This window comes from Zea mays, chromosome 3 (genome assembly GCF_902167145.1).
Source record: "Zea mays cultivar B73 chromosome 3, Zm-B73-REFERENCE-NAM-5.0, whole genome shotgun sequence".
Classification (NCBI taxonomy): Eukaryota; Viridiplantae; Streptophyta; class Magnoliopsida; order Poales; family Poaceae; genus Zea; species Zea mays.
Window position 1 is genome coordinate 79086188 of NC_050098.1, and position 72089 is coordinate 79158276.

Consider the following 72089-nt stretch of genomic DNA (forward strand, 5'->3'; position numbering starts at 1 on the left):
CACCTACAACAGAGACGAAGCTTGACAGCTTCAGTTCCATAAGAGTAGCATGTAAATGAGCTCGAAGGAGAGAGCTTCAGTTCCACAAATGGAAACTTACAAAGCAAAATAAGAAAAGAAGAATCCAGAAGGTTGACCGACGCAACAAGAAGGGGAAAAAGACGGCGCTACCCTTGCAAGATTTGAAGTTCATGTAAATAGGATATGTGGATATGTTTGTAATTTTAGACGAAGTTGTATCCCACCATTATAAATAGGGGAACAACGCCATGCACATGGCAGAATTTTTGACTAGAGAGAATTCAATCCCTCTGCCTTCGAAGTTGCATTGTATAACCTTCATACTCTTGTTTGTAAAGCCAAAGGTATTCATGTAATCATTTACGATACAAAACACAACAAAGGGCAATATGTGAAAAAATGAATCATTTTGCCATGTCTCAATGATGCACCATTATTGTTTATCTTTTTAGCCTTCTCCCTTTAATTAATCTCCCTATGGAAGGTTAGTTAAAGGGTGAAGGAAAAATTAATTCATTTGTGGTTTCTTGTTTCTGACTTCTCTCAGGAATCAAAAGCATGTAATCAACATATATAGGTCTATGATAGGATCATTACTTTACTTATGTGCATCTAGACCAGATATTATGTTTAATGTATCCATGTGTGCAAGATTTCAAGCTAGCCCTAAGAAATGTCATCTTTGGGCTATTAAGAGAATCATGAGATATTTGGTTCATACACCTAACCTAGGGCTTCGGTAACCAAAAGGTTCTAAGTTGATGTCATTGGATATTCTGATGCATATTACGTCAGATATAAGGAAGATAGGAAAAGCATGTAGGAAACTTGTCAATTAATCGGGTGACTCCCAGTTTCATGGTCTTCAAAGAAACAAAATTTTGTTGTTCTTTCCTAGGGATGGTACTTAGACCCGTGGGTACGGATACTCATGAGTTTTTACCCGATCAACATGGAAATGGGTAAGAAAACTCACCTCGCGGGTTCTGTTGGGTCGGATACCCGAAATATATCAAGCAGGGTACGAATACCATATTTTACCTGCGGGTATCTAGTGGATATTCAATATATCGATTCAAAGCTTTATATGGACCATATTTAGAAAAAATGTCTCATCAAGCCAAAACCCAAAAATAACCCTAAGTCATACCACTCGGCTCTACTCCACACAACCGCAAGCCCACACATAGGACCCCTACACCCTGCCTATGCTCCATCCATTGGCCACCCCCAAATCCCTGATTCCCCAAACCCCCCTCTGCCTAGGATCCACGTTGAGCTCGACGTCGTGCTGCCTCGCCAGCTCTGCTCCCAAGCTCCAATGACCCGCCAGACAGGTACTCATGAACTATGAATCTGTGATGTTGCTCATCAACTGTCATGAAATGTGATGTTCCTCGTCAACTATCATGAAATGTGATATTGCTTAACAGTTTTACTTATGTTATTTACTATTTACTAACATATCCACCTGCACATACCCGACATGTACCTGGTGGGTGCGGATATGGGTACAATTTCTCGTCATATTGGTTCGGTGGGTATGGATATTTGTAAAAGACTCGGTACAATATCGGGTTGCGTACTGTAATACCTATTATTTCCAATACGATACCGAATATATTAATGCAAGACATTGTTATGCAGAATTACTTTGGATGAGGCAAACCATAAAGGACTTCAGCTACAATCTAAGCAAAGACCCTCTCCTATGTGACAATGATAGCACAATTAGAATGGTCGATGACCCTATTGACCATGGTCGCACAAAGCACATAGACACCCACTATCATTTTTAAGAGAACATTCACAAAAGGGATATTTTAATAGATCATGTGAGCTCAAACAAGCAATTAGAAGATATCTTCACCAACCCCAAGATGAAAGAAGATTATGTGAGCTTATGAATGAGCTCAACATTATAGATTCTCATAACATAGATTGAAATGATGCATATCATGTCTATTTATATGCCTTTGATCATGAAGTATAATGTGATATCCTGGCACCTAGGATGGTGATATCCTGGCCCAAGGCTTAATAAAATTAATAGAGTATCCATACCAACAAGGTGCATCTTTTTTTTTGAATGCCTATCTCGAAAGAACCTCCAAGTTAAGCGTGCTTGGCTTGGAGCAATTTTGTATGGGTGACCGACCGGGAAGTTTTTCTCGGGTGCGCATGAGTGAGGACAAAGTGTGCACAAAAGACACGTGTTGGTCTGTGGGGACAATATATATGATCCTAGAGAGCTGCCAGGAGTAAGTATCGTCGGTCCAGGGTTGGACGGGGTGTTACAAGTGGTATTAGAGCCGACCCTCGCGGTTTCACGGGCATGTGTGGGTTAGGGGTTCAGGTATATGGCGCATGCCGCATGTGGGCCCGGAGTTATCACATGGCATGGGATATGATGACACTAGACACACAAAGATGGCTAAGAGGAGAGGTTCCTAGATTAGAGTTGACTGACAAGGACGTCGACCTTTTAAGGGGGTGGATTTGATATCCTAGCCCCTACGGTGGTGATATCCTGGCCCAAGGCTTAATAGAATTAATAGAGTATCCATACCAATAAGGTGGATCTTTCTTTTTCAGAAGCCTACCTCGAAAGAACCTCCAAGTTAAGCGTGCTTGGCTTGGAGCAATTTGGGATGGGTGACCGACTGGGAAGTTTTTCTCGAGTGCGCCTAAGTGAGGTCAAAGTGTGCACAAAAGACCTGTGTTGGTCTATGGGGTCAATATATGATCATAGAGAGCTGGCAGGAGTAAGTACCGTCGGTCCAGGGATTGGATGGGGTGTTACATATAAATTTCAATTGGTACAAATTTCAAATTGATATATTATAGTTGTGAAAAGGTTTAAACTATATATATTCATCCTCAGGACCTTAGACATTCGTGTGCATATGTTTCATAAGTATTCACAAGTTGTAAACACAAATTTAGGGGGAGGAAGCTATATAGATTGAAATCTTTAAGGCTAACATCACCATCAAGTCTATCATGTGTAGTCCCCAAATTGAAGGGAAATAGAATCTTCAAAGAAATATAAGTGCTTTGTAACACCCGTCCAATCCCTGTACTAGCGATACTTACTCCTGACAGCTTGCTAGGATCATATATTGTCCCCATAGACCAACGATTCTTTTATGCGCACTTTTTCCTCACTCATGCGCACCCGAGAAAACTTCCTGGTCGGCCACCCATCCCAAATTGATCCAAGTCAAGCATGCTTAACTTGGAGGTTCTTTTGAGATAGGCTTCCGAAAAAGAAGATGCACCTTGTTTTTATGTATACTCTATTAATTCTATTAAGCCTTGGGCCATGATATCTCCATCCTAGGTGCGAGGATATCACAATCCACCCCCTTAGAAGACCGATGTCCTCGTTGGTCAACCCCAATCCTGGAACCTCCCCTCTTAGCCACGTCTATGTGTCTAGTGTCGTCATATGCCATGCCATGTGACCACTTTGGGCCCACATGCGCCATGCGCCATATACCCGAACCCCCTAACCCACACACGCTCATGAAACCACGAGGGTTGACTCTAATACCACTTATAACACCCCGTCGAATCCCTGGACCGGCGGTACTTACTCCTGGCAGCTCGCTAGGATCATATATTGTCCCCACAGACCAACAAGAGTCTTTTGTGCGCACTTTGTCCTCACTCATGCGCACCCGAGAAAACTTCCCGGTCGGTCACCCATCCCAAATTGCTCGAAGTCAAGCACGCTTAACTTGGAGGTTCTTTCGAGACAGGCTTTCAAAAAAGAATATGCATCTTGTTTTTGTGGATACTCTATTAAATCTATTAAGCCTTGGGCCAGGATATCACCATCCCATGGGCCAGGATATCACATGCTTCCACTGCAAATGATTGGTATCAAATTATATTCTCTGGTATACATTTTACACGTAAATGTCATTCTACGAAAGTATTTCTAAGGGTCACATATTGTTTTCCCTTTTTTGTGTTTGATTCCAATGGGGAGGAATAATCTGGCTAAAGCAAAAGGATCGCAAACCAATAAGTTTTAAAACTTTTGTGAAAATCATCTTCAAAAGTAAGAGGGAGTTCATTCTTGAGAAAATGTTTTAACAAGGGAGAGAAGATTGGCCAAATGCTTTTAAAGAGATTTTAAGTGGACTTCTTCGATTGCTACTTCTTTATGAGATATGGGGAGAAGTAATAGGCCAAAGCAAAATGTAAGGAAATGGACTATGTTCCATTTATTTAAGTTATTGTGGACTAATATGTTTTCTAATGCTCATGTTTATAGTTCAAAGGATGCAGAGTGGACTTCGAGGCATTGACGGAACAACACCTCAAAACATTAGAAAACTCATTGGACATAGCAACATCATGCAAAAGTCCAAGACACAACACAAGAAAATTCCAAGTGAAGAAATATGAAGAATAGTAGATTGGGCTGGTTCTAGGTGCACCGGACGGTCTAGAGGTTCAATGGACCTAGACATCGGAATGAACACGAAGAGAGCATGTAAATAGCACTTGAGCCTGCTGGCACACCGGATCGAGTCTGGTGCACACCGATGGATCACCGGACCCCAGAGGCTCAATGGTCGACAATGGCTAGCTCCAACGAACACATGACGTGGCATGCATCAGAATAGACAATCAAAGATGTTATTTTTAAGAACTTGGCAATGGGCACACTAGAGTTGTCTGGTGTGACTCCAAATGTGTCATGGGCAAGGCATACATACAACATGTTGTGGAGCAGTTTTGACTTGGTGCACCGGACGTATCTGGTGTAACACCAGATACATAGTATATCAAATGGTCGACAACGGGCAGATCCAACGGTCTGATGATGTGGAATCTCCGGCGGCACGTCAGACATATCTAGTGCCATATGCAACAGTCTGACATTGACAACTTTTCATAATAGCTTCTGACCAGGCAAGTGAATAGTGCCATGTTCGGTGCACCACCAAATGTGTCCGATGTGACCGAAGACTGTGTAGTTTTGTGAGTCGAGTTCAAATGGCTATGTGGTGTTTGGGAGCCTATAAATACGATTCCAACCAGTTGATACAACATCCATGAGCTGAGAACAAAACATACAAGCTACAGCAACATGTCCATGTCCTCAAATTTGTGGCGGAACCTCCCAAGTTATTGGGCCCACATGCACGTGACCTTGTCTCACAGACCTCAGACGGCTATACATATGCACCAGATAACTTAACAGGATATGTCTGAGTGCCCCGAGGACCCCGGATAAACCACTTATGTAAAGCCCTAAAATTCATATAAGGTGAAAACAATAAAATAAATAAAGACGTGTATTTTTCATGAAAGTGTTTTTGGAATTATTTAATTTCCTTTATGGGCATACTTACTTAAGAGAAGTAAAAGTAGTCAAATAGCAAATAAATGAATATATAAATATGCATCTCATGCTGAGGTTCTTGTAATTGTGCATTTGTGTATAAATTCGCGAGTCAAGTTTAAGGTAAAAAAAATAATATTTGAAAATGAAGAAGGAAAAGAATATACACAATAAAGAAAAAGAATATATTATAAGTAAATAAATAATAGGTGTTATCCTTATATTGGGATTTTTATTAGATAACTGAAGTTCAAAACAATAATTAAATTTGAATTGGAGTTTCAAATTTGGTGAAGGAAAAACAGAAAATGAAAAAACCACTTATAATGGGCCGCCGGTTTGTATTTTGGCCCATCTACTACCCCTGCGCAGCCCACAACTCAGCCCCAATAACCTGGTCGGGCGTGCGCAGTGGATGCGTGGTGGGACCCTGTGGTCAGCCCCACACCGCCCTGGATGTGCGCGTCGGTCAATGTCATGTGGGCCCCTGATGACAGTCGTTTCTTCCCCAACGGATCTTGCCAACGGACGCAATCCCGCCAGCCTCGGTCGCCGCAAATTCTAGGCTCCTCAGCCATGGATTCCACTGGTTGAGGTCCCGAGCATCCTCCTGGTGGTGATCCGGTGGTGATCTCAGGACTCCTGCGAACAACCAAGCGATTGCGCGGAACAAAATAACGGTGGCGGTGGATTCCTCTCCCATGGCGTTGTCGTGCCACTCCTCCACTGAAATCGGGCGGGCGTAACAACTTTCCTCCCCTTCGGACTCTGCTTTCCTCGGCTTTAGGGTATAAAGTCAGGGCACCTCGCTCGCCCATCAGCCATTGAACGCCGTGAAGCCCTCACCATTGTAGCACCCGAGAGAGAGAGAGAGAGAAAATGTGGATGCCGCTGCGGGTGATTTGAGCTAATGGCAAGGGCGGGTCTTCGGAATTGGACCCATGGGCCTCATCATGCTGCTCGGAATACCGTCGTAACCTCGCTTCGGTGGGTTCATGCTCTGAACAGCCGCAATTCCTCGCCGTGCTTCCAGAGGTCCACAGCGTTGCTCCTCCACGTCGCCAAGTCCCGTTGTTACCAGAGTCAAGGTGAGAAGTTTCCCATACGGGTAGCTGGCGTCCCTTTTTCATGTATTGCCCTTCGGATTGAAGCACGGTGCTCGGGATCGTGGATTGGGAACGGCAAGCGATGGCCTCCGCCGTGGCCCTGTATAGCGCTGTCGCTTAGGGGCAGTGTGGTGTGGGTGAGGTGAGGGGAGAGCGACATTCGTTGATCACGGATCCAGTGGCCAGGATCCGTTCGTGCTTTAGCTCTTCGCTCGTCCGATCGTGACCATCGAGCTCCGGTCGGACGGTGTACAACAGATGGGCCCTTTCGTTAAATGTTAACCGTTGATCCCTGATCGGGCAACCCGGATTGAATACCGGTTCAATTTAGACAACTTCTAATCTGGGCCACTAGTTTTGGATCGGATGGATCACACTGCCCCGTACCCCTTCAGCCATGCGCAAATTAATAAATAGACCCCTGGTTTCTATTATTCAACCCGCCATCCACGCCAGTTCAAAAGTAATTGCATATAGGTCCTGTATTTTGCAGTTTAGACCCTGACTTTTTTGGATATTGTGTCCGCAGTACATGGGTTGTTAGAAAATAGAGAAATAAATTTAAAAATGATTCATAGTACAAAACAATTCCATAAACTTGTTTAATCCATATTAAACTCATTTTAACTTTTTTTTGGTCCATTCCAGTTGCTCTAAATTCATATTAATATTGTTTATCTCCTGATAACTTTATTTTGCTATGAAAGTTAAGGATAAAATTATGTGCTTAATTTCTTTTATACACCACTACTAAATCTTTAGAAATTCATAACTCAATAACTGTAACTCCGTTTTGATCCATTCTAGTTGCATTAGTCTCACAATAATATTTATTATCATCTGATAACTTTGTTTAGTCATGAAATATAGATGAAAATGTTGCACTTAGTCTAGACAATATTTAACCACGTGGATCTTCGGAAAACCATAAATTCATAACCGTAGCTCCGAATTTAGTGGTTCTTATTTCTACGATCTCGTTACGCAACATAGATTATTATTACACAGTTTGTTCTTATGTTTGGTGTGATATTAATTTTTGTCTATACCATGTTTGCTTGTATTGCTAGGACTAGCGCGAGGACATGTGTCATCTAAAGAGAAAGTTGGTACCTGGAATCTCATGTCCCAGGAAGGTTGTGTCGTTGATCACTTCTTTTTACCCAGTCATGTTCTGATTAATCATAATGATCTGCATAGGATAATTTTGATGGGACCCTTTAGGTTACCCTAGTTTGATTATCTTTATACATTGACTCCACTAAACTTTTTGGGTAGTACCTGCTATTGCTTTATGTGGTTTTGGGTATAGAGATACATTTTATTCATGATTATATTTTATTATCAGTTGTTATTTACTGTTGATGTTAAGATCATTATGTTAATTGGAACATGGAGAACCACCTGGGAAAATAGTGCTACCACAAGGGTGGTATGGGACGCCCTTGGCTAACTAATTTGGAAAGCTAGTGGATGACTACCTTACCCGAAAGGGGCAAGGGCAGTAGGGGAGTGGTCAGTGTAGGGAGGTCCTTGGGTTGATTTTGCTGCGATGGCGGTCAGGCGAGGGATCTCTGCATTGGAGCTTCCTAGAAACTATAGCGGTTTTCTGAAGCTAGTGGAACTCTGTAAAGGCCTCGTAATGTTACCCTGCCTCGCCTCCTCGGTAGAGGTGTATGGGATTGGCCGTCTCTTGGCAGATGGGTAACATGACTTGTGGGTAAAGATGCGCAACCTCTGAGAGTGTAATACTGGTATACTAGCTGTGCTCACGGTCATGAGCAGCTCGGACGCTCACATGATTAAATCATGGAATTAAATTCAATTTGTCATATGCATTGCATCACAGGTGATGTTGTTACTTTTGTTCTACTACTTAATTGGGTTGGTATTTACTTATACTTAGTAATTGCTAATAAAATTTTGACCAACTTTAAAAGCAATGCTCAGCTTCAACCATCCTCTTTGGTAAGCCTTACACTTCACATGATCTCCCACCTTTGGCGAGTTCATGCACATTATTCCCCATAACTTGTTGAGCTATGAACGTATGTGAGTTCACTCTTGATGTCTCACACTCCCCACAGGTCAAGAACAGGTACCGCATGATGAGGCGCTTGGAGAATGTTGTGGCGAGTTCGTGAGAGGTCTAGGTTGTCGTCTCCCAGTCAATTTGGATTGTTGGATCGTTGTCTCCTTATGATGTATTTATTTATTTTGTATAGAACTCATGTTTTGTAGTAAAGATGTGACATTCGATCCTGTGGCATGATTCATCATATGTGTGAGACTTGGTCCCAGCATACCTGGTGATTATGTTCGCGCCTGGGTCTTGGCGACCCGAAACCCGGGTGTGACAAAAGTGGCATCAGAGGAATGTTGACTATAGGACGAAACCTAGGTAGAACTGGAACAACCAATACTTACCTTTGTTACTCTAATTCTTTTCTAAACTTATCTTAATCTTTTCTCATCTATTTTTGCTCTACTCTGATTATTCTTACCTTTTCTTTCTAAAGACAAATTTGGATTTCACACTTTGAAATCTTGTGCTTAAAGTGACCTTTTTAGGAATAGGAGACCTACTCTTAGGAACAAAAACCAAAAAAACTATTTTTATAGGTATTTATACGCTTGAGTGTTTGTTCTTATCATACTTGTCTGATTTGGATCTTTGATTGAGTGTGATGAGTTGTGGAGTAATGTCCACAATTACATCTGCATATACATATAGGAAAAAATGCTTATAAAAATAACTAGATAAACTAGATTATCCCTCATTAAAGTATCTAGCCTAATAGATCCATCTTATCTTAAAAGATTCTTTCATACCTTAATAGATTCATCTTATCTCAAAAAGATTCTATCCTATCCTAATAGATTTAACTAATCTAAAAAAGATTCTATCTTATTCTTAGAGACTCGTCTTGTCCTAATAAGCATATTTATCCCCACGACCTTGCTTATCTCATAACAGTGTAACAAACATGATCTATTCCAAAATAAATTCAGTAGATCTTATCTAGTCTAATCTCATTACACCAATTTAATTCTGATCCCATCTAATCAGATCAGATCTAAGCTAATGGGAAAACATGTTAGATAATACTAGTAAAATAAGATTGGATCCTACTCTTATAAATATGCTTTAATCTAAATTGGAGCCTTAGTCCAACCTAGCCATATGCAACTATCTTAACCACCCAATAGCTGCATAACTCTTTTATTTTAACCTAACAGAGATTCTAACCTACCTACACCATATGGTCCATACTATCTCAAAAGACTCTAGCATATCCTAATAGATCTATCTAACCTAAACTAGTCTAATCTAGATCATATCCCTACTACTAATTAAGTACCTAGAGTGGGCGCCCCCGATACCGTGGCTACGCCCTCCCTCCGCTCGCCTCTTCCTCGCCCCCGCCCGCCCACACCTTCCCCACCTCAACGCTACCCCCGCCCCTGCATCCAGCATGCTCCCCGCCCCTCCCCCGCTCCACCGAGACAACGCTGTCCTCACTGTCGCACGGTTCAGCGACGAGATGAGCATGCCCACCGCACCCACCGACCCACCCTTCCCCCAACATTGCCGCACACTATATCCAGAGTTATGTGGCCCTCACCCCCCGAGATTGCCGCCGTCTCCTGCCCGCCATTGCCGCGCTCCACCACCAGGGCCACGACTTCACCGAGGGTCTCCAGGGCCACCTCCTCGACATCAACCTCGTGCTCAATGACTGCGACGCCACCTTTGCGCCCTTCTACGTCGACTACCCGCCCACGCTCCCCTGCTTCCTCTATGGGGAGTCGCTCGGCGGCGCCATCGCGTTGTTGCTCCACCTCCGGAACAGGGACCTGTGGTGGTACGGGGCCATGCTCAACGACACCATGTGCGGGGTCAGTCCGAGGATCAAGCCGCCCTGGCCGCTCGAGCACCTACTCGCCGCCGTCGTCCCCACCTAGCATGTCGCCTTCACGTGGGGCAACATCCCCGAGAGCTTCTTCAAGGTGGACTGGAAGCGAGCACTCGTGCTCGCCTCCTCGCGCCGCACCATGGCTCCGCCTAGGGCGACCACGGTGCTCGAGCGCCTCCGCGTCTGCTACGAGTTGCAGCATCGATTCGAGGAGGTCCAGCTGTCGTTCCTCGGCATGCACGACGTTTAGGACACCGTCTGCGACCCCGCCTGCGTCGAGAAGCTCTGCAGGCGCGCCGGGAGCAAGGACAAGACGCTTCGCGTCTACCTCGGGATGTGACACCAGATTGTCGGCGAGCCCGAGGAGAACGTGGAGAAGATGTTCGACGAAATGATAGACTGGCTCAAGGCACGAGACACCACCTCCACCGCTACAGTGCGTGCGTGCCTTGGCCAGGCGCCCAGCCTTGCCTTCAACAGTTCAACCACGTGCGGTCCATCTGTCACACCCGGTTCCAGGGGGTAGAACCGAGCGCATACCATATGTGTGCCAGGATCCATTTCCACACATATGTTGACGTCACAAGTGTAATATATCAAAAGACAATGCAATAAAGGCGTAAAGAGAGTATAATACTTTATTACATCATCTGAAACATTGTATCTTTAACAAGTATCACATCAAAGTAAAGCGGAAATAAACAACTGGGCAATCTCCCACAGGAAGATGACCGGCGCTTCGTTAGACTTAGAAATCATCGTCGTCGATAAAATCTCCATCAAAGTCTCCAGCATCACCCTCTGATCAAAATTAAGCAAGGGTGAGCTCACTTATGGTCGGGGCTCAGCAAGTGGGGGGAAAACTAATGCAGGTATAACAAGGTGAGGCTAAGTTTGAGCAGTAAGCATTTTAGTTGGTCAACATTTCATTAACAACACCTGTCTTACTAATAAGTGTGAGTCCCAAATATCCCATTTAAACAAAGGAATATGAATATAGCAAAAACACTTAAGTGAAACCACTTAAGCAAATTATTGGCAGATCATCGGATCTCAATTTAATTCCATCTTCAAGTTCAATTATCATGTGAGGAGTCCAGGTCGCTCATAACCGGGAGCACGGCTGATATATCAGTTTTACACTCTGCAGAGGTGGTACAACTTTACCCACAAGCCATGTATCCCATCTAGCCCGGGTTGATCGGAACCTTAGACACTGCCGAGGTGAATGGCTAGGGATCCATTATGAGGCTTTCACATAATACCTTAATACGAAGCAACCCGCTAAGGTTTCTAAGACGATGGTGGTGGCCCCCTGGGTGAAGTACCTTAGCCAAGAATACGACCCCATGTTAACGTGGGCTGCCAGCACCTACCGCTCCCCCTCTTGCCCATCTTTCAGGTAAGGTTGCTAGGCACTAAGCATATAGAGCTAATTACCAAAGCCAGAGCCATGGTAGCACTCGTGGTTGCACTGTTATCCTGGGTGGTCACTCCATGTTCCAATTAAATTTGTAATAATGTTATCTTAACCATCGGGTTAATGCCATAATTGCCAATTAAATCTTTGGAACATTAAAACCAATTAATGAGTGACATTAAGAAATCATTAAGTTGAGCGGTAGCACAAATTCTTGCACAACTTAATAATTTTCCTAGGTTAAACAAGGAATACAGGTAGTAAATCTAGGAAATCCTTAATTAGGTTAACCCATCAAATTATGCAATATATATATAAAAAATAAACATTATTATATGCAATGAATAGGTACAAACAGAATATGCAGAGGGAGAATCCACTTGCCTTGCTCAAGCGAGTCCTGCGGATCGTCTTCGAACGAGTTCGGATCGTCTACCGCACAATCCGCTTCTAATAGGGTCGCATAGCGCACATACAAAAATAAAACATACACCAATAAATAAACATGCACCATTCATAAACATACACCAATACGTCATTAAGCACTCATTAACCTATCGCACTAATCATATCTTAATTACGTACTAATCGCGTAAATACTTATTAATTCAATTGTGGCTATTATTGTGAATCCTAATAGTGAATTTATGAGTGGGTATAATAAATATAGTTTTAAACTAGTATTAATTTATTTTAACATCATCAATGAAGATAAATAATACTTATTGTCTATTAATACTAATAAATAAATTAATACCTTTTCTAACTCAAATTAGTTAGTATAGCAAAAATGCATTTAATAATACTAATATTCTAAAAATCTACATAAACTACTAATTGATCATTTTCTAACACAAGCGAGGTTATTTGACATAAACTAGTACTCTAACAATTTTAAGTTCTAAATCTGTGAACATGTTTATTTGACTAGCAAAAACCTATTTTGCCATCTACCAATGATATTTTCTCCTTTCTTTATAAAAAAAATATGCCAATAAAATAATTAGATAAATCATCTAAAATCCTATATTATTCAAATGACATGAGTTCTATACCATTTTCTAATCCATCAAAAATGCACCTATAATTCTCCAAGTAGTTTCTAGAATTTATCGTGACCAAAATTGACTATAAATTCTTATCTAGTATTTTTATCACCAACGTGTGACTATTAAATCTACGTCATATTTCTCTAAACCAAAATCAACGCGTCGATTACATGAAATAACACGGTGCACGCATAATTCTAACAAATTCCGAAGCGCACACAAATACATAAATCGGAATCACATGTGTTCATATTACAACAAACAAAATATACAACTCATGAATCAAATCAAAAATCACTTTATAAAATACATAAAATAAATTTGTGGTCGTCATCAACCTCGGGTTCGTGCTTGTGACGGGGGATGGATCGACGGGTTTCGGCCGGACGGAGAGCAAGGCTCGACTACGGACGGCGGATGGCGTAGCTCCGGTGAACTCCGGCGACGAACGACACACTCCGGCGAACTCCACGGGTTCCGGCGACAAGCGGCAAACTCCGGTGACGAACGGCGAGCGAGAGAGTGTGAGGAATGGGAGAGAGCTCGGGTAGGGAGGATGGGAGTGAGGGGAGGGCGTCGGATTTATAGGGGAGAGGGAGGTAAATGGAGGGTCGCCGTGGGGGAGAGAGGGACGGCCGGCGTCTTCAATGGTCATCACAGGCGTCAGTTACAAGGAGCATAATAGAGGAGGAATGGGAGGAAGAAACGGTAGAAATCAATCTCCATTAACACCGAGACGAACGGACGACGGTTTCAGCAACGGGCAGCGCGGCTCGCGGCATCGCGCTCGGCTGGCGGCTTCGCGCTCGGGGATGGCTCGGCACGGGGCTTGGGGTCGCGTGCGCGTCGCTGGAGGGCGCGGCTCGGCGGATGCAAGCGCTCGCGCGTGCGGGGCAGTGTGCGCAGGGCAAGGCGTCGCGGCTGGGCTCGGCCGTCGGGCTGGCGGCTGCTCGGCCGGCTGCGCAAATGCGCAGGGTGCTCGGCGCGTCGAGCAGGCACGGCAAGTGGAGAGAGAAGCGAGTGGGGAGAGAGAGGAGTGAGGGAGAGAGAGAATAGAGGAGAGAGGGAGTAGAGGGAGGCGGCGGCTGGGATTTTTCCTGGCCGCGCGCGTGTACAGGGGTTAGGGTTTGGTGGTTTTGGGCCCCTAGTGGGCCGGCTGGGTGTGTAGAATTTGTTTTTTTTTCTAATTCCGAAATGATTATTTAAAGAGCTCGAAAAATCATAAAAATTCACCAAAAATATTTATAAATAAACTACTTGTTTTTAGACTAATAATTACTATATTACCTAATTATTATTTTAATTACTAGGATTTCTTTTTTTAAAAGGAAGTTAATAACAATCATCCGATAATCAATCAAGCGCATACAAAGAAAATGATCAAAATGCAAATAAATAATTAAACACTTAAAAAAATTTATTACCCTAATTAATATAATAACTAAATTCATTATTTTTATTCGATGGATTTTGTGGTGTTACAAACCTACCCCTCTTAAAAGAATCTCGTCCTCGAGATTAAGAAACTTCCGAGAATAGCTGAGGGAATTCTGCTCTGAGTTCATCTTCTCTTTCCCAAGTGGCCTCATCTTCCGAATGATGACTCCACTGAACTTTGCACATGTTAATGACTTTACTCCGTGTAATTCTGCGAGATGTTTCCAGAATTCTGATCGGGTACTCCGAATAAGTCAAATCCTCATTAACATTCAGTTCTTCCAGGGGTAACTGTTCTTCTTGTACTCTTAAGCACTTCTTGAGTTGTGATAAGTGAAATACGTCATGCACATCCGATAATCTATCGGGTAGCTCTAACTGGTAGGCTACTTCGCCTTTTCTTTCCAAAATCTTGAACGGGCCAATATAGCGAGGTGATAGTTTTCCCTTAACCTTAAACCTTTTCATTCCTCTCATCGGTGAAACTTTAAGGTATACGAAGTCTCCTACTTCAAACATCAATTCTCTTCTTCTATTATCAGCATAGCTTTTCTGTCTTGACTGTGTTGTCTTCAAATTTTCTCTGATAATCTGCACTTGCTTTTCTGCCTCTTGGAGAATTTCTGGACCAAATACTTGACTTTCTCCAGTCTGATTCCAATAAAGCGGTGTTCTACACTTTCGTCCATATAGTGCCTCAAACGGTGCCATTTTGAGACTTGCTTGATAACTGTTGTTATACGAAAATTCTGCATAAGGCAAACTTTTATCCCAGCTTCTACCATGCTTTAGAGCGCAAGCTCTTAGCATATCTTCCAACACTTGGTTTGTTCTTTCCGTTTGCCCATCCGTTTGAGGATGATAAGCTGAACTAAAGTTTAGCTTGGTATCCATGGACTCATGAAGTCTTTTCCAAAAGCGCGAGGTAAACTGGGTTCCTCGATCGGATACGATCTTCTTCGGTACTCCATGCAGACAAACAATCCTCGACATGTACAACTCTGCTAACTGGGCTCCCGAGTAAGTTGTCTTCACAGGTATAAAGTGTGCTACTTTAGTTAACCTGTCTACTATGACCCATATTGAATCATAGCCATCCCGAGTACGGGGTAGTCCAACTATGAAATCCATACTGATTTCTTCCCATTTCCATTCCGGTATCTTGAGAGGTTGTAGCAATCCTGCTGGTCTTTGGTGTTCAGCTTTAACTCGCTGACACACGTCACATAATGCAACATGAGTAGCAACATCTCTTTTCAAACCGTACCACCAATACTTTTCCTTAAGATCCTGGTACATCTTTGTACTTCCAGGGTGAATAGAGTAAGCTGAATCATGAGCTTCTCTCAAAATAAGTTGGCGTAAGTGCTCGATTTCCGGTACACAGATTCTCTTCTTAAACCATATTGTGCCTTGTTCATCTTCTGTGAAATCTGGGGCTTTACCCAAACTAATCAAAGTTTTAATTTCCTTAATCTTCTCATCGGACTCTTGTCCTTTACGAATCTCGTCTTCCAAAGTAGATTCGACTTCCATCACTGTTGCTTCTACATTATTGAGAAATCCAAGGTTGAGTCGTTCCATTTCCCAGCACAATTCTTGTGACATCAAATGAGTAGTGATGTTGTTCACTTGACCCTTACGGCTCAAAGCATCAGCTACTACATTTGCTTTTCCGGGGTGATATTGTATCTCCAAATCATAGTCTTTAATCAACTCAAGCCATCTTCTCTGTCTGAGGTTGAGTTCCTTCTGAGTGAATATATATTTCAGGCTTTTGTGATCCGTGAAGATTTTGCACTTGTTTCCAATCATATAGTGCCTCCAAATCTTCAAAGCATGCACTACGGCAGCTAGTTCCAAATCATGCGTAGGATAATTCGTCTCATGTTTCCTCAACTGTCTTGAAGCATAAGCAATCACCTTTCCTTCTTGCATTAGCACACATCCAAGTCCAAGGTGTGATGCATCGCAATACACATCAAATCCCTTGTGGATGTCTGGCATTACCAATATTGGTGCAGTGGTTAACCTCTTCTTGAGTTCATCAAAACAATTCTGACAAGCTTCATCCCATTTGAACTCTTTGCCTTTCTCCAGTAGAGAGGTAAATGGTTTTACTAACTTGGAAAAACCTTCAATAAATCTTCTATAGTATCCTGCCAATCCAAGAAAACTTCTGATCTTGGACGCATCCTTTGGTTGCTTCCAATCCAGTATCTCACTTATCTTTCCTGGGTCCACTTTAATTCTACCATCGGTAACAATATGCCCTAAGAAAGCAACTTCCTTCAACCAAAAATCACACTTCGAGAATTTTGCGTACAGTTGGTTGTCACGAAGCTTTTGTAGGACTAGCCTTAGATGATCTTCGTGTGCTTCTTCATTCAGAGAATATATCAGTATGTCGTCAATGAATACGACCACAAACTGATCCAGATATTCCATGAATACTTTATTCATCAAGTTCATAAAGTATGCTGGTGCATTAGTCAGTCCAAACGACATGACCAAAAACTCATATAATCCATATCTCGTCGTGAAGGCTGTCTTCGGTACATCTTCTGCTCGAATCTTTAACTGATGATATCCCGATCTCAGATCTATCTTCGAGAATATCTTAGCTCCTTTCATTTGATCGAATAAGTCTTCAATTCGAGGTAGTGGGTATTTATTCTTGATGGTTACTTCATTCAAACTTCTATAAACAACGCACATTCTCCTCGAACCATCCTTCTTGTTCACAAATAGCACTGGGGCTCCCCAAGGGGATGAACTTGGGCGAATGAAACCTTTTTCTAGTAATTCTTCTATTTGTTTCTTCAATTCTACTAAATCTTTAACATCCATTCTATATGGTCTTTTCGAGATAGGTGCGGTTCCGGGTACTAATTCAATAGAAAACTCTATATCATGGTCAGGTGGCATACCTGGTAATTCCTCCGGAAATACGTCTGGGTATTCGCACACTACTTTGATAATTTCCAAGGGCTTTTCTTCCAAGTGATTGATCACTGTCTTCCCTTTTTCATCTGTTGACTTGTCTATGTTAACTTGGATTCTTTCACCTTGAGGACTTGTCAACATAATTGTTCCATTGGCACACCGTATCACTCCATCACAACTTTTCAACCAGTTGCATCCAAGAATCACATCAATCCCGTTGGATCCTAGGACCACTGGGTCGACTGTAAAATCTATTCCTTGAATCTTGATATTAACATGAGGGCATGAGTGTGTGGCCTTCATGTCACCTCCCGGTGAACTAATGTGTAATATCCTCTTCAGAGGGTACTTAGGTATGTTATGTTTTCCACAAATGACTCAGTTATAAATGAATGTGATGCTCCAGAGTCAAATAAAACTGATGCAGGTATGGAGTTAACAAGGAACATACCATACACTATGTCGGCATCCTCAGGCACTGATTCCGCAGTGACGTGATTGACCCTTCCTCGGCTCTGGTTCTGTGGTGTCTTGTTCTGAGCAGATCCACGAGCGGGGGTGTTCTGGTCATTCCTCTGATTATTGCCTTTCTGGGTGTCTGCTGGTTGCGCCTTGGGCAATTGTTGGCATAGTGGCCTAGCTCACCGCACTTGAAACATCCATTGGGTTGGACAGGTGCGTTGTTTCTGGCCTGCGTGTTGTTGGTGCCAACTTGACGGTTCTGTGAATTTCCACCAGACCTCTGGTTGGTCTGGGAGTTGCTTCTTTGCTGGTTCTGGTTTTGGTTACTTCTCTGGCTTTGTTGTCCAGAGCGTTGTACTTGATAATTATTTCCACCCTGATTTCCAGAGCGGAACTGCGAACCTTGAGCATTGTTTGGCCGGGTGTTCCTGCTGGACTGACCTTGAAATTTCCTTTTGTGGTCAGATAGCTCCTTCCTTTTACTCTCAAGGCCAATTGCCTTGTTCAGCAGTGTCTGGAAGTTGGGAAAAGTGTGACTCTGAAGTTGGTAATTCAGAGGTCCGATCAATCCTTCCAAGAAACGCTCTTGGCGCTTCTCATCTGTATCCACTTCTTCAGGGGCATAGCATGAAAGCTGAGTGAAGCGATCACGATACTCACTGACCGACATATTCCCTTGAGTAAGGGAAAGGAATTCCTTCTTCTTCAGCTTCATAATTCCAGAGGGGATGTGATGAGCGCGGAAGTTCTCTTGGAACTCCTGCCAGGTTATGGTATCTGCGTTGGGGTGTGCCGCTGTGAAGGCATCCCACCAATCGGACGCAGCTCCCTCGAGTCTTCCCGAGGCGTACAAGACCTTCTCTCAGTCGTTGCACTGAGTGATGTCCAGCTTCTTCCCAATGACTTTGAGCCAGTCATCGGCATCCAGGGGATCAACCGCATGAGAAAATGTCGGCGGGTGATGACTCATGAAATCCCGGTGTTTATCTCTGGCCGGGGGTGCATACTGCTGCTGCTGGGGTTGCTGATTCTGTTGGTTCTGTTGTAATTGCTGAACCGCAGCAGTGAGTCCTTGCAGAATCTGCATCTGGGCGGCGATGAACTGCTCCATATTGGGATTTGGTGGTGGTGGTGGTGGTGCTTGTTGTCCACGCTGGTTCCGGTTGTTAGGTCCTTGACGTTGGTTCACCATCTGATTGGTTAGAAAGTGAACATCTTAGAGAAGAGAAGAGTAGAAAGATTCTAGAGGGGAAATGACTTAAGTTTTAAAATTTTTATATGTTCTTATGGCCATCATTCCATAAGACCATTGCACTCAAACAAAGATCCAAATCAAACATTTCAATCAATCACCATCACATGGTTGATATTTATTAATATGATAACATAAAGAGAGTATCATCGTCTAACGCGAAGTATAACTTATTACATCATGACTCAAAACTCCTAAAGCAGCCTAGTGACGGATCCGGGCTCTCCATAGCGCAGCCTCTTGCGGGGAGGAGACAACGCCACGGCGGGGACCTGAGCTTCTGGCGGATCCAGTCCTTGCAGTTGGGCTTCCAGGGCTGCAATCCTGGCGTGGGCATTCTCCAGCTCCTAGTGCACCCTGTAGAGGTCCAGGGTGGCACTGTCCAGGTCGGTGTTGAGACCGGCCACTACACCAGCTAGGGTGTTGAGGCGGTCCTCACCAGGTTCACCTGGGACAATGTTGGTCTGGCTTTCTCCACGCAGGCGCTGAGGAAGGTGCCTGAACCTCGTGTTCTGCAACTGCTGCCGGTAGGTGTGGCTGAGCGACCACAGGGTCCGACGGGCAGCATCGCTGACCGAGGCAGCGTAGGTGGACAGCGGTATCAGGGACTCGTGAGCAGACAGAGTCCTGAATCCCCTGTCACCTGCATCCATTACCCTGACATGGATGCGAGTGATGTAATAGCAAGCCCGGGGAGGCTCGCTCACTCGCCTCGTCTCGTACAGGGGGCGGACGTAGGCTCCTAGCTCGTGCAGCACTGCCTGCAGCAGGTTGGGGAAGTGTCCTGTCTCGAACATTGATGTGTAATGTTCGACAACTGGACCAATCCCCATGAAGTGGTCCTGCTGGGCGTAGTCAGCTTCCTGGTTGACGTGCTCATCCTCTCCATCGTCGTCGTCGTCATCCTCGTCATCGCCGTCTCCGGAGTCGTCGGGGTCGTCGCCTCCGGGTGCAGGTGCTTGGAAGGCTGGTGCAGATAGTGCTGACGTCGATGACCCAGCTGCGAAGGCCAGGGACTCGGCCAACGGGGTGGGAGTCGGCAGCTGCTCCTCCGAGCTGTCCTCCAGGTTGATTACGTTCTCTACTCGGACGGGAGGGAGATTCGCTGGAGCTTCCTCGACTACCACTGGGTAGACCGGGACCTGCCGGGGCTGAGGGGCGTAGCTGGTGTTGACGCGGGTGGTTTGGAGAGTGCGAACCATCTACAAGAGAAGAGTCAACTTAGTTGAATTTCAAAGAGGTAAGACTGATAAAGGAATTTATAGGAATGAAATTAGCATGTTTTGAACAACTAGGCTTTCCATTTCTAACTAATCTAACGACCTAGGGTCAGCATAGCTTTGATACCACTTCTGTCACACCCGGTTCCAGGGGGTAGAACCGAGCGCATACCATATGTGTGCCAGGATCCATTTCCACACATATGTTGACGTCACAAGTGTAATATATCAAAAGACAATGCAATAAAGGCGTAAAGTGAGTATAATACTTTATTACATCATCTGAAACATTGTATCTTTAACAAGTATCACATCAAAGTAAAGCGGAAATAAACAACTGGGCAATCTCCCACAGGAAGATGACCGGCACATCGTTAGACTTAGAAATCATCGCCGTCGATAAAATCTCCATCAAAGTCTCCAGCATCACCCTCTGATCAAAATTAAGCAAGGGTGAGCTCACTTATGGTCGGGGCTCAGCAAGTGGGGGAAAAACTAATGCAGGTATAACAAGGTGAGGCTAAGTTTGAGCAGTAAGCATTTTAGTTGGTCAACATTTTATTAACAACACCTGTCTTACTAATAAGTGTGAGTCCCAAATATCCCATTTAAACAAAGGAATATGAATATAGCAAAAACACTTAAGTGAAACCACTTAAGCAAATTATTGGCAGATCATCGGATCTCAATTTAATTCCATCTTCAAGTTCAATTATCATGTGAGGAGTCCAGGTCGCTCATAACCGGGAGCACGGCTGATATATCAGTTTTACACTCTGCAGAGGTGGTACAACTTTACCCACAAGCCATGTATCCCATCTAGCCCGGGTTGATCGGACCCTTAGACACTGCCGAGGTGAATGGCTAGGGATCCATTATGAGGCTTTCACAAAATACCTTAATACGAAGCAACACGCTAAGGTTTCTAAGACGATGGTGGTGGCCCCCTGGGTGAAGTACCTTAGCCAAGAATACGACCCCATGTTAACGTGGGCTGCCAGCACCTACCGCTCCCCCTCTTGCCCATCTTTCAGGTAAGGTTGCTAGGCACTAAGCATATAGAGCTAATTACCAAAGCCAGAGCCATGATAGCACTCGTGGTTGCACTGTTATCCTGGGTGGTCACTCCATGTTCCAATTATATTTGTAATAATGTTATCTTAACCATCGGGTTAATGCCATAATTGCCAATTAAATCTTTGGAACATTAAAACCAATTAATGAGTGACATTAAGAAATCATTAAGTTGAGCGGTAGCACAAATTCTTGCACAACTTAATAATTTTCCTAGGTTAAACAAGGAATACAGGTAGTAAATCTAGGAAATCCTTAATTAGGTTAACCCATCAAATTATGCAATATATATATAAAAAATAAACATTATTATATGCAATGAATAGGTACAAACAGAATATGCAGAGGGAGAATCCACTTGCCTTGCTCAAGCGAGTCCTGCGGATCGTCTTCGAACGAGTTCGGATCGTCTACCGCACAATCCGCTTCTAATAGGGTCGCATAGCGCACATACAAAAATAAAACATACACCAATAAATAAACATGCACCATCCATAAACATACACCAATACGTCATTAAGCACTCATTAACCTATCGCACTAATCATATCTTAATTACGTACTAATCGCGTAAATACTTATTAATTCAATTGTGGCTATTATTGTGAATCCTAATAGTGAATTTATGAGTGGGTATAATAAATATAGTTTTAAACTAGTATTAATTTATTTTAACATCATCAATGAAGATAAATAATACTTATTGTCTATTAATACTAATAAATAAATTAATACCTTTTCTAACTCAAATTAGTTAGTATAGCAAAAATGCATTTAATAATACTAATATTCTAAAAATCTACATAAACTACTAATTGATCATTTTCTAACACAAGCGAGGTTATTTGACATAAACTAGTACTCTAACAATTTTAAGTTCTAAATCTGTGAACATGTTTATTTGACTAGCAAAAACCTATTTTGCCATCTACCAATGATATTTTCTCCTTTCTTTATAAAAAAAATATGCCAATAAAATAATTAGATAAATCATCTAAAATCCTATATTATTCAAATGACATGAGTTCTATACCATTTTCTAATCCATCAAAAATGCACCTATAATTCTCCAAGTAGTTTCTAGAATTTATCGTGACCAAAATTGACTATAAATTCTTATCTAGTATTTTTATCACCAACGTGTGACTATTAAATCTACGTCATATTTCTCTAAACCAAAATCAACGCGTCGATTACATGAAATAACACGGTGCACGCATAATTCTAACAAATTCTGTAGCGCACACAAATACATAAATCGGAATCACATGTGTTCATATTACAACAAACAAAATACACAACTCATGAATCAAATCAAAAATCACTTTATAAAATACATAAAATAAATTTGTGGTCGTCATCAACCTCGGGTTTGTGCTTGTGACGGGGGATGGATCGACGGGTTTCGGCCGGACGGAGAGCAAGGCTCGACTACGGACGGCGGATGGCGTAGCTCCGGTGAACTCCGGCGACGAACGACACACTCCGGCGAACTCCACGGGTTTCGGCGACAAGCGGCAAACTCCGGTGACGAACGACGAGCGAGAGAGTGCGAGGAATGGGAGAGAGCTCGGGTAGGGAGGATGGGAGTGAGGGGAGGGCGTCGAATTTATAGGGGAGAGGGAGGTAAATGGAGGGTCGCCGTGGGGGAGAGAGGGACGGCCGGCGTCTTCAATGGTCATCGCAGGCGTCAGTTACAAGGAGCATAATAGAGGAGGAATGGGAGGAAGAAACGGTAGAAATCAATCTCCATTAACACCGAGACGAACGGACGGCGGTTTCAGCAACGGGCAGCGCGGCTCGCGGCATCGCGCTCGGCTGGCGGCTTCGCGCTCGGGGATGGCTCGGCACCGGGCTTGGGGTCGCGTGCGCGTCGCTGGAGGGCGCGGCTCGGCGGATGCAGGCGCTCGCGCGCGTGGGGCAGTGTGCGCAGGGCAAGGTGTCGCGGCTGGGCTCGGCCGTCGGGCTGGCGGCTGCTCGGCCGGCTGCGCGAATGCGCAGGGCGCGCGGCGCTGGGTGCTCGGCGCGTCGAGCAGGCACGGCAAGTGGAGAGAGAAGCGAGTGTGGAGAGAGAGGAGTGAGGGAGAGAGAGAATAGAGGAGAGAGGGAGTAGAGGGAGGCGGCGGCTGGGATTTTTCCTGGCCGCGCGCGTGTACAGGGGTTAGGGTTTGGGGGTTTTGGGCCCCTAGTGGGCCGGCTGGGTGTGTAGAATTTGTTTTTTCTTTTTTTTTCTAATTCCGAAATGATTATTTAAAGAGCTCGAAAAATCATAAAAATTCACCAAAAATATTTATAAATAAACTACTTGTTTTTAGACTAATAATTACTATTTTACCTAATTATTATTTTAATTACTAGGATTTATTTTTTTAAAAAGGAAGTTAATAACAATCATCCGATAATCAATCAAGCGCATACAAAGAAAATGATCAAAATAAAAATAAATAATTAAACACTTAAAAAAATTTATTACCCTAATTAATATAATAACTAAATTCATTATTTTTATTCGATGGCTTTTGTGGTGTTACACCATCCATCATCACAAATTCTATGCTAGGTTCCTTCCAGCTACTATGGAGTATCGAGTACAGATCCAGCAATAAACTTCCATTGTCTGTTGATTAAAGAATTTGTTTTTGCTTCAGTACTATGAGATCTCGTTTGATGGTCCCGATCCACCATCTGCAACCGCTCTAGATGACTCCATGCCTGTGGATGATGAATCTTGCAGCTTTCATTCATTAATTAATGAACCAAAGATATTATTTCTGCCAACAGGTGTACAGTACAAAAAGTGGTTGGAGTTGCCCGTTGGGACTTGGGAGAGTAAAATCACAATGTGCCTTCTTTTATCTCTACCACAATTTCCATGTTCATAATGTCGAAGAAAGATATAAATCTTAATGGATCACATCCAACTTTGCTATATGGTTATGGAGGATTCAACATAAGCATAACACCTTCATTCAGTGTTGGTCACGTTATGCTATGCAAGAACACATGCTTTGTTTTTTGTATAGTAAACATTGGGGATGGAGAGTACGGGGAGGAGTGGCACAAAGCTGGAGCACTTGCAATGAAACAAAATTGTTTTGATGACTTTGCTTCATGTGTTGAATTCCTCATTTCTAATAGTTACGCCAGTTCGAGACGTTTAAGTATTGAATGCACAAGCAATGATGGTCTTCTCATTGCTGCTTCCATTAATCAGGTAATATAGTAAACTTTTATTTTACAAACAATGTATTGTGACTGTTGCAGTATGATTTGAATTCTAATGTGATTCTTATGGGTATGCCTGGAGGACCTGCGATTTGTCGTTATTTACTTAGTAGATGGAACCATCAAATGTATTACGATTTTACATATAACCATCAGATGTATTGTAGGACACTATCAACGGTCAGGTGTCAAAATCCAAAATCCAATGTATTGTATGCATTTTAGTCTCTGATGTTGCCAAAATCTAATGCATTGGAAGCACCAAGTCTGCATCCACTACGTTACCTTTCTATGGGGGTCTGCTTATAGTACTGTTGTCTGCTTGCCAAATGTCGAAAATAAGTGATGGTAAATAACTTGCCTTTCCTTGCTATACTTATAAAACATGTTGTGTAGCTGCTAGATATATTAGTTTAATTTATCATTTTGTTAACTACCCGCAAATGCCTGTGAACTCATGATTACATCGCTTTAGTAGCCTTTTGTTATGTATAGGGTATTAGGACTAACAGAAAAGGCGCATAACCGGACTCCATGTCATGGAGCTATTGTTACCTAGATCTATTGATTTGCTGTGCAATTTTTGAGTGAATTTACACCTTATTGTGAATGGAGAAGATCATATTTTCTTTTGTTCCATCTTGTCTATTTGTAGCTAGAGTTGCATTGGTCTATTCTTCAGTTAGATGTCTTCTACTGTTAACCTTTATAATCTGGCTATAATTAATACTATTTCTTTTTACCTTTACACTATCATTTGCACTCAGTTCGGTAATTGTTTGAAACTGACGAAACTACCCAAATAACCCAACCCATTTTTTCCTTATTTTGTTTCACATGTTCAGGGTGGCTAAGTGGGTATTGTGATATTGTTCTCTATCTCCTTTTTTATAGCAGGTTGTCTCTATCAAAGGATTTCGGCAGTTCAATACTTTCTATGGTCTTCAATTGAATAACTATCATAAATAGGGTATTACAATAGTAACATGTTTTTATTAAATTTTAGTTGTTGGTTTGTTGTGATAAATTGAGAAATGATAACCAACATTGAACAATCAAGGGATTCCATCAATATTTGTATTGGGGCTTATAGATTCAGCATTTGTGGTTGCCAGTTTCATTATATTTCATCTTGCTACATATGCTTCCTGCTAAAATAATAATACTCTTTTTTAGGCATCCTACAAACCATGTCATGCGTGAATTATATTCCAACACATAGGAAGGAAATTAGGACGCTACATTTTGTTTGCTAAAATAAAGAGATGGGACATATCCCGATTCAAGGTCTCCTGGTACTATTGAAGAGCAGTGACCACGACATAGATAAGTATACACCTGGTATCCACTCTACTCTCTATAAACAACACCATTGTAATATATCTTTTAGATTGCTAATGCTCTACATTTGTATACTGAGATTTTCTACTACTACAGCTGTTTGGCTAATTTTCTTAACATTTGTATACTGAGATCTTCTACTATTATAGTTGTTCAACTAATTTTATCATCTTATATATATCTCTACAATATTAAACCACCAGTTTCAATGGTCATTCTACATCAATAAGTTTTAAAAAAACCTTGCATTTCTTCGAAAAAACTTGCACTACTACGGGTATATACGGTCTCTAGTGATCACGAAATATACGGTCTCTGTTCATAACCGTAGCAACGTACTGGCACATAAATATAATAGGTAGTAGAGAAAAGATATCTCTATCTCTACTATATAAAAGGGACTATTGTAGACCATGGGCGCTATCATGCCATCCCCCTCGCCACGGCGTCCGACGCCCCTGTTGTCCCTCTCCCGCCTCCCCCTCTGCGCATGCGCCTGCCAACCTCCCGTCAACCATGGTGCATCTATAGGGGAGCATATAATAGTGATGTTTATCATTCTGTATATATGTTTTATACTAATTTTTAACTGTCGTGGCAACGCACGGGCACATACCTAGTCTAATCTAATATGTTCTAATCTTGTGTGAGTTACTCAGTGCTGGTACAAAGGATAAGGCTATACTCCTAACTCACTTAAGCCTAAATTGGTGACTTAGATAAACTCGGCCATACACAACAACATGACCCATATAATAGGTTACATAACCTATCCAACCAATCTATGGGCAAACAACACAATCGATAGAGTCATGATGGATTGCATAATCTATCAACCCCCATCTAAAACAAACTTTTGACCTATATCATGTAGTCTATCTCCTCCATATCTATCTTAACCATATTCTCCCAACTTCTATGATATACACTAACCTCGAATGAATGAGACCAAGGCCAGAAAAGGAAGGATCAACCTCATCAAGGAAGTCAAACTCAATCTTCAGATGCATTATCATCCAACACGGAGTTCTTCCTTACCATAAACTTTCTTACCCCTAGCTATTCTTGCCCTAACCTATCCAGCTCTTATATCCTACATAATAAGTAGCTGGATACCTATACTCTCCTAACCAACCATTATTGACTAAAAATGAGAATCTGGATTTTTGAACCAATTATAGACTAAAAGCTGAATTACAAACCAATCCTTATGTATCCCTTTTCTTACAAATCTCGAGGACGAGATTTCTGTTAAGGGGGTAGGATTTGTAAAGCCCTAAAATTCGTATAAGGTAAAAACAATAAAATAAATAAATATGTGTATTATTCATGAAAGTGTTTTTGGAATTATTTAATTTCCTTTATGGGCATACTTACTTAAGAGAAGTAAAAGTAGTCAAATAGCAAATAAATGAATATATAAATATGCATCTCAAGTTTAAGGTAAAAATAATATTTGAAAATGAAGAAGGAAAAGAATATACACAATAAAGAAAAAGAATATATTATAAGTAAATAAATAGTAGGTGTTATCCTTATATTGGGATTTTAATTGGATAACTGAAGTTCAAAACAAGAATTAAATTTGAATTGGAGTTTCAAATTTGGTGAAGGAAAAAAAAGACCCCGCGCAGCCCACACCTATAATGGGCCGTCGGACTATATTTTGGCCCATCTACTACCCCGCGCAGCCCACAACTCAGCCCCACAATTACCTGGCCGGGCGCGCGCAGTGGATGCGTTGTGGGACCCAGTGGTCAGCCCCACACCGCCCTGGACATGCGCTCGGTCAATGTCTTGTGGGCCCCTCATGACAGTCGTTTCTTCCCTAACTGATCTTGCCAATGGACACAATCCCGCCAGCCTCCGTTGCCGCAAATTCCAGGCTCCTCAGCCATGGATTCCGCTGGTTGAGGTCCTGAGCATCCTCCTAGTGATCCGATGGCGATCTCAGGACTCCTGTGAACAACCGAGCGATTGAGCAAAACAAAATAACGGTGGCGGTGGATTCCTCTCCCATGGCGTTGCCACGCCACTCCTCCACTAAAATCGGGAGGGCGTAACAACTTTCCTTCCCTTCGGACTCCACTGTCCTCGGCTTTGGGGTATAAAGGTGGGGCACCTCGCTCGCCCATCAGCAATCGAACGCCGTGAAACCCTCGCCATTGTAGCACGGGAGAGAGAGAGAGAGAGAGAATGTGGGATGCCGCTGCGGGTGATTTGAGCTAATGGCACGGGCGGGTCTTCGGAATTGGACCCATGGGCCTCATCATGCCGCTTGGAATACCGTCGTAACCTCGCTTGGGTGGGTTCATGATCTGAACAGCCGCAATTCCTCGCCGTGCTTCCAGAGGTCCGCCACGCTGCTCCTCCACGTCACCAAGTCCCGTTGCTGCCAGAGTCGAGGTGAGAAGTTTCCCATATGGGTAGCTGACGTCCCTTTTTCATGTATTGCCCTTCGGATTGAAGCTCGGTGCTCGGGATCGTGGATTGGGAACGGCCGGCGATGGTCTCCGCCGTGGCCCTGTATAGCGCCGCCGCTTGGGGGCAGTGCGGTGTGGGTGAGGTGAGTGGAGAGCGACAGCCGTTGATCGCGGATCCAGTGGCCAGGATCCGTTCGTGCTTTAGCTCTTCGCTCGTCCGGTCCTGACCATCGAGCCCCGATCGGACGGTGTACAACAGATGGGCCCTTTCGTTAAATTTTAATTGTTGATCCCTGATTGGGCGGCCCAGATTGAATACCGGTTCAATTTAGACAACTTCTAATCTGGGCCACTGGTTTTGGATCGGACGGATCATAGTGCCCCGTACCCCTTCAGCCGTGCGCAAATTAATAAATAGACCCTCTAGTTTCTATTATTCAATCCGCCATCCACCCGAGTTCAAAAGTAATTGCGTATAGGTCCTATATTGCATAGTTTAGACCCTGACTTTTCTGGATATTGTGTCCGCAGTACATGGGTTGTTAGGAAATAGATAAATTAAATTTAAATATGATTCTTAGTACAAAAACAATTCCATAAACTTGTTTAATCCATATTAAACTCATTTTAACTCCTTTTTGGTCCATTCTAGTTGCTATAGATTCATATTAATATTGTTTATCTCCTAATAACTTTATTTTGCTATGAAACTTAAGGATAAAATTATGTGCTTAATTTCTTTTATACACCAGTACTAAATCTTTAGAAATTCATAACTCAACAACTGTAATTCTGTTTTGATCCATTCTAGTTGCATTAGTCTCACAATAATATTTATTATCATCTGATAACTTTGTTTAGTCATGAAATATAGATTAAAATGTTGCACTTAGTCTATGCTATATTTAACCACGTGGATCTTCGGAAAACCGTAACTTCATAATTGTAGCTCCGAATTTAGTGGTTCTTGTTTCTACGATATTGTTACGCAGCATAGATTATTATTACACAGTTTGTTCTTATGTGTGATGTTAATTTTTGCCTATACCATGTTTGCTTGTATTGCTACGACTACCGCGAGGACACGTGTCATCTAAAGAGCAAGTTGGTACCTGGAATCTCAAGTCCCAAGCAAGTTGTGCCCTTGATCACTTCTTTTTACCTAGTCATATTCTGATTAATCATAATGATCTTCATAGGATAATTTTGATGGGACCCTTTAGGTTACCCTAGTTTGATTATCTTTATTCCTTGACTCCACTAAACTTTTTGGGTACTACGTGCTATTGCTTTATGTGGTTTTGCGTATAGAGATACATTTTATTCATGATTATGTTTTATTATCAGTTGTTATTTACTGTTCATGTTAAGATCATTATGTTAATTGAAACATGGAGAACCACTCGGGAAAACAGTGCTACCACAAGGGTGGTATGGGACGCCCTTTGCTGACTAATTAGGAAAGCTAGTGGATGACTACCTTACCCGAAAGGGGCAAGGGCAGTAGGGGAGTGGTCAGTGTAGGGAGGTCCTTGGGTTGATTTTGCTGCGATGGCGATCAGGCAAGGGATCCCTGCATTGGAGCTTCCTAGAAACTGTAGCGGGTTTTCTGAAGCTTGTGGAACTTTGTAAAGGCCTCGTAATGTTACCCTGCCTCGCCTCCTCGATAGAGGTGTATGGGATTGGACGTCTCTTGGCAGATGGGTAACCTGACTTGTGGGTAAAGATGCGCAACCTCTGCAGAGTGTAAAATAGGTATACTATCCGAGCTCACGGTCATGAGCAGCTCGGACACTCACATGATTAAATTATGGAATTAAATTCAATTTGTCATATGCATTTCATCGCAGGTGATGTTGTTGCTTTTGTTCTACTACTTAATTGGGTTGCTATTTACTTATACTTAGTAATTACTAATAAAATTTTGACCAATTTTAAAAGCAATGCTCAGCTTCAACCATCCTCTTTGGTAAGCCTTACACTTCACATGAGCTCCCACCTTTGGGGAGTTCATGCACATTATTCCCCACAACTTGTTGAGCTATGAACGTATGTGAGCTCACTCTTGCTGTCTCACACCCCCCACAGGTCAAGAATAGGTACCGCAGGATGAGGCGCTTGGAGAATGCTGTGGCGAGTTCGTGAGAGGTCTAGGCCATCGTCTCCTAGTCAACGTTGGGTTGTTGGATCGTTGTCTCCTTATGATGTATTTATTTATTTATTTTGTATAGAACTCCTATTATGTAGTAAAGATGTGACATTCGATCATGTGTCATGATTCATCATATATGTGAGACTTGGTCCCAGCACACCTGGTAATTATGTTCGCGCCTGTATCTTGGTGCCCCGAAACCCGGGTGTGACAACTTACAACCAGGATCACAAAATTAAGTAAACACAAATCACACATCAACATTTTGCAGCGGAATTTCTTATTACCAAATTCTACAAGTTACATCAAGTTTACAATGTACATGATCAGAGTGTTACAAAAGTGGTTCAAAGAAATAGCTTTGAACAGTTGTAAATTATTTATAAGTTTGAAATATATGCTAGCTCATTGACAATCCTCAGTAAGAAGTATAGAAGAGGTACTTAGGCTTATAAGAAGGTCGTGCCCACGGGCGCTTAGCACCATGCATAGCAGCACAAATCTAGTACCTGCAACAACATGGGTTCGAAAACCCTAAGTACGAAGTGTACTTTCGCAAGTCTTACCCGTCTAAGGAAAAAAGACTCTTAAGGATACACTGGCTTTTCGGAATAAAGGTAAAGCTTATCAAGATGCAAAGACTATGTATGCAGAAAAGCTTACTATGAGTGGATCCTTAAAAATCCATTTTTACTTGTTAGGTTAAGTAAAGTTACCTGCATCTAGAGTTCTTTCTATCCTAGTTCAAGCACTTGGCCTATACTAGCCGTCTTTGTAACACCCCAGTGTTACCTAGGGTTTGCCTAGTGCCCCAACTTGTGACCATTATCATATGTGACTTTAATCAAGCAAGAGACATCATACTTAAGGAACTAGAACCTAAGTTAAGTCTCTTTCATCTCATAAACCACACTCTAAACATATCAGACACTTCAGGGGAGAAAAACATCTAAAACCCTAACACCTTCCAAATGGGCCATTTAAGCACATAGATAGAATTTGAGAAAAGACTTGGGAAATATTCAAAATTTTGATATGAACCAATTAACAAAGTTTTAGTGCACTAAATAACCTACAAGATGTAGTAAGGAAGATTGGTCATTTGAATTTTCCAAAATCCCAAATCAGCCCATGAACTAATGCCCTGTGGGAAAATTCAGAAATTCAGAAATCTGAATTTCAGCCTCTTTCCAAAGATCTTCTACGTTCTCTGTATTTTCAAAACTTGAATCAAATAAGTCCAAATATAAAAATAGCGCCAAACTACCTAGAAAACACCCTGGAAAAATTTGGGAGCAAGTCTCGGCCGTTTGACATGATCTTGGTAGGGATTTGCCTCGGAACTCGGCCTTGTGACACTACCACATTGACGAGGCGACAACTCTCTGCCCTTGACCCGAAATCACTCGGCTCCACGCACAAACGACAGAGCGTAGTTGGGAGAACAAATCTTACACAGCGATCTTGCCCAAATTCGCAAAGATCTGTGCCCTATCGGCTTTAGAACTCGGGCAAAAACAATGGCAACACGTCTTCGATTGTGGCTGACACGCCCGGTTCACGCCAGTTCGCGCACCCGCGCCCAGCCGTCCACGCCCGCCCGTGCACCGTGCCGTGTCTATAAGAGCAGGGAAGCCTCGGCCGTACTCCCTCTGTGCCTCACTTAACTTCGCAAGCCCAGCACTTAGCTCCGGCGAGCTCTACGCCGCCCGCCAAGCAACCCGAGCTCTCGGCCGTCGTGGCCAGGCCACTCCCGGCCATCCCCACTCTATCCCGTGTCTCGGTTAGCTTCCCCAGAGCCCCGTAGAGCTCCCCAAAGCAAGAAATCGGGCGCTACTTCACCGGAGAAGCCGTTCCACCCTCGTCGGAGTTGTTCTCCCGGCCGGCGTGTGTGGCCACGACTAACCAGTAAGCCATAATCCCATTGCTCGTGCCTACGTCTTCCCTAGCACCTAGCGAAGCTCACTGGCCAATTTGATTGAACACTTCTGCCCTGGATGGGCCGGAGTCCTCGCCAGCGACGAGCTTGCCCGCCTGCGCATGTGGACCGGCCTACTCCGACCTTCCACGGAGATGATCCGCACATCGACGTGACCATCAAGACCTCCCCTACACCATCAGCCACTTCACCAGAGCAATTTGGTTCAAAGGAATAGTTAGAAACAAGCCCAGGGACCCCGATGCAAGTTGGTTTTCCATTTAATCATTTTGAATATTCTTTTTAATGAATAGAAAACTTAGGAAATTCATAACTCAAGAAATATTTAACCAAATTTAGTCAAACCAATTTTGCTGGATTCAGAATATTATGAACTATCAAATAAAAATGCTAAACCCTATGGTTTCTGTATTGATTTTTAGAGTTTGGAATTAAATAAGGAAACTGCCCAAACCTTATTAAAATAAGGAAAAATAGTTATACTTCTGTGCTAGACTTAATAAAATTTGTAGAAATGCAAACCCAACTTAGGCACTGTTTAAAAATATTAAGCACCCCAGTATACAAGATTAACTCAGGGTTATATATTAAACACTACATCTGCCCAAAACTTAGGAAATTAAGAAAGTAAATAAAAATTAATGAACAGAGGATGAATATATTTTTCCTAGTCCACTTAGGTAATGAGGAACCTAGGAAAAATACAGAGAACCCTAGTCCAAGACTAATCCAGGGTTAAACAAATTATTAGGCAGCAAGGAACCAAGAAAACCATAATTAAAAATATATGGATCATTTCAAAATTGATAAGAAAAATTCAGGGAACTCCTAACTAATGGAATACCACTACAAAAATAATCAACACCCCAACCCTTCAAAATAGTGGGCTAAACTTCTCAAATATGGCTTTGGCCCATATTCTAATTAAATCATAAGAAAGTCTAAAATTGTGCAACAATGGGCAAATGAATTTTTACCAAATTATTGATGAAGTAGACCACCAGGGGAAAATGCAAAACCTATTCAAAAACTACAAAATAACACCCATTCCCCCTACCTCATGAAAAAGGCCATTTAATCCAAGAAATTCTTCCACCCTTTCCCTTAAGCAAAAAGTTGCCAAACTCTAGAATGATTTCCCTTGCACAAAGACGAAGATAGGAAAATTTAGAAATCTGTTATTTGATATTTTTCAAGTATAATGGAAGTAGAAAGCACCCCATTGGCAAAAAACTTTAGAAAATCATAGTAAAATAACTAATTAGTATTAGTGGCTGAAATTTGGTACAAAGTCATGTTATTACCCCTAAATGCCAGCAAAAATAAGCCTTAGAGAATAACCTACTGTTAAAGAAGAGTTGTAGTTCAAAGCACCCCCTGTGCCCTAAAACTTGATGATTTTGTGTAGAGAGAACCCTTCACTTTTCAAGCCCCAACTTTTGAGACAGAGAGTTATACACCAGTAAGGAGTGAGAGCACCTAGAGGGGGGTGAATAGGTGATCCTGTAAAATTCAAACACTAATAGCCATAAAACATAATTATGAGTGTTAGTATAGCTAAATAACTTGAAGCGAGTTCTTGTGAACAGAAACAATCACAGAGAGATCAACACAAGACACGTGATTTTTATCCCATGGTTCGGCCAAGTAACACTTGCCTACTTCCACATAGTGCTGTCCCATTGGACGAGGGTTGCACTCAACCCCTTTCAAGTGATCCGATGATCAACTTGAATACCACGGTTTTTCCTTTAGATGATGATTCCCGTTTGCGAGGAGTCTCCACAAGATTGAAGTCTCTCGCCCTTACAACAAAGATCACAATGAAAGCATGGAGTAAGGTTGGGATGAGCAACACACACAAGACACAAATCGCAGCACACCCACGCACACAAGAGAATACTTGAGCTCAAATGACAACACAGGGAGTCCTTGACTCGAATAGAGCTCAAATCTCTAACCCAACGAAACGAATGCGCGGGAACAGAGTCTGGATGCCTTAGGATGCTTAGTGAATGCTTGAGTGACTCATTCATGCGCCTAGGGGTCCCTTTTATAGCCCCAAGGCAGCTAGGAGCCATTGGAGACAATCTTGGAAGGCTAATCTTGCCTTCTGTCGTGTGGTGCACCGGACAGTCACTTTAGCTGTCCAGTGTGCGATTGCCTTCCAAAACAAGCGCAGTCGACCGTTGCAGATTCGGGCCCGTTGGCGCACCGGACACTGTCCGGTGCACACCGGACAGTCCGGTGCCCCCTGTCGACCGTTGGTGTGGGCCACGCGTCGCCCGCGGATTGTGAGGCCGACCGTTGCGCTGGCGACCGTTGGCTCACCGGACAGTCTGGTGCACCACCGGACAGTCCGGTGAATTATAGTCGTACGCCGCTGATCTTTTCTCGAGAGCGGCCTTTTCACCGGAGACCAGCCTGGCGCACCAGACACTGTCCGGTGCACCACCGGACAGTCCGGTGTGCCAGACTGAGCTGAGTTTTGGCTGCACCGAGCCAAGTCTTTTTGGTTTCTTTTCTTCTTCTTTTCTCACTGTTTCTAGCACTTAGATAACTTCATTAGTATTCAAAAACAAATGTACTAAGTCTAGAAACATACCTCATGCCCTGATTTGCACTTTTTCAATCTTTGGCACATTAGGACTTAAAGAATATGTGTTGGGCACTTAATCACCAAAACATTATAGAAATGGCCCAAAGGCACATTTCCCTTTCAAGGAGCCACTGTAATGTTTGCAGAAGTTTTGGAAATTTATAAATCCCACCCCAAGAAATGCAGCTAGGAATCTTATTAAAATTTCACTAAAACATAAAAAGGAAAATCGGAGGAACACTAAAAATAGTCTGACCATTCAGTAATCAAACTTGACCCTAATTTACTAAGTACACCACATAAATCTCTAGTAGCAAGATTTAGCTCTACCTTATTTATTTAACCTTTCACCATACAATTTTAATTGCTAAAATTGCATATCATACCATACATATATCTTATTCATTACATTCATTAGATTGCAACCTCGCTGACAGAGAGTATGTGCTCATTTCTGAGCAAGGAGCTGTCCACGAGGAAGATCAGGAGCCAGCTCCCGAGCCTGCCATCGAGGATCTCCCCGCAGCCCCAGCAATTGAAGGCAAGCCCCGGTTTTATGCATAACCAATTTATATATGCTATTTTACTGCACTTAATGTTTGTAGGCTTGTAATGTGCACTTAAGTGTAGGAGTTGCTTGAAACCCTTAGTGGCATGAATTTAGGATTCCTTTTTGAGATGGATACTAGTATGCTGGGTCGAGTAGCTGCTTTGCTAATTAGGATCTCGGTAGAAGTCGAGTGATTTTTCTAGCACTCGCGCGAGGTCAGGAATTGATTGTATTCATCTTGATAACAGGATCTATGATGGTCTATGGACTTGGATCTAGGGTGGATGCCTTGTCCATGAGACGGGAAAAGGAATTAAGGATTAATTGTGGATACTTGAGTCAAGCGTTTGAACGTATGTTGGGGCGAAGGCGAAGACGCTACCCTTTGCTCCAGGCCTTCGTCACCTCGCCGCACCAACGGAAGCATGATGGCGGCATGGCCCACCCTCCATCCTCCTCACCGCAAGGCGAAGGCTTACGACAAAGGCCTACGAAGAAGTCTTCCCACCTCACGTCCTCACCAGACCTGGAGGCCCTCTTGGGATTTGGCCCATCGTAACAGGCCCCGCATTGAGAAGCGTGTTACGGGCCCAATTTGTAATAGCTTTTTTGTAATGACAGTTTGTAACCCTCCCTTGTGGGAATATTCTGGGGATAATCCAGATGCCTGAGGACACAAGTGTCCTTACATGGAGACGTTGGGCACTCAGGCACCTATAAATACCCCCGTACAGTGCCCTTGAGAGGCTAGATTAACAGAGCAATCGCCATCTCATGTTAAACCTTGTTTGCATTTCTTTCACTCTCCCGTTGGATCATCTTGCCCAGGAGAGCAAGTTCCAACATTTGGCGCCCACCGTTCGTGCTACGAACAAACCACCCGCGATAGCACCCAAGAGAGCTAGCTCGAAGGCAGCCCCATCCGTTGACGAAGCAGCAAAGACAGCGCTGCTAGCCGAGAAAAAGGGCAAGGCCCTTGCAGACACCACCCACCAAGAAGCCTGCGAAGACGACGCCGTCAGCAAGAGATAGTGCAACGATCAACCAGCTCCCGAGGGCAGCCTCTACACCTGTAGCTCCGAAGGACAGCCACAGGAACCACCCCTAGGTTTCGGTCCGCTAGAGGGCGCAGACGCCACAGAGGACGGCGAAGTCATCGGCGTTTCAGCAGAAGAACAACTACAGCTGCAGGCCCTGCGCATCAAGAACCGCAACCTCCAGAAGAAGAAAGAAATCCTCGAGGCCAAGCGCCAACACGTTTCCACACAGGCAAAGGTGCGCCAGATGATACGAGACGAGGAGCAGAGGGCTCAGGAACTCGAGCAAGAGATTGCGCTCATGTAGCGCGAAGGCCAACATGATCTGCAGCACGACCCGCCCCTCCAACAGCGCGCGCCAGTCAGAGACCTATGCATTCCTCAGTGCGGACCCTTCGCCCCGCACGCCGCAGCATTCCAAGGCATCAACTACCTTGATGAGCGGAGCCCCCTGGCGCCGCAACTGCAAGTGTCACCATGGCCCGCCAACTTCAGGGCAGGGACCTACCCCAAGTACAACGGCAACACCGACCCAGCATAGTACATCATGAGCTATCAAGTCACTGTCGCATCATCCGGAGGGGACGACGCCATGATGGCCAAGTCCTTCATCATCGCCCTCGAAGGTCCGGCCCTGACCTGGTACACCAGGTTGCCTCCATTGTCCATCGACTCCTGGAGAAGTCTCCAGGACAAATTTCTGCTCAACTTCCAAGGGTACCGCCCAGACACCGATGCCTTGGTCGAACTGTCACTCTGCAAGCAGCTGGAGAAAGAAACCCTTCGGGAGTACTACAGCATGTTCCTGACTCACAAGTCACAACTGCCTTCGATCGACGACCAAATTGCCATTCACTACGCCATCAGTGGCCTTCGGACTGGCGTCCTTTACAGTCACTGCATCAGGGACCCACCCAAGAACCTCCAAGAGCTCTATCAGCTGTTTGAAAAGTATGCTAGATCCGAAGAGCTCCACCAGCGCAAAGTCGAGTCCCAGAGGAAACGCAAGGACCCTCCACAGTCCAGCCGAACATGGACAAGACCTTTGTAGTCAGACTCCGGTCGGGACAACCGCAGTCAGTAGCAGGTACATAACATTGCCAACCAGCACCCCACTGGCGAGGCCCCTCGCCGTCAAGATTATCCCACCAGGGTCGCGGCAATGGCACTCGTGGTCGGGGCCGAGGACGGGCGCAGCAGCCGCGCAGATTTTACTGCCTGTTTCACGGAGAAGACTGCGCGCACCCAACGAGGGACTGCCCGGAAACGAAGGCCACCAGGGATAGGATGTCTCAGGCACAACCAGCTGACAACCCAAGAGTTGTCGCGCACACATATCAACATCACCTCCCACAACCATACAACCACGACCTCGCTCATCATCCACCTAACCACGCATACCAACACCACCAGGAGGTGCAAGTCGTACCACCCCCACTCCTGCCTCCGCACCCGCATCAGCCAAACATCCACCACCCAAATCACCCCAAGCACCAAAACAGGAAGACTTCGCTGATCAGCCGTATCGCGGAGTCATTCAAATGATCACTGGGGGGTCCAGCGTCGACTTCGACACGAAGGGACAGAAGAGGGACCACTACCGAAGCATCAACCACGTCGCCGGCACCGGCCCAGTCGTGCTAACGAAGTGGTCCCATGTGCCGCTGACCTTCGACGCCAGGGATGTCGACCTACGCAGCGCACCCCACATTGATGCCATGGTAATCAACTGTAGTGCGGCAGGCTGGGACCTGCACAAAGTCTTAGTTGACAACGGCAGCCAGGCGGACATCATCTTCCTCCACGCCTTCGACCGCATGGGCATCAGCCACAGTTTACTTAAGCCTTCGGACAATCCCCTATATGGCTTCGACGGCAAAGGCACCTTTCCTGTGGGCAAGATAGAGCTACCTTTGTCCTTCGGTGTAGCACCCAATGCACGAAGTGAGCAGGTCACCTTCGACATCGTTGACATGGTGTACCCGTACAATGCCATAATGGGTCGGGGCTCCATCAACAAGTTTGAAGTGGCCATTCACGGACTTTACCTGTGCATTAAAATCCCGGGTCCGCAAGGCGTGATCACAGTCTATAGCAATCAGCAGACTGAGCGCAACATTGAAAGGGACTTCGTTCCAGGGCAACAGAACGTACACTGCCTTACAGCGCAGCGCGAAGTCCCCGAGGCTACCCGCCCAGCCGCAAATGAGCATGAAAAGGCACAGCTGCAGAGCAGCGATGGAACGATGATAGTTCCCCTTGACCAGGCAATGCCCAAGCAAATGGTCATTATAAGCGAAGACCTGACTTCGCAGGACGAGGAGAAACTCATCTCCTGTCTCTCCAGAAATAAGGACGTCTTCGCCTGGTCTGCCCTTGACCTGGTCGGAGTCAGTCGCACCGTCATCGAGCACAGTCTGGGCATCGACCCTTCGGTGCATCCAAAGAAGCAGCGGCTGCGCAAAATGTCCGATGAAAAAACAGCAGCCGCCAAAGCCGAAGTACACCACCTGCTGGAGGCCAATTTCATCGAGCCAGTCGCTTACCCTACGTGGCTCGCCAACGTAGTCATGGTGCAAAAGAAGAGTGGAAAGTGGCGGATGTGCATCGATTTCACCAGCCTCAACAAAGGCCTGCCCCAAGGATAATTTCCCGCTGCCTCGAATCGACAATATCGTCGATAGTGCGGCCGTATGTGTGGCGGAACTGCCCGAATTATTCCGACTTAAGTGCCCAAGTCCCACCGTAGAGGCTAGACCACACTTAAATGGGAATAACCCGTCAATCCCTTGGATCAAGTCCGACAAGGCCACTGACAGGATCAAGTACCACAATCTCACTCGATGGTGAGTCACAGAGCAAATATAATAAAGCACAAAACCATGCATGTAGGAGTATTAAATTATTACATCATCATCGGAGTTTTTGCAAAAGTAGTTAACATTGTTCGAAGTGAAGCGGAATAAAACTAACGGTAAATAAACAGAGAGATGGGGAAGCCTGTCCCATCACTCCTCATGCTCCTCCTCAGCCGAGGTAGGGTCCCACTCGACAGTCCAACCCGGTGGCAAGATGGATGGCCAAGTCACTCCAGCAACCATATCCTCCAGAGAACCTGTAAAATTATGCCACAAGCAAGGCTGAGTATACTAATACTCAACTAGACTTACCTGGTGTGAGGAGTCTACTCCTCTACCTCTAGACATGCAGCTGTTTGGCTGTGGGGTTTGGTTGCCAAAAGCACTAGCTGAGTTTCTAAGTCAAGTTTTAACTTTGTCAATATGAGTGTGACTCTCTTAAGGCTAAATATGTACTATCTACTCATACATAGTAGTAAACATTATTAGCAATCAACATCTTATATCAACTCATCATATTTCCACTTGTTACTCAATGCAGTACAATGGATCAAGCAGTCTCATTAGCTGTGAGAAGCAGACGATTCGAATCGAGTTTTTATCCTTGCAGGTAAACCTAAACACACGACGTGGCGAGGCACTCCGTCCCCACACACATCAACCGTCCCCATCGATCCCCTGGCAACAGATCAGGGCTCACCGCCTTGGCGTACAATGCCTCACTGACCCCGACTGCCGTCGTGCAGTGACCGCACTTGTACCCACCATAACCGGAATGGGAGACCACGTCTCAGGTCACGTGAGGGGTAAAGTCTGCGGGCAGGTTCACTCAAGTACTAGGCTTACCGATTTACCATATTTCTCGGTATGTGTTTAGTACGTTCAAACGCTTGACACAGGTATCCGCACGTTAATCCTTATTCCATTTTCCCATCTCGTAGACAACCAATCCCCATGGATTGTTGTCCACAGACTAGTATCATGATAGTATGAAAGTGGGTACAACCAATTCCTGATCTCGCGCGAGTGCTAGAAAAATCACTCGTCTTCTACCGAGATCCTAATTAAATAAAGCAACTACTCGACCTAGCATACTAGTATCCATCTCAAAAGGATTCCTGAGATCATGCAACTAGGGTTTCAGTCAACTCCTACACTTAAGTGCACAGTACAAGCCTACAAACATTAAGTGCAGTAAAATAGCATATATAACGGTTATGCATAAAACCGGGGCTTGCCTTCCACGGCTGTGGCAGGCAGATCCTCTGGTGTAGACTCGGGTGCTGGATCCGGGGCTACCTCCTGAGCAGCTCCTTGCTCCGATACGAGGACGTACTCTCCGTCAGCAAGGTTATAGTCTATCGAAATGCAATGAACATGTATGTTATAATTATGCAGGATTTAATAACATTATGCTAAGAGAAGAAAATCTAAGTTAATGAGCAATTTAGGGTTTCTGGGTCATACGTGGCTCTTAATGGTTTATGCTTATTACTTCTAGGTTTAGGTTTTGTTAGGGATAGGCATAGTGAGTTGGGATTGCCTTTATATATTTCAGTGGACAAGTTATAATGGGTTTTAGGATGACACTAATTTCCTCTTATTCATTTTTCCCTTTCTTTATTTTCTATTTATGGTTTCTAGTGTAGATTTGAACTACGACAGTGGTTTAATATTTTCCAAAAAATCTGTAAAACTTACAGTGGGTTGTCATTGGTCATTATAGCCTATTCTAGGAATTTGAGGTTTAAAATAAAAAGGCTAAGCTTCAGACAAAATAACAAAAGTTGTGCAAAATGGGCCACTTTGCACTACATCTCTTAATTAGGGGTGAGTTCTGTCCTAAGGGTGATTTTTGTTGGCATCTAACAGTAATAATAGGCTTCTGTGCCAAAGATCACAGAAAGCTAAGGGATGGTCATTGAGTTGTGATTTTCTAAAGTTCAATGCCAAGAAGGCACTTTCTACTACATTGTTATTTGAAAAATGTCAAACAGCAGATTCCATATTTTTCCTAAGTTCTTAATAACAAAATATTAATTATCCCAAGGGTTGGGGTGTTTTCACCTGGGGTCATTTTTGTAGGGTTTTTCTAAGTTTCCTCATTTTCCTAAAATAAAAGGGATCCTACTTATTTTATACTGAACCAGGGTATAATGGATTTTTCTAGTAAACTACATTGAATAAGTGTCCTAACAAAAATAGGGGTGCTCTCTGGTTCATTATTTGAATCACCTTTTCTATTTTTCTTAACCTTAAGCATATTGTAAAATAAATGGCAAAAACTAACTTAATGGGTTGGACTGGGAAGCTTAGCATTTTTAAACAGGTCAGTAGGTGGATATAAACTTCTCCAAATTTTTCTAACCCTAATCAAATAGTGCAACTATTTTTATCCCTATTATTTAGCTTTTGGTTAAAACAATAATTAAATCAGAACCCTAAAGTTTTCTGTAGTACATGGGGGTTTTATATTTTTCCTAAGTAGTTTACATTATTTAGAGTCTGACAAAATTAGTTTGACTAAATTTGGATGAATAAAACAGAAGTTATGAATTATTAAAGTTTTGTTCAAATTTAAAATCAGATTTAATAAAGGTTTTCTGGAAAAGCAGTTTACACCGAGGACCCTGGGTTATTTCCAAACTAACTCTCTCAGTTATACCCCCGCGCTACTATTCATTTGAGTCTCTGACATTTCACAAAACCCCCCAGACTTCTTTCCTTCTCCCCCGCGGTCCTTCCCTAGGTTTAAACAGTACCCGCAAGAAAGAAAAGGGTGGCGCGGCTTACCGGCGGCGAGAGAGGTCCGGCGAGGGGCGGGGTTGGCTCGGGGAGGCTCTGGCGGTCACAGCGATGTACGGCTCGACGGCGGGGATGGCCGGAATCGCTCGGTCCACGTGCGCAGGCGGGTGTCCTCGTCGGCGGCGGGTGTGCCGGCCAAATCACGGCGATCTGGTTCAATCCAATGGCACGGTGAGCTCCACGGGGTGACGTAGAGACTGTGTGCACAAGGAATCAGAAAATGGTTCAGTGGATTACCCGGTCCACGCACTCCGGCGAGGTTGTGAACTCCGGCGAACGTGGACTGGCCTCTCCGGCGAAGTAGACTTCGATTCCTCGCTCGGGGAGCTTCACCGAGGTGTGCTCACTCGTCTCCGAGGGTTGGACGGGGTTGGGAAAGGCTGGGCTGGCCGGTCTACGGCGGCAGGGGCTCTGGTGGCCGCGGACACGCCGCGCACGGGCAAACGTTGGTCTCCAAGGTTCAAGAGAGGTTCAAGAGAGGTCTAGGGTTTTGCAAGATAGGGTTCAAGAGAGGTCTAGGGTTTTCCCTCCTCTTGCCCAAGGTAGTAAGTGCACAAAAGCTTGAGTGATGCTTCTTAGGTCATTAGCAATCTTGGTTAAAACATGGTCTCCAAGGTTCTTATGTTCTCCTTATGTTTTTACCACATGTGATCACAGTTCTTAGTACCAAGGTGTGCTCTAGCCATGGTAACACCTGAGGTGTTACAGCCCTCCCCCCTTAAAGGAATCTCGTCCCGAGATTTTAGGCAGTATCCTCTAGAGGGGTGCTACGAAGGCACGTTGGTGTGATGTTCCTTCTTTTGTTCAAGTTTCTCTAGTTAACTGCTCTTCGAATGTCATTCTCTTTGCAACTTCAGAAGGAAGCCATTTTTAAGTTAAATCCACAACTTAGACTATCCTTGCTATCTAAGTTTTTCTTATAATTGTATTCAAAGGGCAGGTGGGGGTGGGGGTTTTGGGTTACGTACCGACTCCTTTGGGCAGAAAATCGGGGAAGCGAGAGTGTAGAAAATCCTCAGTCTCCCATGTAGCTTCTTCTGCTGAATGGTGACTCCACTGAACCTTATACATTCGGATCGACCTTGCCCGAGTCGATCTTTCTTTCTGATCCAACACCTTGACGGGGTACTCTTGATAGGACAAGTCTGGCTCTATCTCAATGTCTGGCTCAGGTAGCACTTCAGTGGGTAGGCGAACACATTTCCGCAGCTGAGATACATGGAACACATTGTGAACTGCTGACATGTGAGGTGGCAATTCCAATCTCATAGGGTCCAATGTAACGAGGAGTTAACTTGCCCTTAATTCCGAATCTCTGAACACCCTTGGTGGGTGATACCTTAAGATAAACATGATCTCCCACTTCAAACTGTAGGGGCTTCCGCCTCTTGTCATGATAGCTCTTTTGCCTGGCCTGAGCAGCTTCTAAGTTCTTTGTAATAACCCTGACCTTTTCCTCTGCCTCAAGCACCAAATCTAGCCCAAATATCTCCCTTTCTCCTGCTTGAGACCAATTCAGCGGGGTCCTGCATCTTCTCCCATACAAAACTTCAAAAGGTGCCATCTTTAGACTGGACTGATAGCTGTTATTGTAAGAAAACTCTGCCAAGGAAAGACACTTGTCCCAATCCTTTCCGTAGTGTAGTGCACATGCCCTTAACATATCTTCCAAAATTTGATTTACCCTCTCCGTCTGGCCATCTGTTTGGGGATGGTATGCTGAGCTTCGTATTACTTGGGTCCCAAGTGATTCTTGCAGCTGCTCCCAAAAGCGTGCCACAAACAGTGCTCCTCTGTCAGATATAATGGTCTTTGGAATACCATGCAATCGCACTATTTGATCAACATAAATTTCTGCATACTTCTCTGTCTTGTGGGTGGTATGCATTGGTAAGAAATGAGCAGTCTTGGTCAATCTGTCCACAATAACCCAAATAGAATCATGGTGCCTGGAGGTATTGGGCAATCCCACGATAAAGTCCATGCAAATGTCCTCCCATTTCCAAGATGGTATGGGAAGGGGTTGCAAGGGGCCTGCTACCTTCAAATGACTGGCTTTGATTCTCTGGCAGGTGTCACACTCAGATATATACTTGGCAATTTCCCTCTTCATCCTGGTCCACCAGTATAAAGATCTGAGATCATGGTACATCTTGTTGCTACCAGGGTGCATGGAGAATTTGGAAAGGTGAGCTTCATCCAATATCTTCTTTCTGAGCTCAGGGTCCTTGGGAACAACCAATCGATCTCCAAACCATAAAATTCCCTTGCTGTCCTGACGGAAGCACTTGTATTTCTCTGCCTTCTGCTTGATCATTTCCTTGATAACCTGAACACCCTTATCTTCAATCTGTGCCATGACTATTTGCTCTTGCAATGTGGGCTCTACCGAGATATAACTTAAGTCACCTGAAGAAACAACTTCCAGGTTCAGCTTGCACAATTCATCGCACAGGGTGGTAACTCTTGCATCCATGCTCATACAATTGCACTGAGCCTTTCTGCTCAAGGCATCTGCTACAACATTGGCTTTGCCAGGATGGTAATGCACTTCCAAATCATAGTCCTTGATTAACTCCAACCATCTCCTCTGCCTCATGTTCAAATCTGCCTGAGTAAAGATGTATTTGAGACTCTTGTGATCAGTGTAGATGTTACAGTGAGCTCCCATCAAGTAGTGTCTCCATATCTTAAGAGCATGAACCACAGCTGCCAACTCTAGATCATGTGTAGGGTAGTTCTGCTCATGGGGCCTGAGTGCTCGGGAAGCATAAGCAATGACTCTGTTATCCTGCATCAAGACACATCCCAATCCAGTACCGGAAGCATCACAATAAACTTCAAATGGCTTGGTGTTATCAGGTTGAGCCAGCACTGGGGCTGTTGTCAAATGCTGCCTCAACGTATGAAAGGCATCTTCGCACTTTTGGCTCCAATCATACTTGACTCCCTTCTTTAACAATTCAGTCATTGGTTTGGCAATTATGGAGAAATCCGGAATGAATCGTCGATAGTACCCTGCCAATCCCAAAAAACTTCGAATTTGCTTCACTGTAGTCGGGGGTTTCCAATCCATCAACTCTTGTACCTTCTCAGGATCAACTGATATCCCATCCTGAGAAATTGTGTGACCCAAGAATTTAATCTCCTTCAGCCAGAATTCACATTTAGACAACTTGGCATACAACCGATGGTCACGCAGTCTCTGAAGTACAGTATGCAAATGTTTGGTGTGCTCGGCCTCATTCTTGGAATAAACCATAATATCATCAATGAAAATGACCACGAATTTGTCTAACTCTGGCATGAACACTGAGTTCATCAAGTACATAAAATAAGCTGGGGCATTGGTCAGCCCAAAAGACATCACCAAAAACTCATATAGCCCATATCTGGTTGAGAAGGCCGTCTTGGGAATATCGCTGGCACGGATCTTGATCTGATGGTAACCTGAGCAAAGATCTATCTTGGAGAATACCTTGGCTCCTACCAACTGATCGAACAGAACATAAATGCGGGGCAGTGGGTATTTGTTCTTGATAGTCACCGCATTGAGAGGGCGGTAGTCAACACACATTCTCAAGCTCTCATCCTTTTTCTTCACAAATAAGGCTGGGCATCCCCATGGTGAAGTACTTGGGCGAATGAACCCCTTGTCCAACAACTCTTGCAATTGCTTTTTCAGTTCTGCCAATTCCACGGGAGGCATCCTATAGGGTCTCTTGGAAATAGGAGCAGTCCCGGGTTGCAATTCAATGGCGAACTCAATGTCTCGGTCAGGTGGCATCTCTGGCAATTCATCTGGGAAAACATCTGGGTAGTCATAAACCACTGGGATCTTTTCCACTAGGGATTCTATCAAAACGAAGGCACAAGAACGGGTACATCCCTAGTCGGGCAAATATAGTGTAGTTTCACCACAAGTTGGTGAGTGCACCTCAATGGCCCTAGCTGCAATATCAATAACTGCTTGGTGCCTGGTTAACCAGTCAGTTCCCAATATAATATCCACGCTATCCAAACCCAAAATGAGGAGGGTGGGTTTAATTATTAGACTACAAAACTTTATGGGCACATGTCTGTTAACTTGATTGGTGGCAACCCTGCCTCCTGGTGTTGAAATTGTAATGCCCCCATTGGTGTGGTGAAAAGGCAACTGGCACTTGGCACTAAATTTGGCACTGATAAAACTATGTGATGCACCAGAATCAAAAAGAATAATAGCAGGATAATTCAAAACTGTAAAGATACCAGTCATGACGGGTGCTCCCTCTGGAATATCAGTCATGGTGGTGAAGTTCAGCCTGCCCTGCCTCACTTGCACCTTTTGTCTCTTGCCTTGATTCTGATTAACATTCTGCCCTGCCTCTGCTGGTTCCTGGGGCAATTCTTGGCATAATGTCCGGTGTTGCTGCAAGTAAAACACCTGTTGTCATTTTCCTGGCGATACTGCTGCTGCTGATTGTTCCTCTGAGCTGGAAACTAGGTGCAGTTGGGTGCCTGCGGCTGCTGCTGCTGCGGTCGGATCACCCATCTCCCTGGCTGTTGCTGGGGTCCCCTGTTCTGAGTGTCAGACACAATCCTGAAGCGCTGTGGCTGAGCTGAGGGTCCTGCCACAGGGGTCTTCCTCTTCTTTCCTGCCTGTCGGGCTGTGATGCAGTCCTCCTTGGAGATAGCCATGTTGACCAACTCATTGTAGCTGTTGGCCCTGACGGTGTTGAGACGGTCACGGAGCTTAGTGCTGAGCCCCCTCCTGAACCTGTCTCTCTTCTTCTCGTCCGTATCTGCATGATACCCAGCATACTGGCACAGGTCATTAAAACCCTGAGCATACTGCAATACTGTCCTATTGCCCTGAGTGAGTGCCAGAAACTCGTTGAGCTTTCGGTCCATAATCCCGGCTGGTATGTGGTGTCCCCGGAAAGCTGCCTTGAACTCTCTCCATTCCACCTCTCGATCCTTTGGCTGCATGGCAAGGAAATGGTCCCACCAAGTCCTTGCAGGTCCGCGAAGCTACTTGGTGGCGAACCTGACTTTAGTGACCTCTGAACAAGCTCCATGGAATAGCGGGAATTTGGATTCCACTACTCTCAACCACACATTTGCATCAAGGGGGTCCTCTGCCCTTGTGAACAATGGAGGCTGGGTACTGAGGAACTCCTGGTAGGTAGCTGCCGCGGGGTGACGTTGATGGTCCCCACCACCATAATGCTGAGGTGGTGGCTGACGCTGAGCTAGCTGCCTCACGATCTCATTCTACTGAGCCATTAGCTCCTGCAGAGTGGGAGGCGGTGGCGGCGGTGGAGGAACACGCTCATTCTGGCCACGACGCTGTCTCCCGGCCATCTGAAAAATCACATATATACTTAATACCATATCTCCAAGTTCAAGGTTTAATCGCGGCGAAAGAGTCAAAAGCAAATTTATAGATTCCGACATAAACCAAAAAGGATTTCAAAAGGCATAAACTTTCCTTCCAAATTTAAAACTGACATCATCCATCAACCATGCTTCCAAAAGAGTTCATCACGGTTACATCAATGGTCCCAAAAAGACTCAACTCTACCTAGCCTAGTACCCTATGGGTGCAAAAGCTAAGCTAGCTGCGAGGAGTCCTACCATTACCGACTTCTAACTCTATCCCTGACACCTAGTGAGCGAACGAGGCAACACTCGACTCGGGGGAAGGTGGTCTCCCGGAGCCAGCAGTGTCCACGTTGGAGGCAGGCTCCTCTCCCCCCTCAATTTCGACGTCCTCGTTGGCCTCCATGTCCTGGATCTCCTGGTGATGCATATCCAGGTGCTCATTAGCCTCAGCAAGCTGCTGCTGAGTGTTAATAAGCTGGTCCTCGAGAACCTCGATGGTGTTCTCCCTGGTCCCCACTAATTCCTCCAACTCTTGGATCTCATTGGATAGCTGCTCCACCTGCAAATCCTTTTCCACCATCTCAGTGGACAAATCAACCACAAGCTCCTCTTTGTTGTCCAAAGTGATCTTCGTCGCCTCCAACAATGCCATCAGATGGGACATCGCCTCACCGCGCATCACTTGCAGATGGTACAGAGCATTCATATACCGTACGCTCAAGTGCGCAGTCTGACCTAGGTAGATAGCCCAGATGTCCTTGGCATGCTCCACCCGATCCTTCCACATTGGGTCGTCCTCTCTTTCCGCGGGGAACAAGCCAATGGGGTGGGTAGACAGCTCCAAGGGATGGAATCCGCAGAAAGTGGTCAACCCGTGCGGAGCAATCGCCTCGATTGTGTCCTCGGCCCGGTATCCAAAAGACTCAGAGTCCAATAAACACCAGCCTGGTTGTAGGGGATGAGGCTCCAGGGTCATCCTCACCCTACAGCAGGGCACTCGATGCTTCTCGAACTGCTGCACCGCGTACTAAGGAGGCATCGTGTATCCGGCCCCCTGAAGTACCTCCCACAAAATGCGGGGAAAGCCCTCTCGTGCAAGCCTGTCAGTGTGGGACAGTGCATTCCCGTCGTCCGAGGATCCATGGGAAGTCATCTGTGTACGGTTAAGCGTAAATAAAAGAAAAAGAATTATAAAAAGAACAAGAAAATAAAACTCTGCTTCCCTCCAACTATAAAAAAATGGTATTAGGATACTTAGCTGGTCATCAATTTGTTTTTAAGTCTTTACTCAATTATCCATTTGCTTAATTAAGAATGCATGCATGCTCGTCCTAAACGACCTCACATTAATGTAAAGGGAAATGGGGAAGAACTCCCATCCTTTAAAGTGGCCTGTAGGGCCTATTCACTTAGCCACCTAGCTACCCTTCTATCATCCTAAGGCTTCACGTCCTAAGTCTATCCTGCTCGTCCTACTATCTATCCAACATTGTTTCTATCAAGTTTTACTTCGGAAAAGGATGGTATTTATATTTTATTGATTCCTCTGTGGTGGTACAAGCTCCGATACCATCTGTGGCGGAACTGCCCGAATTATTCCGACTTAAGTGCCCAAGTCCCACTGTAGAGGCTAGACCACACTTAAATGGGAATAACCCGTCAATCCCTCGGATCAAGTCCGACAAGGCCACTGACAGGATCAAGTACCACAATCTCACTCGATGGTGAGTCACAGAGCAAATACAATAAAGCACAAAACCATGCATGTAGGAGTATTAAATTATTACATCATCATCAGAGTTTTTGCAAAAGTAGTTAACATTGTTCGAAGTGCAGCGGAATAAAACTAACGGTAAATAAACAGAGAGATGGGGAAGCCTGTCCCATCACTCCTCATGCTCCTCCTCAGCCGAGGTAGGGTCCCACTCGACAGTCCAACCCGGTGGCAAGATGGAAGGCCAAGTCACTCTAGCAACCATATCCTCCAGAGAACCTGTAAAATTATGCCACAAGCAAGGCTGAGTATACTAATACTCAGCTAGACTTACCCGGTGTGAGGAGTCTACTCCTCTACCTCTAGACATGCAGCTGTTTGGCTGTGGGGTTTGGTTGCCAAAAGCACTAGCTGAGTTTCTAAGTCATGTTTTAACTTTGTCAATATGAGTGTGACTCTCTTAAGGCTAAATGTGTACTATCTACTCATACATAGTACCAAACATTATTAGCAATCAACATCTTATATCAACTCATCATATTTCCACTTGTTACTCAATGCAGTACAATGGATCAAGCAGTCTCATTAGCTGCAAGAAGCAGACGATTCGAATCGAGTTTTTATCCTTGCAAGGTAAACCTAAACACACGACGTGGCGAGGCACTCCGTCCCCAACACATCAACCGTCCCCATCGATCCCCTGGCAACAGATCAGGGCTCACCGCCTTGGCGTACAATGCCTCACTGACCCCGACTGCCGTCGTGCAGTGACCGCACTTGTACCCACCATAACCGGAATGGGAGACCACGTCTCAGGTCGCGTGAGGGGTAAAGTCTGCGGGCAGGTTCACTCAAGTACTAGGCTTACCGATTTACCATATTTCTCGGTATGTGTTTAGTACGTTCAAACGCTTGACACAGGTATCCGCTCGTTAATCCTTATTCCATTTTCCCATCTCATAGACAACCAATCCCCATGGATTGTTGTCCACAGACTAGTATCATGATAGTATGAAAGTGGGTACAACCAATTCCTGATCTCGCGCGAGTGCTAGAAAAATCACTCGTCTTCTACCGAGATCCTAATTAAATAAAGCAACTACTCGACCTAGCATACTAGTATCCATCTCAAAAGGATTCCTGAGATTATGCAACTAGGGTTTCAGTCAACTCCTACACTTAGTGCACAGTACAAGCCTACAAACATTAAGTGCAGTAAAATAGCATATATAACGGTTATGCATAAAACCGGGGCTTGCCTTCCAAGGCTGTGGCAGGCAGATCCATTGGTGCAGACTCGGGTGCTGGATCCGGGGCTACCTCCTGAGCAGCTCCTTGCTCCGATACGAGGACGTACTCTCCGTCAGCAAGGTTACAGTCTATCGAAATGCAATGAACATGTATATTATAATTATGCAGGATTTAATAACATTATGCTAAGAGAAGAAAAACTAAGTTAATGAGCAATTTAGGGTTTCTGGGTCATACGTGGCTCTTAATGGTTTATGCTTATTACTTCTAGGTTTAGGTTTTGCTAGGGATAGGCATAGTGAGTTGGTATTGCCTTTATATATTTCAGTGGACAAGTTATAATGGGTTTTAGGATGACACTAATTTCCTCTTATTCATTTTTCCCTTTCTTTATTTTCTATTTATGGTTTCTATTGTAGATTTGAACTACGACAGTGGTTTAATATTTTCCAAAAATTCTGTAAAAATTACAGTGGGTTGCCATTGGTCATTATAGCCTGTTCTAGGAATTTGAGGTTTAAAATAAAAAGGGTATGCTTCAGACAAAATAACAAAAGTTGTGCAAAATGGGCCACTTTGCACTACATCTCTTAATTAGGGGTGAGTTCTGTCCTAAGGGTGATTTTTGTTGGCATCTAACAGTAATAATAGGCTTCTGTGCCAAAGATCACAAAAAGCTAAGGGATGGTCATTGAGTTGTGATTTTCTAAAGTTCAATGCCAAGAAGGCACTTTCTACTACATTGTTATTTGAAAAATGTCAAACAGCAGATTCCATATTTTTCCTAAGTTCTTAATAACAAAATATTAAATATCCCAAGGGTTGGGGTGTTTTCACCTGGGGTCATTTTTGTAGGGTTTTTCTAAGTTTCCTCATTTTCCTAAAATAAAAGGGATCCTACTTATTTTATACTAAACCAGGGTATAATGGATTTTTCTAGTAAACTACATTGAATAAGTATCCTAACAAAAATAGGGGTGCTCTCTGGTTCATTATTTAAATCACCTTTTCTATTTTTCTTAACCTTAAGCATATTGTAAAATAAATGGCAAAAACTAACTTAATGAGTTGGACAGGGAAGTTTAGCATTTTTAAACAGGTCAGTAGGTGGATATAAACTTCTCCAAATTTTTCTAACCCTAGTCAAATAGTGCAACTATTTTTATCCCTATTATTTAGCTTTTGGTTAAAACAATAATTAAATCAGAACCCTAAAGTTTTCTGTAGTACATGGGGGTTTTATATTTTTCCTAAGTAGTTTACATTATTTAGAGTCTGACAAAATTAGTTTGACTAAATTTGGATGAATAAAACAGAAGTTATGAATTATTAAAGTTCTGTTCAAATTTAAAATCAGATTTAATAAAGGTTTTCTAGAAAAGCAGTTTACACCGAGGACCCTGGGTTATTTCCAAACTAACTCTCTCAGTTATACCCCCACGCTACTATTCATTTGAGTCTCTGACATTTCACAAAACCCCCCCAGACTTCTTTCCTTCTCCCCCGCGGTCCTTCCCTAGGTTTAAACAATACCCGCAAGAAAGAAAAGGGTGGCACGACTTACCGGCGGCGAGAGAGGTCCGGCGAGGGGCGGGGTTGGCTCGGGGAGGCTCTGGCGGTCACAGCGATGTATGGCTCGACGGCGGGGATGGCCGGAATCGCTCGGTCCACGTGCGCAGGCGGGTGTCCTCGTCGGCGGCGGGTGTGCCGGCCAAATCACGGCGATCTGGTTCAATCCAATGGCACGGTGAGCTCCACGGGGTGACGTAGAGACTGTGTGCACAAGGAATCGGAAAATGGTTCAGTGGATTACCCGGTCCATGCACTCTGGAGGGGTTGTGAACTCCGGCGACCGTGGACTGGCCTCTCCGGCGAAGTAGACTTCGATTCCTCGCTCGGGGAGCTTCACCGAGGTGTGCTCACTCGTCTCCGAGGGTTGGACGGGGTTGGGAAAGGCTGGGCTGGCCGGTCTACGGCGGCAGGGGCTCTGGTGGCCGCGGACACGCCGCACACGGGCAAACGACGTTGAGTTGAGCTCAGGTGAGGTTTGAGCGTGTGTGGAAGAGTGTGGTCGACGCCCGAGCGGGCTTTATAGGCGCGGGCGCGGGTCATGGCGTCGGCTGGCCTATGGCACGACGCGGGGCGCGCGCGGGCGTGCTCTGGCGTGCACAGAGCACGTCGAACACGTGGAGCTTTTCTTCTGCCCGTGTTCCACAGCTCGCCCATGTCGCAAACGTGCGAATCTTGGCAAAAATCCGGCGCGAGTCTTTTCCTGGCACCTAGGGTTGTCTCTCATCCGTGAGTTGCCATGGCAGATATGGCCTAGGTAGGGAGATCTTCGGGCCCAACTTTTTCCAGTGGGTGCCCTAGGTGGTATGCCACATTTTTGGTATAGAACATAGGTGGTTTTGGTGCCATCCTCAAGGTGAACACGGTTGATCTTTAGTGTAGGTGTAGTTTTTGACTTAGAGAGAATTAGAGAGCTCTAGCTCTCTCTCCACTTAAGGAATGGATTTGGGGTTTCTCCAGGGGTCTTTTTGCAACATTTCCTTCCCACAATTGCTGGTTAAAAAGTTACTTAAAGTTTGGTTAAAGATTAACTCATGGTTTGCTCAATTGCTTATTCTCTCCCCCTCTTAACCATGGTTTTGGAAGATAGGGTTCAAGAGAGGTCTAGGGTTTTCCCTCCTCTTGCCCAAGGTAGTAAGTGCACAAAAGCTTGAGTGATGCTTCTTAGGTCATTAGCAATCTTGGTTAACACATGGTCCCCAAGGTTCTTATGTTCTCCTTAAGTTTTTACCACATGTGATCACAGTCCTTAGTACCAAGGTGTGCTCTAGCCATGGTAACACCTGAGGTGTTACAGTATGCGAAGTCATGTCACTCCTCGACTACTTCTCTAGCTATCACCAAATATATATGAAGAAGGAAGACAAGGCCAGTACCAGTTTCATTACACCCTTTGGCACGTACTGCTTCATCAGGATGCCGGAGGGACTTAAGAACGCTGGGTCTACCTTCTCTCGCCTCACCAAGACAGTGCTCGAGAGCCAAGTAGGGAGGAACATCTTCACGTATGTGGACGACATAGTCGTCGCCAGCAAGAATAAGGCGGATCACCTAGCCAACCATGCAGAGACATTCGCAAACATGAGGGACGCTCGACTTCGACTCAACCCCGAGAAGTGCGTCTTCAAGGTCCGCCAGGGGAAAATACTGGGCTACCTGGTAACACACCGCGGGATCGAGGCCAACCCGACCAAGATTTAGGCAATAGTCAACATGACACCCCCGCAATCAACCAGGGATGTCCAGCGTCTGACAGGCAGATTAGCCGCTCTGAAAAGATTCATCTCTAAGTCCGTCGAGCAGAGTCTACCTTTCTTGAAGACATTGCGTGGTGCGAAGGACTTCGCGTGGGGACCAGAATAGGCAGCAGCCTTCGCATCACTAAAGCAGCACCTGTCAGACTTGGCCATTCTCACTAGTCCAGACCCTTCTCTGCCGCTACTGCTATACATTGTCGCATCGCCACATGCTGTCAGCGCAGCCCTAGTCCAAGAGCAGAACAGGGACGACACGACCCGGCAATATCCAGTCTACCATGTCTCTGAGGTCCTCATGGCCTCCAAGTGTAACATGACCGAGTTAGAGAAAATCTCCTACGCAGTCGTCATGGCATCACGCAAGCTGCGCCATTACTTCGAAGCATTCAAGGTGAGGGTCACCTCAGACAGGGGACTGGCAGAGCTATTCCACAACCCGGAGGCGTCTGTCTGGATCGCCAAATGGGCAGCCGAGCTCTCCGGCTACCATATCACCTTCAAACCCAGAATATCAATCAAGTCGCATGTCCTGATAGACTTCATCGTTGACTGCACAGGGCCAATAACACAGCATGACGAGCCTGCAGAGAAAGTATGGACCATTCACTGCGACGGCGCATGGTTCCATGCGTGGGCAGGCGCAGCTGCAGTCATCACATCACCCATGGGGGTTAAACACAGATATGCAGCACGCCTCAGCTTTGCTTTGGAGTCCGACAATGCACCAACAATGTAGCAGAGTACGAAGCTGTCATCCTGGTTCTTCGCAAGCTACGAGCGCTTGGTGTCACTACCTGCATATTCAAAACAGATTCCAAAGTGGTTGCTGGTCAGGTCGAAAAAGAATATTCTGCAAAAGACCCCGCACTCATGCAGTATCTCACGGCTGTTCGCAGTCTTGAGAAACAATTTAAGGGCTTTACCTTGCAGCACGTGGATCGAGCCAAGAACGAGGAGGCCGACGCATTGGCCAAAGCAGCCGCAGAGGTGAGGCCTTGCCCTCTGACGTGTTCTACCACGTCATCGCCACGCCAGCCGTCCGTAGTTCTGAGGGCCTACAAATAACCAATGATGTCAAGGGCCATCGCATAGTCAACCTCATCATGACTAAAGATTGGTGAGCCCCAATCACCCTGTTCCTGCAGGGATATTACCATCTAAGCGACGTCAACAAGGCCAAACGCCTCAAGCACCGAAGCCGGGACTTCACAATCATTGAGGGCCAGCTTTACAAGAAGGGGGTCAGTCAATCCATGCTTAAATGCGTCACCGAAACCGAAGGCGTCCAAATCCTGCGCGAAGTCCACAACGAAACTTATGGCTCTCATTCGGGGCCTAGGGCCCTCGCTGCCAAGGTGATCCGTCAAGAGTTCTACTGGCCCGCTATAATCTGCGTCGCGAATCGAGTCACGCGGTCGTGCGAAGCCTGCCAGAAGTTTTCTCCCCGTTCAGGCAACCCTTCGCAATACACAAAGCTGATTGCCCACACATGGCCACTTCAACGCTGGGGGCTGGATATCATTGGGCCGCTACCCATGGCCCAAGGAAACCTCAAGTTCACCTTCGTCGCCGTCGAGTATTTTACCAAGTGGATCGAGGCAAGGGCAGTATCCACAATAACGTCGAAGACTGCCCAGAAGTTCTTCTGGCAAAACATTGTTTGCCGATTCAGAGTCCCGTCCGAGCTCACAGTCGACAATGGCAAACAATTTGATAGCCAGGTTTTCAAGGACTTCTGCTTCTCCATCGGCACCAAGCTTGCCTTCGCTTCAGTATATCACCTGCAATCTAACGGCGTCGTCGAGCGCGCCAACGACAAGATTTTTACTGCCATCAAGAAGAGGCTTCTCGACGACAGGAAGGGTAAATGGGTCGACCAGCTGCCTAAAGTAGTCTGGGCACTCAACACAAACGAATGCCGGGCAACTGGATTCACTCCATTTTGACTGCTATATGGATCAGAGGCCATGACCCCGCAGGAAATAAAGCACGGGTCCCCTCGAACAAGTGCATCTGTCATCCCCGACGTCGACGAACCCACATCCAAAGACCTCATCGACGAAGACCACGTCTTCACCCTGCAGGCCCTCAACAAATACCAAGCTCAAACGAAGGCCTGGCGCGACCACGCAGTTGTCCCAAGAGAATTTAACGAAGGAGACCTCGTACTCGTCCGAACCACCCGGACAGAGTCACGGGGCAAGATGGAGCCAAAGTGGGAAGGTCCATTCATCGTCAAGTCGAAGGCTTCCTCCAGCGCATACAGGCTAACAACGCCATCCGGCGAAGACCTAGACCATTCCTGGAATATTGACAATCTAAGCAAATTTTTTGTCTAAGTCCTCAGGGCCTACGCGCTCTTGTAATTCACCAAACAGCGTTATTCAGGCCCGCACTCTTTTCTTCCTGGGGGGGGTGAGGTTTTTAACGAGGCGGAGCCATGTAATATATCTGCAAAAATCCACCGCAAAAACTAAGATGCAACATGTCGAAACAGACCGCATCAACGGTCTTTGGCATTCGACCACGCCAAAGTCACCGCGAAAGGCAGCGCAGACTACCCTCGCGTGCGACACTCCGCGCAAAAGTCGCCTAAGGGTGCAGCCGGAATAGCACAACAAGTGCGACAATCAGTCTTTTATTCAAAAGACACTCCGCGCAAAAGTCGCCTAAGGGTGCAGCCGGAATAGCACAACAAGTGCAACAATCAGTCTCTTATTCAAAAGACACTCCGCGCAAAAGTCACCTAAGGGTGCAGCCGGAATAGCACAAGTGCATTATTAAAAGTCTTTTCTTCAAAAGACACTCCACGCAAAAGTCGCCTAAGGGTGCAGCCGGAATAGCCCAACAAGGCCGTTATTCGAGGTCTCTTCTTTACAAGACATTCCGAGCAAAAGTCGCCTAAGGGTGCAGCCGGAATAGCACAACAAGAGCGTCAAACGAAGTCTTTTATTCAAAAGACGCAGCCGGAATAATGTTGATCGAAGTCTATCATTACAACCACACTCCGCACAAAGCCGCCCACATACGTAGCAGGAACAATACAAGCGTACGAAAATGACCAACAGGCCACACCACCATTACAACTACATACACACGGCGAGGGCATCGCCTACTACACATACACGGCGAGGGCATCACATATTACATTGGCTCAACCTTCAGGATGATACCCATTTCCTGTAGTTGAATAGCATTACCTCAATTCCTCACCCTCAAAAAGATTTCGCAGCTCGCCTTCACCTACACTCGCCCCAATCGGCGAGGACAACAATTCTCGCTTACTAGTCCCATCCACGCGAAGACGACCACTCTCCATCTCACTACGATGACGCCTACCACTTCGCGACAATTCACTCACTTTCCGTTTCACCACCGCCCTACGTCGCCTATACTCAGTACTCGCGCCCGGGAGCTCCTCGGAACCCTCCACGCGTGGTGAAGACTCCGCTGCAGCCACATCTAACGCTGCAAAATAATCCAAGTCCTCATCTGAAGACTCCTCCGTCCACGCAATCGAACTCCCAGAATCATCAGACTCAAAACACTTAGACACAGAGCCAAACGAATCATCATCGGCAGCCACAGTCGAAGCCGCCACAAACATAGTATTGTCAGTAGCGGTTGCGTGCGCAGGCCCAAACCTCAGAACATGCGCAGCAACCGAGGTTCAGTATCACACAGACAAAATTTACAAACTCCTCAACACCTATTCAGCCACCTGCGAAGGCCCGGCCAAGGTCGTGGGGTCTTCGGCAGCCGGCTCGGCCACCGCCTTCAAGGCGTCCTCGCCCGTCGGCGCGGGGTCTTCGCTGGCTCCAGTTGGCACTGTCGGTGCAGGGTCGACGAGGGGCCCTCGCCGGCATAAGACAGCAGCGCCGGATCCGCCTCCGCAGCCTCGGGTAGCGCGCCGTCTAGACCACCAAGGTCCTCGACGCCTTCGGCATGCGCCATCTGCAGCAACATCACACTTATTCAGCAAAACCACACATACCCCCACTCATAACCACACAAAAACTAGCCTTTACCTGTTCTATTGCCCAGTCGGACCGCTCCCGAACCGTTTCTCAGTCGTGCGGGCCCCACATCCTGTCAAAGAGCGCCCCGCCGACTGCTTAAGCACGGGGTCCTCGACCTTGAAGATCTCACGTTCAAAGTTTTTGTCATTTTGGTCGAAGACCTCGAAATGCCTGCACCCCTCGTGGGACAAAGCATTCACGGCCCCCACGCTGGTGACGAGGGAGGCAAACGACATGAGACCTGTCACGATCGTTGGGAGCACCCCCAGCTCTTCTTTCATCCATTCAAGGAAGCCGAGGCCCGCGTCTTGGCCGGGCGCCTTGAAGTCAGCGGTCCGCGCACCCAACTCCTGGTACGCGTCCACGAACTACGCATGTGTTCGCTTGACCTCCGCGCGCGTCACGGCCTCAGCCTTGTCCACACGGTTGCGCAGGGCGTTGAGCCTCGCCTCCAGCTCCTCGGCAAGTTGGCAGGCGAGACTGCCCTCCGCCCGTGCCACCTTGGCCTCGGCTTACGTAGCCTGCGCATCAGTGATGGCCTTGTTCGCCTCCCTCCTCTCATCCGCCAGCTGGCGCTGGAGTTTCACCTTCTCGGCCTCCATGGCAGCCACCTTCTTCGACAACCTGCGGATTTTGCTTTCCGCAGCCGACTTCTCCCGCACAGCATCCGCATGCTGCATCCGGAGACTCTCGACCTCGGCAGCAAAGTCCGCAGTCAAGGCACCCGACGCGACGTGGTCGGCGAAGTCGGCCGCCTGCCACAAACCCATGAGGCTCGAACCCTCACAAAAACAACAACCATCAAAGTCCAACACACTTACACGCTTCAGCTGCTACGACAGCTGTTACAACGCTTGCCTCAGTTGCTAAGCCACGGAGCCCGCTATGTCCTTAGTGGCAGCGGCCGACAGAATCTCGCCGCTCACATAGAAAGTGGCCCACGAGTCCCGCGGTGCACCCTTCGCCCTAGTCACCACCGTCGGCGAGGTGGCTACCACCAGAGGCGGGACAACAACCAGTTGCCCCCCATCCGACCCTACACCACGATACTGGTTAAAGACCTAGTCTTTAAAAATAAAAACTTACCAACAAAATAATCAACGACACTGATGTCCGTGTCGAAGTCGGCAACACGTGCCGCCACCCCGCCCGTTCGCGCCGGCGAAGGCAGCCTTCATCCTTTCACAGGCCCACCCGGGGGTGGCTTGCTCGCGCCAGTAGCAGCAGCCTTCATAATGGCCGACACCTTGCTGTGCCCAAGGGTGGCTGGCTTCGTAGCCAGCAATGGCTTACTACTGCCCGGGGCGGCAGACTTCGTGGCTGCCCGCGCCTTCTTTACCTCGCGGAAAGGATCCGCGAGCCTGACGACCGCCCGACGCTTCTGAGCAGTGTCTTGGCGATCCTTCTCCATCACTACCGATACAACAGCAGCAATATTCCGCCCGTAAGGAAAAATCTTCAAGTCGCGAGCCATGCGAGACGTAAAGAAGTCTTCGCCAGCCGCGCGGGGGATCGGAACATTCTTTGGCCATCGACCCCGGGTAACCTCCAGCATTCGCGTCGAAGACTCCCGGAGCTCGGGCGAAGACATCCTTCCCCCGAGGGCTACGCACGTCCCCATCAACTCCACTGCAAAACTCTTAGAGACCCCCAGTCCCCCCACCGCAGTACCTATTTTTCTCTTCTTAGTGGCCGGGGCAGCCTCCTACGAAGGCCCTTCCTCGGTCACGTCCACCGGTTTCTTCCCGCGGCGGTCGGCAGCGTCATCCCCGGGATAGCCACCGTATGGCAAGCAGTTTAATTCGAAGACCCGATTCAATCTAACATTGGACCCCCGGATATCCCAACTCCGCAGAACGTCTGTCCTCGGCACATAGCGCCCCACAATCCTCGTCGCACCGTCCTCCACTTCACGAACGAATGCGGCCGGATCCCGGCCACGCAGATCCAGCGTGAAGGCTGGACTTTGCACTCACTGCCCGCCCAAGGAGGGCATCTCGCGAGGGCATACTTCGCCCAACACCCAGCCATGTGCCAAGGGCCATACCCCATAACCAATGAATTCCTCAACTAAATTGTGCCCGCTACTCATGCGGGCAGCGCACCGAAGGGCTCCTTCATTTTCATCATCCTCCGCCACCTCAAATTGCGGCTACGCCACATAATAATGGGAGCACATCAGGGCCACGGGGAGCCCTGGGTGGTTTTTGACTTCGCTCTCGGAAACATAAAACCAGAAATCCCACCAGTTGCCCCACTTATTGTGGGCACAGGGAACTAACTCCACGACTTCCATCGAAGTCTTTCCGGTCCTTGACATAAACGTGCACGATCCAAATTGATCACCACCGCTTGAGCAGCCTATAAATTGGAGCCTTAGCATGTTCCGCTAGGGAATTGTGTATCCAGTAAACCCACTCTCAGCTCCGATCATCTCCCATAGCTTCCCAATTTGGGATTTCCCCCAAAACGGTTGAAGAACACCGCGAAACAAAGCTCACCGTGGGAAGCTCTCCTCAGGTCCGATCCTGTTGTCTTTAGTCTTGTTCTAGCATCCTCATGTGTCTGTGATACTCACCGACCCACCCAATTGAATTAGACTGCCACCGTTCGCCATGAACGCATTGTTCTTTGAATCATTCGCACGGTCACCGTGGCCAAGGGCAATTGGGTAGTTATTCATGCAATTAACTTAGGGGAAACATTAGTTGGGGTGTGAATTCGGTTTCGGCCAACGTTGGGCGCCAGACGTTGCCCCATCCGGCCGGTCTACGTGCTCGCCGGAGCTCGGCTGCGCACGACGCCGTCGGGAACCTCACCTTGCGAAGGATTAGAACGTGGAGGGGTTTTCTACAAACCGTCAGTGACTCAAGAAAATAGTAACCAAACCCACCTTGAGTTAGCCAAAACACCGAGGCCCTTTTCGCAAAACAGCCAGTGCGGGCGCGGGCGCGCGCGCTTTCCTGTGTTAGTTGGGCCGCCTGGGGTGAAATCAGCCTAGGACTATTCATTCTTTTCTCTTTTCTTTTTTGAGCAGAACTCCAGCAATTTTAAAAAATGGTAGAAAAATCCTAAAAATGTCAAACTAATTTTCCTAGACTCTTTATTTTTCATAGTATTTGATAAAAAAAATTTCATGATTTTTAGATTAAATAGGGAATTTTGGGTTACTTAAAATAGCCTAAAGCATTGATTCTGGATTTTTAGAAAATAGATAATAAGTCCAAAAATGCCCAAACTTTTCTATCAGCTCTACACATTATTTAGAAGCCTTGGGTAGAGTTTGGTTTGATTTGGACCTTGTTTGATACTTAGAACCCAAAACCCCCACCCCCTGCCCTTTGAACTCCTTTACTGACTCCGGAAACCCTAGTTCTCGGAGTTCCATGAAGGAAAGTTGTATTCAAGACTGTTGGGGACTTGTTCTCAAATGCTATGAATTAAGAACAAGGCAACATAAAATGTTAAATGTTAATGCCCTTCGTCCGCTGAAGCATTATTTCCTTGAGGATTTAATGAACTTCGGACGAAGGTTAAAACGGTACAATTACGAAGGTTGAATCTTCGTAATTGAACTTTCAGAGATTATATAAAACAATGCGAGATATGAAGCATTACAAACAAGTAAATTATAAATGAACAACATCATTTTCATATTATATAAACTTGATGTATTCAAATATTAGATACATTTATACCTCTGCCTTGGCAAAGAATAATTTCCGAGTGATGCGATTGCGATTACAGGAATGCGTGAACAGTAAAGGAATACTGTTCACTATTTATAGGCACAGGACACAGCCTGTGAGGAATTACAATCATGCCCCTCATAAAAGTTTACAACATTGACTCAGACCTTTATGGACTAAAAGGTCATTCTATCTTTAATTCGGTTCGACCCTTCATCTTCGGATATGTTGTAATACCGAAGCTTCATGAATGGTACCTTCGGCGTCACGTACGAGCAGCTTCAGCCGAAGCTGTCTCTTTCTGCAGGACCTTCGGCGACGAAGCATGGTCCCAACAGTAGCCCTTCGCGGTGCTAGATCATTTTTCGTAACGAGCTTGATCCGTGAAAAAAGTCTCTTAGGCTTCAGGAAGCCGAAGGTCCGAAAAACACCTTCCCTGAGCTCGTTGTCGAGAAACGATACAGTTTCCGAGCGCTTAGCGGTCCCACCCTGTAGGGTTACTATTTGGTCTCTGCGGTCCACCGCGCAGCGGGTGTGAGCAGCTGTTTGCTTGTTGTAAAAATCCTGACGATTCACCTTCTTACCTGCAGTACTATATAAACAGACGGGTAGGTGTGAAGTTACCGCAGCATTCATTGCTATTTCACTGTTTTGCTGCCAAATTTTTTAACCATAGCCGAAGCTTGACTCTCACAAACATACGAAGCTCCAGTTTAAAGCCTACTTTGTCAGAAGAAAAGCTTCGGGAGAGGGAGTTATTTAGTTCCCAAGAAATTCAGAATTAAATGGCCAGAGTGCGCTCTACCACTAGAGTTGAGCGTGAGGGAGGCGAAGCCGAAGGAGCGGAGACTGTTCCTATCTCCGAAGCAATGCGACGATCCGGATTGGTGACCTCGGAAGGAATCCCCACTGCCGAGACAGAACAGACTGTTGCCGATACAGAACAAGTTGCTGCCAAAGCGGAGGAAGGAGATATTGAGGAAGCTGCTTCCGATGATGATTACCATATCGCCGTACCGAGCAAGCCCAGCCATTTGGACTTCGGAAAGTCGACTGTCTCCAAGGCTGATTTCTCCAAAATGGTGAAGTCGGGCTATTTCAGTGAAAATGAGAAGAAGCTGCTTCGCTTCGGGGGGGAGGAAACTACCCCGAAGCCAGAAAAGGATGAAATAGTTATTTTCAAGAGTTTTCCGAAAGCTGGGTTGAGGTTTCCTTTGAATAGAATGATTTCTGATGTGCTGCAAAGGTTTGGGATCTATTTTCATCAGCTGACACCTAACGCCATTGTTAGGCTTAGTGTTTATATCTGGGCTCTCCGAAGCCAGGCGGTGGAGCCGTTTGCCGACAGCTTCTGTCGAGTTCATGAGCTGCATTACTAGACTAAGGCAAGAAAAGATGGATTGCATGAAAATTTTGGTTGCTATAATTTTGCTTATCGGAAAACCACGAAGTTTCCCGTGATCAGCTACCGAAGCAAATGGCCGGCAGGCTGGAAATCAGAATGGTTTTATGTTAAAGTTGACGAAGACAAAGAGAAGCTGGTACAGAGCCCTCTTGAACTGATCTTCGGAGAAACAAGACCCCGATGCAAAATGGCAGTAGAAGGTCCAACTTGGGCTGCACTGGCTGAATTCAAAATTATTGCAGAACATATTGGCACTAGAGATTTAGTGCAGGAATTCCTGGCCTTCAGGGTTTTCCCAACTATGAAAGAGTGGACCATGCCGAAGCTTAAAGGGGAAAAGAAAGAGGGGGAACTTGTCAGACTGCCTTATTATTATAAGTTTAAAAAATATTTTAAAGCACCCTGCCAAGAATGGCTCGATACAATTGAAACAATGAGTAATGAAATTCTTGGAAATTACTCCAAGAAAGAGGACCAACTAATGACAGCAGCCTTCGGCACCCGGCCAAAGCGAAGGCTGAACAGGGTGCTTGACGCTATAGGATTTGAATATGCTGACTATGGTCGAGTAGGCGGGGATGCTGGAGGCCCGAAGCGAAAAAGAATTGCCAGCGCTACTGACGAAGAGGTCGGTAAGGTAGCCAAAAAGAAAAAGAAAGATTCTGAAAAACTTAGCCCTGAAGAGTTAAACCCTGAACCGAAGGTGGCCACTACAAGAAGGAGAAAAAGTGCATCTCCAGAGCCGGAAACGCTAGTTCGAGAAGAAGATACTCCTGCTACTCCTCCTGCTGTTGAAGTAGAAGAGATTATGAAGGTAATGACTGAACCCTTGCCTATCAAGCTAAGTCCGCTGGCACTGGAACTGACGAAGTTTTTTCAGAAGGACAAGGCAGCTTCGGTAGCAGAAAGTCCTGCGAAGCCGAAAAAACGGAGAATTATTCAAGTGACAGATGTGATCCATCAGACACCGCCACCGGCGACGGTGTCAAAAATTGTCTTTGCCGAGACTGCCGAAGCCGAAGGCGCCGCAGCCGAAGCCACTGGAGTGGAAACCACTGAAGCTAAAACCGGCGAAGCCGAAGCTACCGGGGCCGAAGCCGGGACCACCGAAGAGTCGAACCTGGAAACCACACTTGAGATTATTGACAATATACTCCTGAAAATGGCTGAAGAAGAAGCTACTGTGGCTGCGGTGAACACGACAACTGAAAAGGGGAAAGAGCAAATTGATGAAATTTCGGAAGAAGGAGATTTTAGCTTTCAAGATTTGCTTGGACAAGAGTTAACAGACGTCGAAAAAGAGGAGTTGAAAAAATATGCCATATCTTGCGGATATAAATCAGGGGCTATGCTATTTGGTGGAGTCAACGAAGGGAAACTAAGATGCCTTCGGAACCGCACCGAGGCCAAAATTGTTAGAACCCTCTCCAAAAGCATTGGCTTGCCGAAGCTGGAAGCGGACTTGTGCCGTTATCAATGACACCATATCGCCGGGAGCTTGCTTTATGCTAACTTCAAGGTAACGAATATTTTTGTTATTTTATTACTATTATTATTATCTTTTAGGTCGTGTTCTAACGAAGATCGTTTCGACAGAGCATATTATTAAGCAAGGTTCTAAAAATGCAACAAGATCTGGAAGAAGAGAAAAACAAAGCCGTCATTCAAGATTTGGATGAAAAAGTTGAAAATTACGAAGCTAATCTGAAAAAGAAAGACTTCACAATCCAAGACCTTGAAATCATGGTCAAAGAGCACGAAGGTGCATTAGAAAAGAAAGATTTTGTTATTCAGACCATGGAGGGTTCTTTGGCTGAAGTCCAAACTGAGAATGACAAATTAAAGAATGAATTGCTCCGACAGTCAGAAAAATTCGAGCAAGAAAAGAAATATCTTGAAGCAAGCCTGAAAATTGAAGTGGATAAATACTCAAATTTGCAGAAATCCTTTAAAGAACTTCAGGAGAAATGCTTAAGCTTCGGCAGCCGATGCGTGCAGCGGCTGAAGGATGTGTTTCACTCTGTTGGAGCTAGCTCTGCGAAATTTACACCTTCAGCTGAAAATCTGCCGAGAACATTAGAGTATATTGAAGGCGAAGTTGATGCCCTTGATGAAGTTATTAGTGGGCACACCGACTTCTGCGCCCTGGTAGCTTCTCGGGGCACAGCTACTGCTTTTTTGAAGGCTGGCTGCACGCATGGAAACATTGGGAACAGACCAAACTTCAGCTTGTCAGCTTCAGATTTGATAGATATCCCAAGCCTAGCCAGAAGCATTGGAAATAGATTCATGACCCAGATCTGGGTAAGTGGCGGGCAAAAAATGGCAGGCGACGAAGCTCGAAGCCATCTTAAGCCGGTAAGAAACTTATGTTTGTTACTTTTACCTTCTCCTTTGAAATTTGCACCTTTCTTACTCTGCTGTTTGGTATACACAGGATGACGAAGCCTTAACTGAAGCTTAAAGTTGTTTACAATATGCTTTCCTGCAAAAATTCTGGAGAAACTCTTGTAATATAACTATGAAACAACTTATGTAAATTTGTACATACCTTGTAATATATTCTGTCTCCCTTATCCGCATACAGTGTGCATTGCTGTGGATGAAACTTCTCTTTTGAGCCGAAGGCGAAAAACACCTTCCCTTCTTTTCGTACACAACGAAGCATAAAAAAATTTTCCTTCGAATCTTTTCCTTATTTCTGAAGCACCCTTCTTCTTTGTGTAGTATGATGAAGATTCTATATATGTCTAAATGAATGTTTATGAATGCAAATGACATGATGAAATGTACTGTGCAAATGAATATTGGGACACATATTCAAAAACCATAAGCACAGCCCTTCATCTCCTCAAGAATGATACAAGTCTTTTTGCCGTTTACTTTTCGGCTTCACCGTTTACTTTTCGGTGTATCAGCGTTGACTTTTCGCTGTAAGCCTCCCTTGGGAGCTTCTTCGCCTTTTACTTTCAGCGGAATCAGCGTTTATTTTTCGTTGTAAGCCTCCCTTAGGAGCTTCTTCGCCTTTTACTTTCAGCGGAATCAGCGTTTATTTTTCGCTGTAGGCTCTGCATTCCCTTAGGAACGACTTTTGAGCTTCTCCCTGTTTCCTTTTCTTTTTACCTTTGCGTTTACATTTACATTTTTGGGGGATGTCATTCTCATAGAATTGAAATAAGGAAAATTACATATTGTGGCCCCATTAAAAACCTTTCTCCCCCTTTGGAAAGGAAAAGGGTGCCACAAAAAAGAATATAAAAAATTACATCAAACTAAACATAATATCGCCGAAGCTCATCCGCATTCCACGATCTAGGAATGTCGTTGCCGTCCATATCCTTCAATCTGTAGGAACCGGGTCTTGACGAAGATACTACTAAAAAGGGGCCTTCCCACTTCAGCTGTAGTTTGCCTACTGTCTCAGGATTGGCTATTCTTTGAAGTACCAAGTGTCCTGGTTCAATGTTCTTCAGCTTGACCTTTCTGTCACACCATTTTACTGTTTCAGCTTGATATTTATTGATGTTTTCCACAGCTTGAAGTCTGATCCCTTCAATAGCATCTTTTTCTACAGAACAATCAGCTTCGTTTTCGCCCTCTGCCGAAGCTACTGTCCTTATTGATCCTGTTTTGGCCTCTTCTGGGGTTATTGCTTCGTCACCAAACAATAGTTTAAAGGGTGTAAAGCCTGTTGATCTTGACATGGTTGTGTTATGTCTCCACACCACTTTGATTAACTCGTCTGGCCACTTTCCCCTGGGCTGATTGAAGATTGACTTCATTATTCCTGTCATTATGATCCCATTGGCTCTTTCGACAAGTCCATTTGACTCTGGGTGTCGGACTGATGCAAAATGGATCTTCGTGCCGATTTGATCACAAAATTCTCTGAAGGCTTCAGAATCAAACTGTGTCCCATTATCCACAGTGATAGCCTTCGGCACTCCGAAGCGACAAACAATGTTTTGCCAGAAAAACTTTTGAATAGTAAATGAAGTTATTGTGGCTAAGGGCTTCGCCTGAATCCATTTGGAAAAATATTCCACTGCCACCACCACATATCTTAAGTTCCCCTGTGCTAGTGGTAATGGACCTAGAAAATCCAGGCCCCACCTTTGCAACGGCCAAGTGGGTTGTATTAATTGAGTTAAAGACGAAGGTTGTTTTTTATCTCTTGCACATTTCTGACAACCTTCGCACTTTTGAACTAAATCCGGTGCATCCGAAGCTACCTTTGGCCAATAAAATCCTTGGCGAAAAACTTTCCCAAGCAAGGGCCTAGATCCAATGTGAGATCCACACAGACCTGCATGTATGTCCTTCATTAATTCTATACCTTCGGATCTGGATAAACACTTGAGCAATGGGGAACATACCCCACGCTTGTATAGCTCCCCTTCTATTATGACATATGGTCGAGCTCTTGCTTCTATTCTCCTGTTATAAGCTTCGTCGTTTGAAAGAAAATTACCCTGGAGGAAAGAGATAATCTCAGTTCTCCAATCTTCACTATAAACAGGGGATATATTAAGGATTGCTCTTTCAAGAAGCTCGACCGAAGGTGCTTTTATTGTTTCAAAAAATACTTCCGAAGGTATAGGCAGCCCCTGGGCTGCTGACTTAGCCAATAGATCACCGTATTCATTTTCTCCACGAGGAATATTTTTGACAGAGAAACCTTCGAAGGAAGCCTCAATCCTTCGGACTGTATCTAGATACTTTTCAAGCTTCGGGTCTCTTGCTTTGTAGCTCTTGTCAATATGACCAGAGATAACTTGAGAATCAGTTTTAAGAATGGCCCTTCTGATTCGCATTGCCTTTAATTTCCGAAGACCCAAGAGCAGAGCTTCATACTCAGCGATGTTATTTGTGCAACTAAAATCAAGTCTTGCCGCATAACAAGTTTTCACTTTGGAAGGTGAAACCAACACAGAAGCCGCTCCTGCTCCGAAGGTTCCCCAAGACCCATCGCAAAACATTGTCCATGCTTCGGCATCTTTATTTGTTTCTTCCTTCTGAGCCCCTGACGTCCAGTCAGCAATAAAGTCTGCTAATGCCTGGGACTGAATCGAAGATCTATGAACATAATCAATACAAAATTCATTGAGCTCTGCAGCCCATTTTCCAATCCTTCCAGTAGCTTCTCGGTTTCTCATAATATCCTTCAGAGGTTGTGAATAAGGAACAATTATGTTGTAAGCTTGAAAATAGTGCCGAAGCTTCCTGGAGGCCATCAAAACAGCATACAGTACCTTCTCCAATTCTGTATAATTTTTCTTTGATAAACTAAGAATCTCGGATACGAAATATATTGGGGCCTGCCTCTTAACTTGATCTTCAAGCTTCTCCTGGACAAGTGCTGCACTTACCGCTGAGTGCGAAGCTGCCACATATAATAACAAAGGAGCCCCTGGCGTAGGTGGAGTTAATGTTGTTAGATCTATCAAATACTGCTTCAGCTCTTCAAAGGCCTTCTGCTGGATTGGTCCCCATTGAAAGACTTCGGCTGACTTCAACACTTCGAAGAATGGTAAGTTTCTCTCTGCTGATCAGGATATGAATCTATTGAGAGATGCCAGCCTTCCTGTCAATCTTTGAGCCCCCTTTTTTGTACTTGGTGGCTCCATTCGAAGTATAGCTTCGATTTTACTTGGGTTGGCCTCAATTCCCTTTGTTGAAACTAGGCAACCAAGAAATTTCCCCTTCTTTACTCCGAAGACACATTTTTCTGGATTCAGCTTTAGACCAGCCTGTCTAAAAATAGCGAAGGTCTCCTGTAAATCAGCAATGTGGTTATCCTGCTTCGTGCTTTTTATAATGGTATCATCAACATAAGTTAGTACATTCCTGCCTATCTGAGAATGGAGAACCTTTGCTGTCATTCTGCTGAAGCTTCCTCCAGCATTCTTAAGCCCCTCAGGCATCCGAAGGTAACAATATGTCCCACTAGGGGTTATGAAGCTGGTTTTCGGTTCATCCTCCTTCTTCATCCAGATTTGATGATAGCCTGAATAGCAATCCAGCAAACTCATAAGGTCTGATGAAGCTGCTGCATCGACTAAAGAATCTATCCTTGGCAATGGAAACTCGTCCTTCGGACAGGCCTTATTGAGGTCAGTAAAATCAATACACATTCTCCATTTGCCATTGGCCTTCTTCACCATAACAGTGTTAGCCAACCATTCTGGGTATTTTACTTCTCTAATAACTCCGGCACTGAGGAGTCTTTTCACTTCATTCCGAGCACCTTCGGCCTTGTCATCAGACATCTTCCGAAGCCTCTGCTTCCTGGGTCTGAAGGATGGATCAACATTGAGCGAGTGCTCAATAACATCCCTGTTAACTCCGCAAAGATCATTAGCTGACCAAGCAAAAACATCTTTATTGTTGAACAAAAACCTTAGCAAGGTTTTCTCCTGCTCTTCGGACAATTGAGATCCCAATAGCACCTTCTGCTCTGCTATATCCTCACATAAGAGCATGGGTTTCGGCTGATCAGCCGAAGCAGCTTTTTCCCTTCTGAACTTGTATTGCTCACAAGCTTCAGTTCCATCTATATTATGGATTGCTTTTGAGTCTGTCCAATTTCCTTCGGCCCTTCTGGTAGCTTCTTGACTTCCATGAATAGCAATGGGCCCTTGGTCTGAAGGTATCTTCTTGCAAAGATAAGCTGGATGCAGAATTGCTTCGAAGGCATTAAGAGTACCACGACCAATGATTGCATTGTAAGGGTATTCCATGTCAACAATATCAAACATGACTTGTTCAGTCCTTGTGTTGTTGATAAATCTGAAGGCCACTGACATTGAGATTTTGCCGAGTGCTACAATCTGCCTTCCTCTGAAGCCGCAAAGGGGATGTGTGGCATCAAGAATTTTATCTTCGGGCTCTTGCATCTGTCTGAAGGCTTTAGCAAATATGATATCAGCTGCACTGCTTGTATCAACCAAAACATTGTGGACCAGAAATCCTTTGATAACACAAGAGATAACCATAGCATCGTTGTGTGGGTAATCCTTGAGTTGAAGGTCCTCTTGGGAGAAGGTAATATGAATGTGAGACCATCTTGACTTGATGAAGGGTCCTTGCACCCCGACATGCTGTACCCTTCTCTGTGCCTCCTTCTTCTGCTTCTTGTTGGATGGCTCTGAACATGAACCGCCTGTTATCGGGAGTACCAGCTTCGGAGCTGAAGCAGCTCCAGCTTGATTGTTGAACGAAGCCATCAGCTCAAAAACGTGGAAGTGAGTTCACCGGAGGTGGGCGCCAATGTTGGGGACTTGTTCTCAAATGCTATGAATTAAGAACAAGGCGACATAAAATGTTAAATGTTAATGCCCTTCGTCCGCTGAAGCATTATTTCCTTGAGGATTTAATGAACTTCGGACGAAGGTTAAAAACGGTACAATTACGAAGGTTGAATCTTCGTAATTGAACTTTCAAAGATTATATAAAACAATGCGAGATATGAAGCATTACAAACAAGTAAATTATAAATGAACAACATCATTTTCATATTATATAAACTTGATGTATTCAAATATTAGATACATTTATACCTCTGCCTTGGCAAAGAATAATTTCCGAGTGATGCGATTGCGATTACAGGAATGCGTGAACAGTAAAGGAATACTGTTCACTATTTATAGGCACAGGACACAGCCTGTGAGGAATTACAATCATGCCCCTCATAAAAGTTTACAACATTGACTCAGACCTTTATGGACTAAAAGGTCATTCTATCTTTAAGTCGGTTCGACCCTTCATCTTCGGATATGTTGTAATACCGAAGCTTCATGAATGGTACCTTTGGCGTCACGTACGAGCAGCTTCAGCCGAAGCTGTCTCTTTCTGCAGGACCTTCGGCGACGAAGCATGGTCCCAACAAAGACTTTAGATAATAAATCCTTATTATCTTTGCACTCTCATTAGCATTACATGACATTCATTCTTATATCTATCTATATGGTTATATTTAGAAAACGAAGAAGAAGTCGAAGTGACCGAAGAGAAGACACCACCACCTTCGGAATCCTAGGCAGGAAATTGTTTCTACTTTGATATCTGCGGATCCGAGCCTGACTCACCTATCAACGAAGGCAAGCCCCGGTGCATTTGCCACCTCCTTGTGTTTTAAAAATCTTTCTCACTTGCTTGATGCATTAGGTGATAGGAGTTGATTGCTAAAACAATTCCTGCATTACCTTCCTTGAATTTGATTACCTTCCTTGATCACCCATTTTACAAAAGATTTTTTATGCTTAGCTTTGCTCTAGAAAGACAAAATGTTTTGTTTTTTTACAAAAGATGATATGGCAAAAGTGGGTGGGATGTTTTCGAAAATAAAACTTGATGGTGGATCCATCACGGCCGAGATGGGTTCAACATCGGAAAAGATGTACCTCTGCCAGAGTAGCGTGGATGGGTTCAACATCGGAATGGGCGTGGAGCGGTGGCGAGAGTAGCGTGTACCCTCCATAGCAAGAGGCTGGACGGTGGTATATCTGTGCTCTCGGTTCGCGTGAACCTGATCTGGTCTTAAGAAGCCCGGTGGCCGGTTGACATATGCAAGGGTTAAGTGCTACATATGTCGTGTGATTGGAGATCCTCAGCTGAGTATAATCGATTCGGATCATCGTACCTTCGCGGTTATGAAGACTTGGTCAGTGACTTATACGTAGAAATCCAGTAAAGATGATGGGTTTGTTAAGAAATTGGCTAGTGCAGGTCAAGTGATTGAACTAGGGTAGAAAGAACTCTAGTTACAGGTAATTTTACTTAACTTGACAAATAAAACTGGATTTTTAAGGATCCACTTTTAGTAAGCATTTCTGCAAAACAGAGTCTTTGATTATTGAGAAGCCTTACCTTGACTCCCTTAACCAGCATACCCTTGAGAGTCTTTTCTTTAGTCGGGTAAGACTTGCTGAGTAATTCCATACTCAGGGTTTTATTCCCCGTTGTTTTTAGGTGAGGAAGCGACAAACTTTTGTTGCTTCTGTTCTAAGGTGGTACCAAAGGAAGAACGCAAGGAATGAAGTGCGGGAGGAAAGGATCCTCCATTAGAACTTTTGTGTAAAAACTTATCGGGAGGAGTTTTTGCCTCCCTGGGTATGTAATAAT

The 72089-nt window shown here is 45.1% G+C and overlaps 1 pseudogene; it reads left to right on the forward strand.

Annotated features, from left to right (window-relative positions):
- Positions 1–9965: 9965 nt before the first annotated feature.
- Positions 9966–55799, forward strand: LOC103652021 (caffeoylshikimate esterase-like; annotated as a pseudogene).
- Positions 55800–72089: the final 16290 nt, after the last annotated feature.